Genomic DNA, 72,089 nt, shown 5'->3' on the forward strand with positions numbered 1-72,089 from the left:
ATAGTGCCATTTAAGATGAAGATGATATGAAAAAGAAATCATTCATTGTAAGTGGTGAATTCTGACCATCTGTTATATGCTGCAATGCAAAATAATCATCATTGAACAATCCTATATGGCAGAACAATAGGGGGCCTTTACTCCAGTAGGACATTGGAGAATATGGTCAATAGACTGTAATGTAAAACAATCATCAGTCCACACTCCAATAACAGTCGAACAGTAGGGGTCCTTCACTCCAGTAGGATGGTCTAAAATATTACCTATATAAAAGAGTTATTTGATCCTTTTGTGATGTAACTTGGACAAACGATTAGGAAATAATTTCCAACATCAAGGAGTTGCTATTCTCTTTGAAGCTAGAGTTTTCTTTCTGTAAGTCAAACATCAGTTCTAGTAATTGGGACAATATCAACATTTAACATTTTTTTTTGTGAAGCCAGTTGTATGCACTCACACCCACTGGGAATTAAATTGACACTGCCTCACCTCATTTCACTATGGATCTTTAACAGACATGGGCAGCAAAGAATTTTATCCGAAATGCCTGGGCCATATTTGAAATAAAGTCCCAGGAGTGAAAAAACAGTGTACTAACATTCTGTATTACTTACTTCTTCATCAAAAAAATGAGAATTTTTATCTCCTCTCTCTGGGATAGGTCAAATCCATGTCCGACACGTGAAAGGATAGATTTCTGCATTTATTTTTCATAGTCCCCATTCCCAATGCTCTGTTTGGAAACTCGGTATTCAGAAACAGCAAGTAGAAACAGCAAGGCTCTTGCTCTGCTAACTGTAATTTACTTTCCTTTCTACACTTGATATTGTACAGGCTGTAGTACACCTGAACACTGAATCAAAATGAAATCCTCTTGGTGTGCCAACTTGGCATTTTCCAGCACCCTTCTTCATCATCAGTCCTGAGAATCTTACGGGTGGAAAATCTCATTGAGGGTAGGACTGTCCTGTGCGATGCTGGTGATGCCGATGATTCAACATTTCTTGTTGAATTCAAACTTTGTGCAGATATGAATATGCATACCTCTATGTCGCATATATTTACACATTTAGGGGATGCCCTTTGCCCTCTGCATATCTGTATTCTCAGGCAGATGTGAAGGATTCCAAGATGCTATTTGAAGAAGAATAATAGAGTTCTCTTGCTGTTCTAGTCAATAGTTAACTTTAACCAACATCACAAAAGCATCTTGTTTGGCCATTTATCTTGTTGCTGTTTGTGGCCTCTTGCTGTGCACAATTTAGCTGCTGTGTTTTCACAAAGGGCAGCAGTGACTATACTCCCAGAAAGTGCTCCATCTCCTGTAAAGTGCTTTGGGAGGTGCTGAAGTTGTGAAAGAAGCTTTTCAATATCAGTCAATTTTGCCTTCCATTAAAAACCTGTTGAGAAGTATGGCGCTGATGTATTTGAGAGAGAAGGTTTCTGAATATTGAGGCATAATGGAATAACGAGCCGGATTTTGCAGTCAGTAATGAAGCAAAGGTGCTCACAGCTGACCTTAAAGGAAGTTGCCCCCAAAGATTTAATGATCTCTGTAGCATGGAATTGTTCTTTCCTGATATATGTATGAATCTGGTGTAAAGTGAAGAGGATCTCTAGACAAAAACAGAAAATACTGGCAAAACTCAGCAGGTCTAGCAGCATCTGTGGAGAGAGAAACAGAGTTGATGTTTCAAGTCCATATGACCCTTCCTCAGATCTACACAGAAGTAGAAATGTGACTAAATTTACGCTGTTTAATGGGGATGGAGCAGGTAAAGCTGGATCAAAGGCCAGCAATAGATCAGGGCAAAGGAGAGATTGACAAAGATGTCATGAAAGGACAAAATGAGTGTTAATGGTAGTGGTAAAGGCTGAAAAAAGGTGCTGATAGTGGCAAAGGTAAGAAAGCAGAATGTGATAAAAGCAGAACAAAGGTAAGCCCTCTGGAAAGAACAACATGAACAAGTAACAGATGGCCCTTGTTAGGGGGGAGTGGGGTAAATGGTGGGGTAAAAAGGGATCAAAAATGGGATGGGGGGGATAAAAAAGGGGATAGAACAAGAATAAATGAATAAAAATAAAAATGAGTAAAAATAAAAATAAGTGGATAAAAAATTAGAATAAATTTTGAAAAAAGGGATAAAAATGAGTGAAAATAAAGGAGTGAGTTCATGGCCTGAAGTTTTTGAGCACAATGTTAGGTCTGGAAGGCTGTAAAGTGCCTTATTGGAAGATGAGGTGCTGTTCCTTCAGTTTGTGTTGAGCTTCACTGGAACAATGCAGCAGGCCAAGGACGGACATGTGGGCATGACAGCAGCATGGTGTTTTGAAATGGCAAACGACCGGAAGGTCTGGGTCATGCTTCCGCAAAAAGGTCACCCAGTCTGTGTTTGGTCTCTCCAATATAGAGGAGGCCACATTAGGAGCAGCGAATGCAGTAGACTAAATTGAAAGAGGTGCTGCTTCACCTGAAAGGAGTGTTTGGGCTCTTGGATGCTGAGGAGGGAGGAGGTAAAGGGGCAGGTGTTGCGCCTTCTGTGATTGCATGGGAAGGTGCCGTGGGAGGGGGTTGAGGTGTTGTGGGGGATTGAGGAGTGGACTAGAGTGTCCCAAAGGGAACAGTCCTTATGTACTGTTGACGGAGTGGGGGGGGGGGGGGTGGGGGTGGTGAGGGGAAGATGTGTTTGGTGGTGGCATCATGCTGGAGTTGGCGTAAATGGCGGCTGATGACTCTTTGAATGAAAAGGCTGGTGAGTTGAAAATTGAGGACAAGAGGGACCCTATCATGGTTCTGGGAGGGAGATAAAGGTGTGAGGGCAGAGGCGCGGGAGATGGGTTGGACACGGTTGAGGGCCCTGTCAATCACAGTGGGTGGGACACCTCGGTTAAGGAAGAAGGAAGACAGGTCAGAAGCGCCATTTTGGAAAGTGGCATCATCGGAACAGATGCGACGGAGGTGAAGGAACTGAGAGAATGGGATGGAGTCCTTACAGAAAGCAGGGCGAGAGGAGCTGTAGTCGAGGTAGCTGTGGGAGTTGTTGGGCTTGTAATGAATACTGGTGGACAGGCTATCACCAGAAATGGAGACAGAAAGGAAGGAGGGGGAAGTGTCGGAGATGGACAATGTGAAGGTGATAGAGGGGTGGAAATTGGAAGAAAAATTGATAGATTTTTCAGGTCTAGGCGAGAGCATGAAGCATCAAATGGGACACCCTGGTCCAGTCCTCCATCACCCCCAACACCTCATCCCCTACCTACAGCACCTTCCCATGCAATCACAGAAAGGGCAACACCTGCCCCTATACCTCCCCCCTCCTCAACATCCAAGAGCCCAAACACTCCTTTCAGGTGAAGCAGCGCTTTACTTGCACCTCTTTCAATTTGGCCTACTGCATTCACTGCTCCCAATGCGGTCTCCTCTACACTGGAGAGACCAAACGCAAACTGGGTGACCGCTTTGCGAAACACCTTCAGTCTGTCCGCAAGCATGACCCAGACCTTCTGGTCACTTTCTATTTCAACACACCATCCTGCTGTCATGCCTACATGTCCGTCCTTGGCCTGCTGCATTGTTCCAGTGAAGTTCAACGCAAACTGGAGGAACAGCACCTCATCTTCCGATTAGCACTTTACATCCTTCCAGACTTAACAACTTCAGGGCATGAACTTTCTCCTTTATCTTCACCCCTTTTATATCTTATTTTTCAAAATTCATTCATTTTTTTATTCACTTATTTTTATTTTAATTTTTATTCATTTTTATTTTATTCATTTATTCATTGTTTTATCCTCTTTTTTATCCCCCTTTTATTCCCATTTTCAATCCCTTTTCTCATCCACCACCACCTGCTCCCCCCACCCCTCCCCCACAAGGGCCATCTGTCACCTGTTCGTTCTTTCCAGAGTGCTTACCTTTGTTCTGCTATTATCACATTCTGCTTTCTTACCTTTTCCATTATCAGCACCTTTTTTAGCCCTTACCACTACCATTAACACTCTCTTTGTCCTTTTGTTCGTGACACTTTGGTCAATCTCTCTTTTGCCCCACCTATTGCTGGCCTTCTATCCAGTCCAGCCTCACCTGCTCCACTCACCCTAAACAGTATATATTTCATCACACTTCCACTTCTCTGTAATTCTGAAAAAGGCTCATATGGACTCGAAATGTCAACTCTGTTTCTCTCTTTCCACAGACGCTGTCAGACCTGCTGAGTTTTTCCAGCATTTTCTGTTTTGTTTCAGATTTCCAGCAGCCGCTATATTTTGCTTTGATCTTTGGACATCTAAATGTTCAGCAGCAGTGATATCATCCAGCAGATTAAGCAGCCAATCGCATTGAGTTTTACTCACAGACAACAAACCAGTAAGTACAAATCACTGAATCTCTTTTCTTTTAATTTTAAATTTTACAGACAGTAAAATCAATGGGATGTGCACATGGCTTTAATGTAGAAGTTAAACTATTGAAAAAGAGTTTGTGGGGATGGTAGTGTAGTGATATTGCTACTAGACTAGTAATCCAGAGGCCTGGACTAATCCTGTGGAGACATGAGGTTAAATCCCACAACAGCTGGAGGAATTTAAATTCAACCAATTCATAAATCGGGAATAAAATGCTAGACTCATTAATAATGATCATAAAGCTACCAGATTGTTGTAAAAACCCACCTGGTTCACTAACGTCCTTTAGGAAAGGAAAGGTGCCATCCCTAAATCAACTGGCCTACAGATCCACAGCAATGTGGTTGACTCTTAACTACCCTGTGAAATGGCATAGCACACTACTCAGTTGTATCAAACTGATGCAGAAGAAGCACTGTGGGTGTACCTATACGACATAGAAAGCAGCAGTTCAAAGGGGTAGCTCACCCACCATGTTTTCAAGGGCAATTAGTGATGGAGAATAAATGCTGGCCTTGCCTATGATGCTCACATCCCAAGAATGATTTTTTAAGAATTAAGTACGTGGAAATTTTTATCACGATGGAAAAAATTGACATTCAATAAATAAAAAACTACACTTTCAGGGCCAGTGAGGCTGTTTAACATTAATCATGAACTTAGTATAATGTTTGGAAATCCAGTTACACCTCATTCAATAAATGTAACTCTGACAAGGGTTTTATTTGCAGCAAACATAAGAAGATAAAATTGGAAGTTCTTGTCAGCTCAGTGATTTTTAATTAATTACACTCTCAGAGTCCTCGACAGCATACCCTCTGGAAAAACGTAGAACCACTTCTCGAAATTCCGGGAGCTCTATGCTTTAACAGGATATGTGCAACTCAAGATGCTGCTGTCTGTTTCAGATAAGTAATTAGACGTCATTACTACTGGAAAATCCAGCAGATAGTCAGGGTCATATGGTTTAGGGGTAAAAGAAGGGAGAAGTAATAATCAGTTTTGAAAGGGTTGATTGTGCCATGATGGGGTTGATTTTAACTATCAAGCAATTGATAAGGGGAAATCTTGGCCATTTGCCCAATCCTGCTGATGAGAAATCTGTTCCACATTGAGGGCCTCAATACCATGCTAACAGAAAGTCGGGTGTTTTAAGTGGGTACCTTGCTCCAGCTTTCTGGCTTTGGGCTGGCATAATATTGGGAGGCCCTGGGGTTGACCCAGCTGACAGGAAGGTAGGCGAAGGTAATCGAGGAAGGGTGGAGACCCGGGCTGGCTGCAACTTACTTCATTCTTCGGTAACTTGGAGTGCACACTGCATGGCCCTCTTCGTTATCCGTGAAAATTACAGTCAAGGTGCTATGTGTGCCATAGGAGCCTGATTTGCACACTAAAAGGGCCTAATGCCTGAAACAGACAAGCAGTCCAGCCACACTGCGAAGCATCCTTTTGAGGATGGAAGCTACCAGAAAACTGGATGTGAACAATTTCTGGGTACAACCCACCCTCATGACATGTGGCCAAAGTTAAAATCTACGCCAATATGTCCATGTTTATTTGGATTTCAGTGTCATAAAAGTTACGGTGTTTTGATGATAGTTTGTGAATTGCTGGAATGGGAGTGTAAGCTATCACATTTTGTTCTGATGGTGCTGCTCCTGAATCATTTCTGTTTAGAGTTCTTGGACTAGGTAATGGTATTTGCACATTTATTGTGTAAATGATTGTGTAATGGAACCAAGCACAAATGTGAAACGAAAATGAATTCTATGATAAAATCTCTAAAATGTATCTATATTTTTTCAGCAAGGAAATTTTGTTTTAAAAAGGGTCACACACAAAACCATGTAAACAACACTGCACTTCCAGTGAACTAACACCTAGCAGATCCAGGGAATTTCCCCGCTGGTGAGTTCTGATGGTAAATGATTGCCGTTTTATTAAAGCCTGAAAGCTTAAAAGGTCAGAATGAAACAGCTAAAGTAAAAAAACTGCAGAAGTGTTCTTCATAGCCAGTTACATCTACACGAACATTATTTATGCAGAAGTTAAGTTTCTTAGAAATATGGGGGAAGGGGTGTTGCAAGGAACATAAATCTCTGAAGTGGGGCTCAGCAAACTAAATGGGAGAACTACTGAACCACATGAATTGTGAAATCTTTGCCTGCTTGCTAATGGGATATAGATTTAGTCCTAGTTTGCACAGAATGATGGGAGATGGCATCAGCAAATCCAAGGCAAATCATAAAATCTATTAACTCCATCATTTACATCATCCTATCATTTCTACCCTTATTGGAGCTACCTTGTTGATGGAAGACACATCCATAGTGTCCAGCCGAGATGACATGAAGGAGAAAAAAAATCTAAAAGAAATGTGTGTCTCCTCCATGGGCAGAATTTTAAGTTCCACAGACAGACGCGCAACTGACCCGATCGGGCATAAAATCGTGTGAGCATCCCGATGTCATCGCGCACTTGCGTGATATTTTGCTTGGTGGGTGCGCGCGGCAGCCAAAAGTGTGCCCGCCAACAATTAAGTGGGCAATTAAGCACATTAATGGCGCAATTGAACACAATTTTTCGTGGCCCGTCCAACCTTACCGTTGGCGGATGGGTCAATCATTTTACATTTTTCATGAAACCTCTTCCAAGGGTGGGATGAAATCTCCGTTAGGGAATAAAATAAAAATAAATATCTGGTGACAGCATTTTTATGAGGTATGCTTTCAGATGCTTGATTGTGCTGCATGGACATTTTTTGGCGGCTTTTTTATGCTTCATTTTATTATTTGCGGGTCTGCGGCTCCCTGGGGCAGCTGTCTGCCTTCAGCGAGCTCTCTCACAGTGCTCACCTGCACCCACGGTGACATCGTCATCTGCCCTCTTCCCACCCCCACCCTGGCAGTGCTGAGCATTTCAGCGCGCACTTCATGCTGGCTGGCTGTTAATTGGCCAGCCAGCATGAAATCATGGTCAGGGGCCAATCGCAGTTGTGGTTCCATTTCCCGATCACTCCCAGGACCGCTGATAAAGCAGGCCCGGCGAGGGAAAAATCCCATATTCTCTTGCTTGTGTTCTGTTTCTTAAAATGGACAAATGGCTGGACTGACAAAATGGCCACCGCTAACCACATGATGGTAGTTCTGCAAGCTTGTGGGCAGTTTAAAATGGACAAAGTTTAACACATCAAACCCCAGGAATGTAACACTCTTTGCATTGTATAAGCATTCCAGCCAAGTCAACACAAAGGATCCTAGATGAGACACCTGCACCAGCCAGCTATGGACAAAGGCAGAGCTATTTGTGAATCCTCATCTCCAACGTTGTGCTAATAGTTCTACAGTTACCTGCTCAAAACAAACACAATGGGTTTTAACAAGGGCTAGCTGAATAGCTCGACCCAAAACTACTGTGTCGCATGACCGAGACTTGAGCTGTTTGAATTGCTTTAATTATACAACTTTTGGGTTTTATCTTCAGTTACTGTTTAACTTCAGAATAGATAACAGGACTCTAGGCTATAGCAGCCTGCCTCTGTCTACCATTTACCACCTCATAGGTAGCAACAAAGATCTCTGCCCAGGTTTTTGAGTTGTCTGGCCCTCATCTTCGCTGGTTCTACTGGAACATCTGAACTTCTGTGTGTGCCTATAAGACTAATTCATCTCTACATGCATCTTCTATCATAGAAGTCATCACTTCTGTAAAAGTGGATCACCCTGCAACAGTTTCAGCCTACTAACCCCTGAAGGAATGCACCATTGTACTTTTTGGTTCTGGACTCTTGTGAAACCATGGGCAGAAAATTACGTTCAGTGGGCATATGTGCGTACAACCCAGCTGAGCGTAAAATGACACGCATAACATCGGGTGGGCGTCCCTACATCACTGTGCAGTCTCGCGATATTTTGTTCGGTAGCACACTCGCCGACAATTAAGAGGCCTATTAAGGCCATTAAAGAGTTAATTAAAATCAAGTTTATGCTTCCCATCCAGCCTTACAGTTGGTGGGCAAGCAAAAATGCCAAGCGGCCTTTACATTTTTTAGGAAACCTCATCCACAGGTGGGATGATGTTTCCTAAAGCAAATAAAAATCACATAAAAATTTTACAGTTGAATTAAAAACATGTTCCTGCTCATGTGACAGAGTCACATGAGGAACATGTTTCGTAACATTTATAAGATCTTTAATTTTTTATCCAAAATCAGTTCATCTGCCTCAGGAAGATTATGTAGCGTGCACTCGCGCACATGAACAAAGGTCACGCTCACCCCACTTGCACTCCTCCCCCCGCCCACTCACATTTCACACTGGGCGGGCCTTAATTGGCCCACCAGCATGAAATTGCCTTCCGGGCCCAATTGCGGGCGGTGGTCGGCTTCCCAACTGCCCTTGCCCACCCCCTGCTGAGCCACACGCCAAGGGAACAATTCTGCCCCATAATTCTTATTTTGATTGTGGCACTTGCCCTGAACTCCTTGCTTTCACTTATCCCTCTTTTATTGCCTGAATGCAAAAAAGGGGCAGACGTTGCAAAACCTCTTCCCACATTTTTGTGTAAAATAATCTACCCCTTTTATTTTACCTTATCTCAAGTGTGCTGTGGATTTATTATTAGAGAATTGGCTCAATCCAAAACTGAAGGGCTGGAGAAAACACAACCCCACTTACAAAAGGGTAAATTAAAAATCCTAAACACCTTTCTGTTCATGGATGGGTAATGAATGGAGAAATCAAGTTGTTCTAAATTAAACCTCTTCCTGTCCCGTAACATTAGTAATGATATCCATAGCAGTGCATAGACAGATGTCATGTATAATGACTTGTGCCCATGAATCAGTGGGAAATTTTGGGTAGTACAGGTTTGATACCAATTGTTCACTTAAGAGTTTCAATTGGTGCCTGGGTGGGAAGGCTGCCTACAAACCCCAGACATAATTGGAGAGAGGCACGAAGGCAAACAGATCTCCACCCTGCTCCCTCCTGCCCAATTACATGGTCCCTCTTCCTCTAAACATGCCCTGGGGCAGGAACATTAAATTCAGACAATGTTCTCCATTTAGCTTACATCTGTCTCAAGCTGCTGATATTACCAGATTATGGTGTTTTGGTTTAAGACTTGTCCACCAACAAGGCAACAACATGAAAGACAACTTATCCCAAGCTGCCAAAATTCAAATAGAGCAAACCAAAGAGTAACAATTTATGTACAAATTTTGGACACCCAGATTTAGGTTATAGTGAGCAACCTAAGCATTCTTCAAAACCCTGCAGTTAAATATGGTCTTCCTTCTAAAAATGTCAACATTACTACATTGACAGTGGACCTGTGAGTGGATTATAACTGACATGCTGGGTTCTAGTTCCATAGGCCACATATGTGTACTTGCACTCGATGTTAAGAACCCATATAAACTCTGCCACAAACATTTTAGGCAGAAAATTGTCTTGAACAACTTTAAATTGTAAATCTAATTCATTGAAGATAGAGAGTTTCACTGATCTTAGGTCTTGCATGTTGGAGCTGAGCTGTTGTGTTGTAACTGCTTGACCCCCACAATAATAGTTACTACGACATTGACTGACTCTCAGTAATGCAGGCTGTTACTGTGTAAGGGATTGAATGCAAACTCATTATTGTGCTAATGACTGATACCACAACACCACACACCTATTACTTTGTCACTGCTAGACTCTGTGATAGTAATTTGAACAAACATGAGAATACTGTGCCATGCAAACAGATTGTTCGACTCTGCATATTTACTTTAAAATGATTATCTACATTTGGTGGTTTCTTTAATTATACTTTTCAGACAGGAATTTATTGAAACAGTTTCTGATCATGAGAATAGGCTGATTAACATGCATCATGAATAAGAATGGCGGATTTGAAAGATTACTCATGCAAGTTCTCTTGTGCAAAATCCATGGCAGGACTTTTCCAGAATTAAACAGATTATCTGTTATTCCATTATATTGCACAGGATTGGCTCCTACTGGTAAACTGTCTCTCATTGTTTTAGAATTTCCCACTGCAGTAGAGCTACTATTTCTCTATCACACTGGAGAGTACACTGCTACATATTTCACATTGTATTGTAGAAAAGTTGAAAAGAAAATAGAAAAGCTTTTTTAAATGCAATTTTGTTCTAAGGGTAAACCTATCCCAATTCAATTTCCACATAATTCCAAGTGTTGTTGGCAGAAATATAGCGAGAAATAATGATATTTATTGGCATTCTGTAGGCATTCCTTATTCCCAGTTTAAAAGGTGATGAATTTCAAAGTGTTGAAAACATGGGTTTCTAATGAGCCTATTTGTCATACGATCTCAAAAATTATATGGAAAGGATTCTTGTCCCTTAATCAACATCACAAAAACAGATTATTTGACCATTATTGTACTGCTGTTTGGGGGAGCTTACTGTGCATAAATTGGCTGCTGTGTTGCCTATGTTACCACTGTGACTACACTTTAGAAAGCACTTCATTGGCTGCAAAGCACTTTGGGATATTGGGTGGTCATGAAAGGCACTATATAAATGCAAGTCTTTTTTTTTTCTTTACTGTTTGCGGATATTAGCAAATGATATGGGACCAATGATGGTAGACCCACAATTCTCACAGCTGTGCAATTTAATAAACAAAATGAAACCTCTTAAGTACCAGAAAAAAAGAAACACTTCATAAATATAAATGTGCTGATCAGAAAGCTCAGGGCTTTGACTGAAAATATATATATAAGGAAGACGCATTTTACTGATGCAAAAAGCAATTTGATTGCATTGGGTGCCAGCAGTAGGATTTGGTTTTGGCATGCAGGTCCCCTTCCTGCAGAAGTAAGCAGGCTGAATGTACAACTTATCCACTATTCAAAGGCCAGCAAGAAATCAAGAAAATATCAAGGAGAATCCAAATTTTAATCATTGGGCACATATGACAACAGTTGGTTAGCTAAAAGAGCCCACTGGAAGTAGCCACTGTGGAATTGCTTGACCTAGAAGATCTTGACAGTGGGTGATAGAAACCGAAATAGGAGTTTTCCAGAGCTCTAGTAGATGACTTTCACCTGTATTATGCTTCCCTTTGCAGTTTACCAGATTAAAATTGCAGTCTTCAACCACCCTCACACCCTCCTCTCCCTCCCAGAACCATGATAGGGTCCCCCTTGTCCTCACTTATCACCCCACCAGCCTCCGCATTCAAAGGATCATCCTCTGCCATTTCCGTCAAGTCCAGCATGATGCCACCACCAAACACATCTTCCCTTCACCCCCCCGGTGGCATTCCCCAGGTATTGTTCCCTCCAGGACACCTGGTCCACTCCTCCATCATCCCCTACATCTCAACACCCTCCCACGGCACCTTCCCATGCAACAACAGAAGGTGCAACACCTGCCTCTTTACTTCCCCCCTCCTTAACATCCAAGGGCCCAAACACTCCTTTCAAGTGAAGCAGCATTTCACTTGCACTTCCCCCAATTTAGTCTCCTGCATTCACTACTCCCAATACGGTTTCCTCTACATTGGAGAGACCACACGCAGACTGGGTGACCACTTTGCGGAACACCTTCGGTCCGTCCACAAGCATGACCCAGACCTCCCTGTTGCTTGTCATTTCAACACCCCACCCTGCTCTCATGTCCACATGTCCATCCTTGGCCTGCTGCAATGTTCCAGTGAAGCTCAAAGCAAACTGGAGGAACAGCACCTCATCTTCCGACTAGGCACTTTACAGCCTTCCGACCTGAATATTGAGTTCAACAACTTTAGATTATGAACTCTCTCCTCCATCCCCACCCCCTTTCCGAGCCCCCTTTTTCCCAATAATTTATATATATTTTTCTTTTCCCACCTATTTCCATTATTTTTAAATGTATTTCCATGCTTGTTTTATCTTTTCCTTTTAGCCTATTTCGATCCCTTCCCTTCACCCCACCCCCACTAGGGCTATCTGTACCTTGCTTGTCCTGCTTTCTACCCTTAAGGTCACCTATTAGCACATTTCTTAGCTAATATCACCACCGTCAACACCTCTTTGTCCTTTTGTCTATGACATCTTTTTGCAATCTCCACCTATCACTGGCCCTCTATCCAGCTCTACCTGTCCCACACCCCCTTAAACCAGCTTATATTTCACCTTTCTTCTATCTTTCCTTAGTTCTGTTGAAGAGTCATTTGGAGAAACGTTAACTGTATTCCTCTCCACTGACGCTGTCAGACCTGCTGAGTTTTTCCAGATATTTTTATTTTTGATTTTGTTTTTGTCTTGGATTTCCAGCATCCGCAGTTTTTTGCTTTTATTTTATTATAAAATTACAGATCATCTTGTCACTTATTGCAGGTTGTTTAATGGATAACATTATCTGCCTGTCAGTACTTGCACAGGAACATTGCTCAAACACTACTTCTAATAACATGAAAATATCTAATCTTAGGCTCTTTTTTACAGAACAAAATAGGTCTTCTGGATTCCATAGCACCAATACACCTCACATTGCATGAGAGGGTTATTGTTAGTGTAACCACCCAGCTGGCCATAGTTTCAGGAACAAGTGTAATTTCTTCCACAGTTTAGTGGGTCATTAGTGCAAAACACCCATAGACTGGCTTGAGAAAAGCCACTAAGAGAGTAGAAAGGTGATACGTTCCCTATTTCCGAAGGTCGTGATCAGTGGACCAGACTTGAAACAACCATATGCAACATAATATGGTCACCTTACACACTATGATGGATGGGGGTCTGGCAATATAAAGCTACTTCAGAGAAAAATATCTCAATTTCTTAGGTGAAAACTTCCATCTTGGAAACCCCTTATGGTCATAATGTAATGCATTGCAGTCCAACATGGAGGGAACACCATCTTAGATTGTGGCTACAATCATCAAAATCTCATTCATCCAGAGACTAAGCACTATTCCAGAAATAGAAACTGCTTTGGCCTCAACTGGAGTATTTGTTCAAATGCTGTGCGCCACACTTTAGGAAGAATGTGAGGGCATTAGAGGGGATGCAGAAAAGATTTACCTGAATAGTTCTAGGAATGAGAGACTTCAGTTATGTGGATAGATTAGCAAAGCTTGAACTGTTCTTCTTAGAGAAGGTTGAGAGGAGATTTGATAACAGCATTCAAATCATGAGGAATCTGGACATGGTAGATAGGGAGAAACTGTTCCCATGAATGGAAGGGTCAACAACCAAAGAGTTATGAAGTGATTGGCAAAAGGAGCAGAGGTGACATGAGGAAAAACTTTTATATGCAGTGAGTGGTTAGGATCTGGAATGCACTGCCTGGAAATGTGGCAGAGGCAGATTCAGTCATGGCTTTCAGAATAGAATTGGATAATCATCTGAAGAAAAAAAGATTTGCAGGGCTACAGGAAAAAGGCAAGGGAGTGGTACTAGCTGAGTTGCTCTTGCAGAGATCTGGCAAGGATATGATGGGTCAAATGACCTTCCTGTGTTGTAACCATGCTATGAATCTATGCTATCTCCATTTGCTGCTTTGTCTGGCATATATAACCTTGGAGACAGAATACAGTTAACCATATAAGATGGTTTTCTAACCTTGTAGACATATCTTGTTCTATTTGTAACAGATCACTGGTAGTTTTTAGAGACACTTAGCACCAGTGACTTATAGGGCACTGCACAGGCTAGATATTGAAACTCACAGCGGCAGCTTGTCCCTGATACTGAACAACCCTGATCACATTTTGTCTAATACTAACTGAAGCACAGCAAGTGTATGCAGCAAATATTTTCCTCTAGTGGTCACATGATACACCATGAGAGAAAGCATTGCTCCTTCCTTCAAATTCTCAGCAAGCTGGCAACTGTGGACAAGCTTCCATCCATCAATGGTATGACCACTGTAAACAAAATAGAGAGCAACACAAGGAAGAACTATGCATGGGTGCCATGGAGAAAATCATAACATAGCTTCCTCTGTGACCTATATTACTGATGACACAGAGGGTAAAACTAAATTTAAATAATGAGAATGATTGTTATGATGTCACCAAAAGAAAGTAGACAACGTATAGCTGGCCATTTATTGTATTCAATAATTGCACCCTACAAGCCTCCAATATTTCTATGAATAGAAGGTTATGCAGGATTAATACATTGGCTTTGATATTTTTCATCTTGGGATAAATGATTCCTTCAGTCTAAATGGGTGGCAGTTAGATTTTTCTGAATCTCCTATTCATATGCTCATCACCTGTAAAGATGGCAATATCCAATATAGAACAACATTACAATTTTGCAAAATGCTCTAGCTCAGTTTGATGAGGAATTAATTTGGTTAATGGTGAATCTAAGTGGAATTTTTAGAGACAGAAGATTTGTCAATTATAAAGAGCCTTCAGAATGGTCCATTTAAATTGATTTCCCCCAATTAACAAGCTTAATTAACCATTTTCTACACTCATCACTAAATGTGGATTGCAAGCTCATTATCCAAAGGTGACATGAATGCCAGAGCACGAACACTGGTGTTTCCCCAAACCCAGAAACTTGCACCATGATTTCACCACAAGGGACGATCTGTACACAAACGTTAGGAATTAAGATCAGCCTCTGATCAGACGTTCTAAATGGAACAAAGGAAGACTGGGAGACGCCATAAGGTACAGATACCTCACTTTATATACATCCAGAATTATGTGGCTATTCAGATAAATACAGTTCCCCCATTAAAAATCATCAAAATAAACATTTATAGTGCCTACGGTAAAACATGTCCACAAAATTGCTCAACATTTGAGTTATTTTTTTACATTCTGTGTGTTTTTCAACATAACAAGCAGATGTACAAGTGGTCTTGTAGACCTTACTGTGATGGTTGAGGCAATTGTAGATTTTACCTCTGGAAACATGGGCCTATGACGGAACATTTGCAAATGAATTGCCAGAGTTCAGCCCTTGATTGCGTTAATTATACATTACATACACACAAACAAAAATTCCCTTTTTTGAAAAATATTTTTAAGTGACCTTCACAAAGTGCAGTTTATCTAATTAGCTGCAGAAGCTCTTTATAATGAAACATTTTACAAGGCCACGTAGCACAATACACTTAATGGAATTCACTCACTTTTATTTTTATTTTAAATAATTGCTTTGCACTTTCCCTTTTTGCAAGAGGCAAGCTCCTTCAGTGGCAATACATACTACAGTTCATTTACTAAATTATCATTGGCAGCTTAGTTATTTACAAAAATCAAACAATTCACAATTAGTGTTTTGAAAAGTACCCAGAGTCATTGGCATTTTTGAATTTCAGTCTTAGTGTAGATAAAGTCCAGATGAAAATTATTAATGCTAACCTTGAATGTTATTTATTCATTCTTATCTTTTGATGCAGAGTACCAGACCATCTTGTACACTGGTAAGAAAGGAAGATCAGCGTTTGAATGGGGAAGTCCCCCTTTTCTAAACATTAATATCATACTCTTTAGTAGGTTGAATTTGAACACATGTCCCAGAGTCTCTAATAATACTAAAGCTCCCCAGCAAACAGAGGTTTCCTTTGCCAGGGTAGATCGAATTCTTATTTGCCAACAAAACAACAGTAACTTTAACACTGGCACATTGTCTATGAAGTGTTTTGGGACATTGTGGGAACTTGAAAGATGCTGCACAATATAATGTTGTTATTTCTGTAATGTACAAGTAAGGACCAAATGTGTCCTTCTCTTCCCTTCAGAACAAAAGAAATCATTTTTTTAATTGGACTTAAAGCTCTCCATTACCCAATACTTTAAATAGTGGCAAATTTTGCAAGGCCACTCTAGGTGCTGCTCCATCTCTCCAGGAGCAAGCATCCCCACTAAAATGTGAATTTTAACGTAGAAACAGTAATTAAACAGTAATTGGTAATGGTGACATTTTAAATAAAATGTATGCTTTGGGCCAATGTGGTGTGATTTTCTTTTCCACAAAAACTAAACTGACTGGATAATAAATTATACCTAATATCCTTAGCCCAGGCATTAGCTCTATATTATCTGGAAGAGTTAAGTGCAGAATTGACCAGTGTAATTGGACTGCCCCTCTCTCAAGAAACATAGTGTGAACAGATCAAGTCCTTATAAATCAGTGATCAACTGTCATGTCCCCATGACTCCAGAGTTCTGAAGCATAAAGCAATTTATTCTATAAAATTCTGCAGTTTGGTTTAAATTCTTTGGTTGGACATTACCCTCTATCCCCTTCCTAGAACAGGCAGATTGTGACATTTTCAAGGACAATGCTACTTGATTGCATCTGTGTGAACTATCTCATCAAATAGCTCCCTACTTTGATTTCCTCTTCTCATTGAAGATAGCTTGCAAGATGATCTACCTACCATTCTGTGGGTAACAAGATTGTTGACATTGGATCTTTGTCAAAATGTTTTTTCCTGAATTGAACAAATCTATTAACTTTCCCATCCAAATATTGAAAGGTATGATGTGTGTGGACTTGATCTTGTTTTTGTACAGTGCATTGGAGAACATGCAATGCATCATATCCTGAAAAATCTTTAAAAAGCATTGCTAGAGAACTCTGACTCAAAAGTAAGAGATGGGACTTGATTTTATAATTAAAATGCTTTGTTAATATTGCCTATAGCATTTTTGATGTAATAAAATAGTCTATTGCTAAGGACTCTGAGTTCTTTGAATAATCTATTGTTGAACATTCTACAGAACTGTGGCAATTACTGAGGAACAAAGAATTAGGAAAGACTCTTCTCACCATCTGGGTAAGGCAACACTGACTTAATACACAGCTCATGAACACGACGGACATGTATTTACATTTCAGAGACAACACTGGCTATTCCCCATTAATATTGTATCCCGGGGAATCAAGCTCACACCTCACTAACTTTTTTGAAAAATGTAAATAAAAATGATTTCATCTGTACAGCAGGTATTTTACAAAGAACTTTTCATTAATTGATTTATATTTCTATTACTGTAGGAACTGGTTACACACAGATGTGGTTACTGTCATACCTTTCCTCCACCATTGATTAACTTAGCCACCATCCCCCAGCAATGAGTAGGAAGAGGGTGTATTTGAAGGTTCTGTGCCGTCTTTCACTGTTTTGTGTGGACTGTAGCTCAATGTCAGGTTGGGAACAGCCACAGTCAGAAAAATATTGATCACAACACAAGCCAACCCCCTGGCATGAGAGATAGGATTAGATGTCACTGGAACTTAGCGATGACATTCTCATGAGGGTGGCTATTTATTCTTGCTTGCTTTCCATCTGGGTAGCCAAGAAAACAGATGATTTGGAATTTTAAGGTGCTTTCATCCAAATGCTCAGATGGCAGTGTTGGGAAATTGAATTTATGCTCATCAAAGTGAGAAATGTCTGTGCTACAGATGAACTACTATACTTTTTTTGAATTTAATGTTACTATTGGGCACTTTGGGGATAGGTACAACATGGATTAAATACAAGCTAAAATCCCCTCTATACTGCCCTCAGCATTGTATCTCAACCTGCTTTATATCTAATACACTAGCATTCTTACTAACTTTATTTGTGGACACCTTTTAGTGCTAAAATGAGTTCAAACCATTCTCAGAACAAAAAGACTGTCTGAGCTAGATTTTTGTTCAGGTACAAGAGGTGAAATGACAGCATTCCACTTCATCACTTTCACCCAGTCTTTGTAGAGGAAGCTCTTTTAAGATAAGTTTATATTTGCCAGTGAGAAAGCCCAGTGAATGGAAAGCAACTGGTATTTGATCTAGGCAGATTTCCCTAAATTTTCATTAATGCAGTAAAAAGATTTTACCTTTTGCCACTAGATGCTGTTGCTAGTTCATTTAATAAACACCAAACAATGTCTTTAAAGCATGTTGGAGACATCTAATAGCAGATAATTGGAAGGACACTTAACCTAAAAAGCATTATAACCCAGAAAATACAGCTTGTAATATCAGTGAATGAATGCTTAATGGTTGACATTCCTCTGTGCACTATTTTAATGCATATATTAATCTATGTGTTTTAAATGGATTAATGCCACCACTAGGATAGCAGAGTGCCATACAAATATGCTAAGTATTTGTCCGCTAATATTGTCATTTAACAATAACTAATAGCTAATCTAGTTTCTTATTGTATATGAATTATAGTGAATTTAACCTAAATAAGAGCAAAGACTGAAAGTGGAATTTGTAGGCTTTATTGATGTTAAATGATTGGAAATGTTAAAGATGGTAAGTGCACTGGCACTGCATCTCGTGCATTGTGCCTCATTGTGATATAAAAGTGTGGAACTTTACAATTCCCACAGAGGATCTTGGATCTTGCCCATCCCCATGAGCAATTGCTCATGTTGAGGGTGATTCTTCCTTGCCAATAGCTGGATGGAAGTGGGATGTCAGTGTTGGCTGTGGGTTTGCAGATGGCATATGAGCCCTATTTTATCCTTACATGCTCTCCCACAGTGTGGACATTGGTTGTCGGCTGGTAGAGGTAATGATGGATTGCTGATTTGAACAGCTGCCCTTTCTGCCTCTCCTGCTGCTCTGTCTCGGTGGCTGCTCTTGTTGATTGGAAGGTCTTTACATTGGCCATACAATCATTAGAGGGTAGGGCTGCGAGATGATAGGCACAGAAATCAGGAGGTGATCCACTGTTAGGTTTGAACAATGGCTATGCTTTCAGCCAGAGAGCAATATATGGGAATAGGGAATTCAGAGAAAAGTGATAAATTAATTCAAGGAATTTTAATGGGCAGAATAGTTAGAAAATAATGTGAAGCTTAATGTGAAGCTACAACTTGATATTATTAATTTTTTGTGACACATAGAAATTTTTGAGATTGTCTATTTTAGTAAAGATAATAAGGTTAAGAATGATATTTGGACTAGAAACAACATTTTCTTATGAAATTGTACACTGAACTGAGGAGACTTTGCCCATGTTGAAAATCATATGATTTTCAATTGAGTCTATTGGAGCCAACTTTAGGTGAAATCACTGTTCTACATCATTTAAGTTTGAAATTGCAGCCACAGATCCATTAAAGATTGTGAGCGGAAAGCATGTTCATTGATCAGTTCATTGATCAGCATGGCCTTTGAGGAAAGAATCTGAATAAATTGGCTGTTTAACACGCAGATGTGTCTCAGTGCCACCTTAGCCATTATTTGTAAAGGGGATTCACCAAAAAACATCAAAATGTTCGTTTTTATGTGATTCCATTCAGATTGAAAATTATTAAACTGTGTACCAGCAAAGAACCTCTCATAATTACAGTAGCAACCAGTCAAGATGACAACATGACCTACTTCCTCTCCTGGCCACTGTCTCATGCTAAGCCAAGCTGTTTGCTAACTCCTTGTCATATTTGACTCTGAGATGACCTTCTGACCATGTATCCTTCCCATCACCAAGACCATCTACTTCCAGCCCTATAATATGGCCAGTCTCCACTACTGCTAAAACCTTCTCTTTTGTTCTTCCCTGACTCACTAGTCCAGTGTTCTTATCTGGCCTCCTGTCTTCCATTCTTCATAAACAGATCATTCAAAACTCTGCTGTCCATATTCTAACTTGCAGTAAGTCCTATTCACCCATTGTCCATGTGCTTGCTGATGTTCATTGTTGCCAAGACACCAATATATTAAATTCTAATACTTTGTTCAAACTCTTCCGTGGCCTGGCTCCTCCCTATCTCTGTAACCTCATATAATCCTTTGAGGACTCTGCTTGCCTCCATATCTGACGTCTTGTGACTTTCTGACATCATTTGCCCCACCGTTGGCAGCCATGCTTTCAACTGCCTGGGCCCTAAACTCTGTAATTCCCTCAGTAATGTCTCTGCCTCTCCAATTGATTCTCCTCCTATGAAACGCTCCTTAAAACCTCTTTGACCAAGCATGTTCTAATACCTCTTTCATTGGATCAGTGTTAGATTTTGTCTGATTATATTCTTGTGAAACGTCTTGGCAAGGTCTACTATATAGGCGCTATATAAGTGTAAATTATTAGGTCCAAACAATGTATTTAGACTATATGATTTGTGCCGCAATGCCACCATAGCTGAAATTGATGACTAAATGGGCATCATTAGTAAAGACCGGTACAGAAAGATATAGTAACCCATAGCTGCAGGCAACCATGATATCAGCGGGTGCTTCTAAATTTCAGGCATTAAAAGACCAGTTGGCTATCAGTCTTCGCCAGGAAGTTAAGTGAAGTATTTGATGTCCACGTGAGGTCAACGGGGCGTATAAAATATTTTATATTTGGAAATGGTCACTCAGAACCTAGGCGACCAACTTCCCCTTGTTATGAAATCCCACAGCTGTCCAAATCTATGCCAGAAACAGCGTTTAATACACTCAGTACGGACAGCTGTCTTCTTCTCTGTGGCGATGGGAACCGGCGAGACACGAGCACTTTAAACCTCAAAGGACTCTCGCTGCCTACTTGAGGAATCTTCAGATCCGGGGCACCCAGCTCCGAAAAGAGGTGCTGTTGTGCGGCAGTATGAGCTGCGGTTTACGGTGCAAAGGGACACTTAAATCTGTTGCAGTATAAATTTGCACTGTATCCCTTTAGAGATAAACAGTGTTATCAGGAAGTGAATTAAATTGGGGCTAACGGATGCCATCAGCTACCGGTCGGACGCAACATTGTCAATGCGCTGCCTCTGTTTGGAAATGCGTACGAGTGTTTTGCAAGATCACATTAATGCCTCACTTTTCAAAAAGGGGGAGTTTTTTGGGGGAAAGTGCTAAGCATACCCTGGAAAGCGATATTGATTCAAGTGTCCCGCAATCTTCAGACGTCAGGAGGTGGCTCCCTTTGAGCAGGTGGCTGTTACAATCACTTCCGCCTTGTAAATTCGTCTTCGAATTTCACTATTTAACAGAAGACGTGTTCGCAACCCGTCTGGCGTCTGTGAAATTGGTATCAAGCTTTTTTTTTCCTCCCCATAACAGTGAATTGCGGGTCCAGTTTACGGTCACCTGGGCTGTGTGATGTTGGCCGCTGTGTTTCTCGTTTCAACAACCTAAAACGGTCGGAAAACTCAACAGCAGCAGCCGTGGTTCAAGCACAGATTTAGGATCGAGAAGTTCGGTCAATTCCTGATAGTTGGCGCAACTCTTGATGAAGCACAGCGCTAAAAGTGTCCAAAGCCTTGGGGTTCACTGTCAAAATGGTGGTCCTGCTTTTCACGAGTTTCACCGAATTGTATCATGAGCTCCTTACAATGTACGGTCCAGACGTGAATTTCTTCATTAAGATGACCCTCTAATCAATGAGATAGTTCCCCTCAACAATATAAGCGAAGCCCCTGCCTTTAAACATTCAAACATGGCTTGTCAGGATCTTATAGTTTCTGATGAGTACCAACATGTGCCTTATTTTGAGCGGGAATACAGGAAACACAATGCGAAGTAACTAAATTTAATTCGGAGCTTGATGTTTTGTAACCAGCCACAAACCCTGCATTGCAAATTGCACCCTTCAATCTCTGTGTTTTAGTGGCAAACTGATCCGAGGGCACAACTTCTAGAGCAGGATTTATGATAACGGGGAGTCGCTGCTCCTAGCTGCTTACGTCTAATTTTTAAGACGTTTTAGGACTTTCAAGAAGCGTGTTTCAAGTATGGTCCTGTTTTGCCAAAACTTTTAGGAATAAAGTTGCGGGGAGACATGGATTCCACAACTTCGAGTGGTGCTAAATGCTTCCGCAATCAGTGTGGGAACCAGGCAGAGTCTGGGACGGGCAGACATGTACACCTAGCCAGCGAGTTCAATCTCAGCTACAGTTTTTTTTTTAAATGACCTGCTTTAGTACAGAATCCTGTAAAAAAAAAATTTCCGTAAAAGAGCAAATGGACGGAAAAAATCATAAGAAACTTTCTCTTTTTTTACTGTTCATTATTTTTGAACAGTCTTGGTGAAAACAAGCGCCGATGACTTCAACAGGAGGAGATACTTCCAGAACTTCCCGCTTCAATTGTCTGCGCGTTAGGTTAACTCACGCTGTTATATGACGCTAGTTTTCTGCTAGAAGGGGCACTTCGTTTTATAACTCACTCGAATAAGGTTTAAGAGCGCTTCGAGCGTTGCATCTTTAAATGTTGGCTATCAAATGTCTAAAAATGTTACCTGGACCGTAACTGATTGATAATGGGTTTTATTTTAATTTGAAACTGGGCTAATATGATATTTGGGGGAAGAAATTCAGCTTTCCCTGTGCGAGTACAGTTATTTGATTCCTCCTACTCATTATAGGAAATAGATATGCAATTAAATTTCTCTTTTATGCACGTGACTTTAAAGCATCTTTTCAAAGCTAGCAACATCTAACTAGGTCTAATCACAACAATATCTTGTGTTGTTGGTAAGTCTTCATTGCAAAGAGGACCGGCTCTCCCTCATCCTGTTGCCTAGTCAGTTTGGTAGACTGTCCAGTCCCAGCGAGGCTGCGTGCTGCTTGGCTCGGAGCCGGAGATTTTCGATGCTTGTGGTTTTGCTGTTGAGGTTGGGCAGGCCGCTCGATGCCTGCAGGATCGGGCTGGACCACACTTGCTGGGCGTGCGAGAGCGACTGGTAGTAGGACTGGCAGTGGAGAGAGCTGATGGGAGCCACATTCATATTCATGCCCAGGTATGGCATGGCCGGCGGGCTACCCATGTCAAAGGAGGAGTAGTGAACGAGGTTGTTGGTGGCTGCCATGTGCTGACGGAACTGCTCTTGCAGTCGGAACAGGCTGAGAGGAGAAGAGGAGTAGGAGTGGGTTTGTACCAGGTTACTCCCGCTACTGGATGCAGGCGTCCCTGTCGTGTTGATTGGCGAATCTATGAAACACAATGAAAAAGAACTGTATATTTAGTCTTTCCTTGTTTATGTCTAAATCATGGAGGATTTTGTTTTTTTCCCCCTTATGTTAAAATAATTACATTAAAACAACAGACATATATGTTGTCCAACCAGTAACACCCAATGAGGTGAAATATCATGCAAGTCGAAACATCTCCCAACAAGTTTTCCCAGACTTGACAACTCCAAGGGTTGTTATGACTACAAGCGGTTCAAATAGAGGCCAACCCTGTCTTCTCAGACATGGGCAAAAAATACAGATTTACCAAGGTGGCCCACATCCGCAGAATAACATAAAACAAATAGGATTATGTGTTACACCCAAATGCTCCTAAATAGCCGTATAAGGCGACATGGAAGGTCGTTGAGTGTATACAGTTGCGCGAAAGGACTCTTTTGGAAAACCTACTAGCCTAGTGAAGCCTTCTATTGTCTCTAAGCCCCCTCTCACAGCATAGAGCTGAGGCTTGGGCCCCTTGCCTCTTCCGCAGTCCTCCCCTTGATTCTCGAGTGTGAACGATCCTTCTCCGCCATTCCGTTTTGAAGAAGAGGAGTGTAACTCCAGTGTGTCTCTTCCCTATAATTAAGTCAATCTCTCTCCTCCCTCGCCACCTGAATGGATTCGGCCCCACTCCCCAGATCTGAAAGCACAGGAATGTGCCACCGAGTCATGTATCAGCGGGTGGGGAAGGGAGCCTTTCATCCATTGCACTTTACCATTGAAGAACAATGTGGATGTGTGGGGGTTGGCGAACGACGATGTACAGACTGTAGGCTGCGGTATCCAGGTAGGCTCATTGGCATGTGGAGGAAATCTTTGTTGTCAAGACGGATTGCCACTGAGACCTCAATCAAAGTTTGTACGAGTGAATGGGGTTTAAGTCGTTCCACTCTCAGGTCCGCGGTGATATGCAATTAATTCAAACACTGCTCTGGTAAGTACACCTGTTAACCACGAAAATCACATCAGCTTGTAGTCAAACAATGAACTCATCAGCACTGACAGCGCCTGGTTTCATTCGTCTGCATTTGAAACCTGACGAGCTGTCAGAAAACTAATCACTGGAAATATGAGCTTTATCTGATCAAAACCAATGTGACACCGACGCCAGGAGATTGAGTGGAAAATCCCATGCAAACTTCTTTTTCACCCCTCCACTTCAATGGCGACGAGGGTGGGGGAGGGGGGTTGCTGTGGTCGGGGTGGATTCTGAATCATTAAAGTGCCGAACTTTTCTAATCAGGGGCCAGAAGGGACCAACAGAAGCTGCCGAGCTCAGACTACAAGGGGCGCATTGATTCAGAGTCAGACCAATGCTGGACATTAATTATCAAACAAACATTTTTCTTAGTTACTGATGCGCATGAATCTGTTTGTGTTCAGGCACCAATCAGTGGTCGATTTCACTGGAGACGCACATGGCAGCCTCATGGTTTGCATGTTCACATTGTAATAATTTTAATACCTTGAACTTTTTTTCTCACTGCTGTTTATTCTTTCTCATATACCCTCTACTGACTGACAGCGGGTACTAAGCTTTGAACCAACAGAAATAAATTGTTAGATAAAAGCAAAATATTGTGGATGCCGGAAATCTGAAATAAAAATAGAAAATACTGGAAAAACTCAGACTGGTCTGGCATGATGCTCTGTGGAGATAGAAAACAGAGTTAACGTTTCGGGTCCGTAGGAAGTCAGGTCTGAAGAAGAGCCATACGGATTCCAAACATTAATTCTGTTTCTCCCTCCACAGATGCTGCCAGACCTGCTGAGTTTTTCCAGCGTTTTCTGTTTTTATTGCAAATTTCCAGCATCTGTAGTATTTTGCTTTTCTGTTACTGAAGGAGGCTATTCGGTCTATCAACTACTACTGTACAGTAGTCCAATCAGTCTCATACCCTGCCTCTACCGCCCCCGCGCCCCGCCCCCCCCCCCCACCCCAACCGTAGCCCTACAATTTTATTTTCCTCGGGTGCCTATCCAACTTCCTTTAGAAATCACTGATGGTCTCCCCATCCCGCACCCTAGCCGGGAGGAAGTTTCACGTTATTATCTCTACCTGCTTAGAAAGAGTTCTGCCTCATACACCCCTATAATTCTTATCTAAACTGTTAAATCTGTGTTTCCAGGTCCTTATAGGATTAGCTAATGGGAAGAGCTTTTGCTTATCTACCTTATCCAAACCTAACATAATCTTATACACCTCCATCAAATCTCCCCTCAATCTCCCTTGCTCCAAGAGAACAAGTCCAGAATTTGGAATCTAACCTTGATGTTAGTTGCATAAGGAATTGTACCTTTACTGGTTTCTAATCATTGCTAATTTTTACACAATGGGCAAGCTAGTGTACAGTTATGTAAGTACAACTGTTTTAATAGGAGAAAATATCATTTTTTTTCACAAGATGTCTAAGAACCTGCTGAATCGCATGAGTGAAAAAACAAAAGGTGGGGGGCTAGCTTCTGTAGTTGTGAACACTCGGTCTCCAGGTTGTTGCCTTGAGAGCTCACAGAATAACAGAACTGTGACAGCACAGAAGGAGGCCGTTGACCCATCATGTCTGCACCAGGTACCTAGTACCATTCCCCCACCTTCTCCCCTAATCCTGTACATTCTTCTTTTTCAGATAACAGTCTAATTCCCTTTTGAATGCTTTGATTGAACATGCCTCCACCATTCTCTCCGGCAGTGCATTCCAGATCTTAACCACTCACTGGGTGAAATGATTTTTCATCACATAGCATTTCTTCTTTTGCAAATTACTTCAAATCTGTGTCCTTTCATTCTCGATCCTTTCATGAGTGGGAACAGTTTCTCCCTATCTACTCTGTCCTGACCTCTCATGGTTTTGAATACCTCAATCAAATCTCCTCTCAACCTTCTCCTCTCCAAGGAAAACAGTCCCAACTTCTCCAATCTATTTTAATAACTGAAGTTCCTCATCCCTAGATGAGGAATTCTCATGAATCTTTTCTGCACCCTCTCCATTGCCTTCATATTCTTCCTGAAGTGCAGTGCCCAGAACTGGACGCAATACTCCAGCTGAGGCCAAACAAGTGTCTCATACAAGTTCAACATAGCTTCCTTGCTCTTGTACTCTACACCCCTATTAATAATTCCTAGGATACTGAATGCTTTATTAACCACTCTCTCAACCTGTTCTGCAACTTTCAATGACTTATGCACATATACACCGGTCCCTTTGTTCCTGCACCCTCTTTAGAGTTGTACTCTTTATTTTCTATTGTCTCTCCATGTTCTTCCTACCAAAATGAGTCACTTCACATTTCTCAGCATTGACTTCATCTGCCACTTTTTATCCTATTCCACCAACTTGTCTATGTCCTTTGAAAATTTTACATCATCCTCCTCACAGTTCACAATACTTCCAAGTCTTGTATTATCTGCAAATTTTGAAATTATGCCTGTAGTCCTTAGTGGTGTTTTGTCACATCTGAAGAGTTCCTTTCAGATTCACTGTGGCTGGTTTTCACCTGTGAGGAGATTATATTTTTCTTCAGTCAGAAAGAGCTTTAATGATTTAAAAAGGGGAAGTACTTTATCACGATGTAACAGTGAACCATTAGTTTAATGAGGGAAAAGCGGTGTCTTAGAATTTGCTATAGACATCTTTGGGACTGGGATCTGGTTGATTTTGAGTGACAAATGACTGTAATATCTGGAATCCAAATGATTTGAATCATAGACAACTCTCGGACTGGAACCCTGGCACCAGATGGTGGAATACTTTTGAAATTTGAATTGAATAAAAATTCTGGAATTAAAAGTCTAATGATGATCATGAAACCATTGTCAATTGTCATAAAAACCCCATCTGGTTCAGTAATGTCCTTTAGGGAAGAAAATCTGCCGGTCTTTACCTGGTCTGGCCTACATGTGACTCCAGACCCACAGCAATGTGGTTGACTCCTAAATGGTCTCTGAAATAGCCTAGCAAGTCACTCCGTTTTTAAGGGCAATTAGGGATGGGTAATAAATGCCGGCCCAGCCAGTGATGCCCACATCCCATGAACGAGTTAAAAAAAAAACAGGAATTTGAACTAGGAGCTTGAATGAATTCCAGAGGCAACACTGTATTTCGAATTGTAGTGACTTCAAATGACTAGCAGTCTGGGGACTGGAATATAGGCAGCTTTGAATGAGAGAATAAATGAAATGACTTTAAATCGTGTGTTGAAATGATAAACAGTTCGAATCCAGATCCTCGGGTATTTGAGTTAAAGGTATTCCTTCTCTGGATTCAGAGCAAGTCAGAGTAACAAGCTGGCCCAGTACCATTATCGTTAACACCCTTTTGTCATTTTGTTCGTGACATCTTTGTCAGTCTCTCCTTTGCTTCCACCTATGCTGGCCTTCTATCCAGCTTCACCTGCTCCACTCCCTTAAACAAATACATTTCATCACATTTTTACTTCTCTTTAGTTCTGAAGAAGTCATGCCGACTTGAAACGTTAACTCTGTCTTTCTCTCCACAGATGCTGTCAGACCTGCTGAGTTTTTCCAGCCTTTTCTGTTTTGGTTTGGCCCTGGATTGGAATCCAGTTGAAGCGGAGCTGGGATTGCAGTTTGCAGGATTTTAAATGACCATTTGGTCTGAGATGCGGAGTCAGATTTGCAGAATCACCGAACAAAGCAAGCCAGTTTAGGATTCTCCAAACCCAAATATTTCAATGTAAATGTCATACAGTTGAGAGCTAAATGGAGGTGCTCAAATGAGAAACATTGTAATTTAATTTGAACCATAAAGACATGGAGGGACCCGCTCTCAATTTCCTCCCATCCCCTCAGTTTGAACAGAAAGCTCATTTTACCTGATTTAGGGCTCCCCCGTTTACAGGTCGTTGGCTTGCTCTCGGGGCTGCAGCTCTTATCTTGCTTAAATTCCTCTGCGGGTGATTTAAACTCTCGCTCCCTGTCCATCTGCTCCTCTGCTGATGATTCACTATCTGACTGCTCGGCCGAGGTGACATTTAGCTCGATGTTAATCGGCTCGCCGCTAGCGCTGCGTGGCTCGCTGACTTCTGAACAGCTCTGGGTTTCTGTGGCTGGTTTCTCCGTTTTCGTTTCGTCCTGGCTCATTTCGGCCTCTTTCTGTTTCTGGAGCTGCTCTTTCTGCAGGCTGCGCTGCTTCTTTCGAAATTTGGCCCGCCGGTTTTTAAACCAGACCTAAGCATTCAAGAAAGAAATGGCAAAAACGTAATCATCATGACCTTGGTATAGACAGGGCACAATTTCAAAACTTGGAAATATTGTGAACAGTGAGGAGAATAGTGTAGAACTTCAAAAGGACATGGACAGATAGGTGGAATGGGCCGACATGTGGCTGATGAAACTTAATGCAGAAAAATGTGATTCATTTTGGTAGGAAGAATACAGAAAGACAATATAAAACAAAGGGTACACTTCTAATGGGGTGCAAGGAGCTGAGGGACCTGGGTGTACATGTTCATTAATCATTGAAGGTGGCAGGACAGATTGAAAGAGTGGCTAATAAATCATACAGCATTCTGGGCTTTATAAATAGGGGCATATGACATAAAAGCAAGGGAGTTATGCTAAACCTGTATAAAACGCAGGGTTCGCCTCAACTAGGTATTGCATCCAGTTTGGACACCACACTTTAGGAAGAATATGAAGCTACTAGAGAGGGTGCAGAAAAGATTCACAAGAATGGTTCCAGGGATGAGGAGCTTCCGTTACGGAGAAGCTGCAACTGTTTTCCTTGGGGAAGTGAAGGTTGAGAAGAGATTTGATTGAGGTATTCAAAATCATGACGGATCTGGACAGAGTAGATAGAGATAAACTGTTGAAAGGATCATGTACCAGAAGGCATAGATTTAAGGTAATTGGCAAAAAAAGCAATTGATGCAGGAGGAAAAGCTTTTCCACTCAGTGAGTGGTTAGGATCTGGAATGCAGTGCCTGAGGGTGTGGTGGAGTCAGGTTCAATCGAAGCTTTAAAAAGGGGAATGGATCATTACCTGAAAAAGAAAAATGTGTAGGGCTATGGGAATTAATGCAGGGGATTGGCACTAGGTGAAATGCACCTAATGAGGGCCAGCATGTACAAAATGAGCTGAATGACTTCCTTCTGTGCTGTAATCATTCTGTGATTCTATAACAATTCATTCTAACCAATGGCGATATGGCCGAAATTGCCTCTGGACAAGAGGGATGACAACAACAATGGAATGTAACTCATAATATTTGAAAGTATGCCCATGAAAATGGTGATAACATTGGTTTCATTACACAATGCTAAAAGTACAGCTGCTCTGTAAAGTCCAGTATCTAGAAAGATTGTGGATAAACAACTGGACATACAAAACACTTAAAAACTGGATAGATTGTAGATAATGAAATTGGATAGAGAGGAATTAGTTATTTAGGCATCTAATGAGCCAGCAACATTATGATAAATGACTGATAGAAAAGGCAAGGATATCTTGTACCTGCACCCTAGCTTCAGGCAGGTTGGTGCACATAGCCAACCTTTCCCTCATCACTACATCTGGATAGTGGGTTTTCTGGAATGTCTTCTCCAGAGCCTCCAACTGTTGGGCGGTGAAGGCTGTCCGACTCCGACGTTGTTTACGGTGCTGGGACCCATATCTTGCCTCGAGGATAATATCTTGAAATGCACAGCCGTTGGAAAATAAAAACACATCTAGTTTAATTATTGGGAAAGGTACAACTTTCACAAACATCCTTACCTATTGGCAATCCTTTTCTCAATCTGCTGGCTAGTAATTATGTCACCTTTCTTCATGCCTTGTGCCATTACCAACCAGCTCATAAATTGAAACTTCTTTCCAGTGGATGCACAAAGCTGCCCTGCAGCTGTCTTATGCCCAATTTCTGCCTCTCATCTTGTTGAGGGACTCATCCATCCAGTACCACATTTAAAACTTACTGAACTCATAAAGTGGCTTACAACTTTTCAGTCACTTTTATTGACTGGTAATGACAGTACACAAAAAGATTGAGATTGAAATTCTTTCCATTGAGAATTGATTATTGTTCAAGGTTTTAAGACTAATGTCAGAATTGGGTAAGCATCAGCAGCAGGAGTTGCTTTAGTGAAACACTCAAATCACTGTAACAACTTTTTCGGCAATCATGTCTTAGAATACATTACATTTGTTGCCTGAGAAAATCTTACTACATCTGGGGATGAAACTCTTCATTTTTGTAAGTTGATGTCTGTGCATTACATTGACCTTTTTTCCTCCTATTGAAAATGGGTGGAGTGACAATGTCCATATGGTAGTCATTTTGCCTTAGGGGTGAGAAACAATTCTCTTGTACATTTCTCAAGCCTCTCCTCTTCATGATTACTCAATGGTATGCATAGCAGAGCATTTCTTAAATGTGGAATATAATAGTGTGGAATACATAATAGTTTCAACTGACAAATATCTTTGCCCTCTAGGATGATCTGAATCAGATGAAAGACCAAATGATCACCTCTTTTGGTAATTTTGATGGGGGTAAATGTTGACCAGGACACAGAAAATCATTCCTACCCTTCTTTGAATAATGTCATTGGCTCTTCAATATTCACCCACACAGGCAAATCCACAATAGAATTTACAAACTTTCTCAATGCCTGGATTGATCAGAGAAAAACCTTCAAATCTCCATGCATGGCTTCAGTGTTAGTTCCTGTGTCATGGTTGCTGTGTAAAGAACATTAAACATCTGTGGCCACGGGAGTTGCGTGTGTAGTTTTTCATATTTTATTAAACCTAAATAAATCATGCTGTAAGACAAAGATATCCTTAACTTCATCTTCTCTACCACCTTTTCCCCATTCACTGCTCCCTCCGTACTTACCTCTAACAGTGTATGAGGAGCAAATACATTTTTATTGTCCTGAGAGAGATCATCCATGGAGCTACTTCTGCTGCTTTCCTCTTGCAACTTGCCAACTAAGCCAAAACACATCCCACCCCCACCTCCACTTTAGCCCTTAACTATCATCTCTCTACCTATATATTCTGTCTCTAGTTTCTCTCCATCCCTCCCTGGCCTATGGAAACTCATTTAACTCCTGCTTTCTTGATGTCACTCCCACCAAACTCCTGACCAAATCACCTTCCCCTCCTTGCTCCATATTAGCTGACACTGTAAGTTGCTCTCCCTCCTCAGGCATTTTCCCCTCCATTTTAAATGTGTTTACATCACTATACTCCTTGACATCTTTGTCGTCACTAACTAACAATTGATCTCCAACCTCCCTTTCATCTCCAAATCAATTAACTGTGTTGACACCTTTCAGATCCATATCCTCTTCTGCAACTTCCTATTCAGATTTGTCCAAATAGTTTACACTTTTTCCATAGCTCTGAATTGGCTCTAACCAATTTTGTGAATTTCATTTCTGTGACTGTGGCACATTGTTTATCCTCTTTCTCTTTGAGCTCTGTGCAGTTTTCAGCAAGGTTAACCACATTAACCTCCGTTAATGTCTCTTTCCTGTTGTCTTTGCTTGGTTCCACTCTTACCTGTCTGGTTATGGCCAGTATGACTCTACAAATGGCATCTCTTATTGCTCCCACCTCTACAGCCACACTAGGATTCATCCTTGACACTTTCTTTTTCCCCCTATAGGCTGTCCCTAGGCAACATCATCCACAAACATGAGGTCAGCTTTGACGTCGATGCTGATGAAGCCCAGTTCTAGCTGCTCACCATCTTCCTCTGCTCCTGAACTGCTTGACTGTCCAGTATTCAGACTTGGATGAGTCACTTATTCATCTAGTCCTCAGCTTCAGCCCTGCTACAAACACCATGCCCCTATTCCAAACTCTGATCCTACATCCATGTCGGGCTGAACCAGGCTGTTCACAGCCTTAGTGCCCTATTCAATCCAGAATAGAGCTTCCAACTCCATACCTTTCCCATGACAAAGACCCACCTGCTTTTTTAAAAATTATTCATTCACGGGATGTGGGCTTCGCTGGCTGGGCCAGCACTTATTGCCAATCCCTAGATGCCCTTGAGAAGGTGGTGGTGAGCTGCCTTCTTGAACCGCTGCAGTCCATGTGGTGTAGGTGTAGCCACAGTGCTGTTAGGAAGGGATTCCCAGGATTTTGACCCAGCGACAGTGAAGTAATGATATATTTCCAAGTCAGGATGGTGAGTGTCATGGATGGAAACTTCCAGGTAATCATGTTCACATCTATCTGCTGCCCTTCTAGATGGTAGCGGTCATGGGTTTGGAAGGTGCTGTCCAAGGAGCCTTGAGGAATTCCTGCAGTGCATCTTGTAGATGGTACACACTGCTGCTACTGTGCATCGGTGGTGGAGGGAGTGAATGTTTCTGGATGTGGTGCCAATCAAACGGGCTGGATGGTGTCAAGCTTCTTGAGTGTTGTGGGAGCTGCACTCATCCAGGTAAGTGGAGAGTATTCCATCACACTCCTGACTTGTGCCTCGTAGATAGTAGACAGGCTTTGGAGAGTTAGGAGGTGAGTTACTCATTGCAGGATTCCTAGCCTCTGACCTGCTCTTGCAGCCGCAGTATTTATATGGATAGTCCAGTTAAGTTACTGGTCAATGGTCACCCCCAGGATGTTGATAGTGGGGGATTCAGTGATGGTAATGCCATTGAATGTCATGGGGCGATGCTTAGATTCTCTCTTGTTGGAGATGGTCATTGCCTGATACTTGTGTGGTGTGAATGTTACTTGCCACTTATCAGCTCAAGCCTCGATATTGTCCAGCTCTTGCTGCATTTGGACATGGACTGCTTCGATATCTGAGGAGTCACGAATGGTGCTGAACATTGTGCAGTCATCCTCACTTCTGACCTTATGATGGAAGGAAGATCATCGATGAAGCAGCTGAAAATGATTGGGCCGTGGACAATACCCTGAGGAACTCCTGCAGTGATGTCCTGGAGCTGAGATGACTGACCACCAACAACCACAACCACTTTCCTTTGTGCTAGGTATGACTCCAACCCGATTCCAATTGACTCTAGTTTTGCTAGGGCTCCTTGATGCCACATTCAGTCAAATATGGCCTAGATGTCAAGGCAGTCACTCTCACATCATCTTGGGTGTTCAGTTCTTTTGTCCATGTTTGAACCAAGGCTGTAATTAGGTCAAGAGCTGATTGGCCCTGGCGGAACCCAAACTGGGCATCAGTGAGCAGGTTATTGCTAAGCAAGTGCTGCTTGGATAGCACCTTTCACTTTCACTAACATTGCCTGCCTCCACCATTTGCCAATGAAACCTTCCTATGTACCTTTGTCCTTGCAAACTTGTAACACTAAAAAGAAAATTACATGGGGTGTACAATGGTCAGCTGATCATCTACCACCCATTTGCTGCCACCTCTGAAAATTAAAACCAGCCCTACTGTTTCACAGTCTTGACTTGCTCAACTTAAATTACAATTCATGAGGTAATTATAGATGAGGAAGACCATTTGGGCCATTGAATTCATCTTTCTAGAGAGATTCTAGTCCTCCTATTTCATTATTGGGTTACTTTTTGATTGATTCCAGGGTTTTCACCGCCACTTCTTTTCCTAGAAGTCCATTCTGTATGTTGCTCACTCTTTGTGCGAAGAGCAATTTCTTAAATTTACCTTTTACTAGTTTGAATTTATGTCACTTTGCCAACTGTTGATAGTTAACTTTAAGTAATATTCTGAGTTTACCTTTTCCATTATGAACACATAAAATTGACAAGAAAGGACCAGCTAGTCCAACAAACCTGTTCCAACAGTCATGGTGCATCTAAGCACATGATTCCCAATTACCCCAACCAATGTACCAGAAGCCAGATAACCTCCTGGGAGAGGCAAAGGAAAACAGGTCAAAATTCCCAAAACAATTAAGAGGGTAAAAATCTGGGGAATTCCTCCCCAACCCCTGAAGTTGATCAAAAAAATTCCAGCAGACCATAATGACCATGAAACCGCATTCCACTTATTCGCATTCCACTTATTCTTTATGCACCGTAAGACCAGCCACAGCCAGGAACATGGCCAGTTTCTTTTTGAATGCTTACGGCAAATTCACACTTGCTGCAGAAGTTGCTCCATATCTTGATGGCCCTATGACTTTGTACTATACAAGTCCCCTATTTCTCCCTAAACTAATCCAAATACTCTAGCCACATGGACACTGTCTGGTTCCTTCATTATTTTAAGGACTTCAATCAAATTTCCTCAAAATCCATATTTTTCTTAGGCTCAGCTTGCAGGGTCTTTTTACTCTATTATGGTAATTAAATCCTTTGTGCTAATATCTCCTTCTTTGGCCCGGTGTCAGGTGTTGTCTTATTATGTTTCTGTGATGTGTCTTTGGGGCATTGTCCTACATTAATGATGCTACAATATTGTTTTGTTTTAAGCTAGGTATTAATCTAGTGAATGTCCTCTGAATCTTTTTCAAGGCCGCTCTATCATTCCTCATGTGACAGAGCCAAAACTCGAAATGAAGCCTTTTATACAAATACAGTAGAATGCTTTTTGTTTTATATTTGGTCACCCTAACCATACGTCTTCGTGGGTGGTTTGGCTCATGGCGCTGTGAATCTTTAGACATTCCTGGACTATGACATGTAAATTTCTTGACCATTGAACAGACTTCAGCTCAGAACTTTGTATACTATTGACATGCTTTGCATGAGCCCTATCCATGTGAGTAACAATACTTTTACCTGTATTAAATAACCTTTTCCAGGCACATGCCTGTTTCTCCAGCCCATCTAAATCTGGTTGTAGTAGTTTTTTCTCATCCAAAGTTTAAATACTTGCTCAAATATTTGCATCAGTTATGAACTTTCGGACAGTTCACTGCAATGCCATCATGAAATCATTAATAATGATTTTGACCATCAGTGGTCCTAACACCAACCCATGCTGCTCTCCATACAGAATCCCCACCATAACAACCTGCTGCCTACAAGAATGCAACTAATTTCTTATTTAACACAGATTCCCCTGCCAGTTCCACATGGCTCTATATTATTGCTCAGGGCAATGCATTGATCAATCAGGGTCAAGCTGCCTGGTTTAAATTTCAAACAATGCTTGGCAGTTAACTGTCAATCACCATCGTTGGTGCATTCTCCATGGCAATGCCACTTGCCAATCAATCAGCACTCTCTTCACATACAATATAAATTGTTGTCTTCCCTTGTGAGAATGGATTTTTAAAAATATTTTTAGGGAGTAATGTGTTATTCTGTGAAGAAAGCTGTGTGTCTGTGTATGTGTTTAGGGGTGGGGTGGGGTGGGGTAGGGTGGGGGGGAATTTAAAACATGAAAGGATAGAGGTGTTAAGTTTGAGGTACAAGTGAATAGGTTGGATCTAACATTTACATTTTTAGATAAGTTAAGAGTTTGTTTGACTATCAAAAGGAAGTCAGAGGTCATGTTTGCATCTTGCTGGAGTTCCATAGGTAAACAGAAGAGGGTATTTTACATTTTAATGACCAGAAAGCAGAGACAAAATAGAAACATGGAAGATTTTACATTTGAAAGGATTTAAGTTTCAAAGACATGTGGGAACAATGGATCCTGAGATGAAAAGGGGAAAATGATATTTTCAGAGTTATTGTGGAAAACTTAAAGTAGTTGGTAGCTGTTGGATGTGAACTGTGAGCTGTTGGTTGTATGAGGAAAACCTCCTGTAAACAGCTCTAGGCTGGGAGAAGATGCAGTTTGCATCAGCCATCCAGTCAAGCCAGAAAGGTCTTGGGTTGCAAAAAGCCATTTTGTTCTGAAGTTTTGGATTTCCACAGCTGATTGGGAGAGAGTTTAAGATGTCATGCGGTAAGCCTTTATTAAAGCTACAGCAGTTTGCCTTGGGTATTATTACTGGATTTTTATAGTTAAACATCTATAAGGGAGTGTTACTTGTTCCATGTTGCTATTTTACAGAGTGTTTACCCTTGTTCTGCTATTAACATATTCTGCTTTCTTACCTTAATGCCACTATCATCACCTCCTTTAGTCTTTACCGATACCATTAACACTCCCTTTGTCTTTTTGTCCATGACATCTTTGTCAATCTCTCCTTAGCTCCCACACATCATTGGCCTTCTATCCAGCTTCAACTGCTCCACCTCCCTTAAACAGTATAAACTTCATCACATTTCTACTTCTCTTTAGCTCTGAAGAAGGGTCATACAGACTCAAAACATTACCTCTGTTTCCCTCTCCACAGATGTTGACAGACCTGCTGAGTTTTCCCAACATTTTCCGTTCTCATTTCAGATTTCCAGTATCCACAGTATTTTGCTTTTATATATGGGAGTGTTTCCTGGTGTTTACTTATGGGTCTGGCCAAGTAGGGATTCTTTTGGGGAATGTTTTGTAAGACTAATTTTAACTGTGTAACTGTAATCTTGTGTGCTTAAGCTTTCTTTTCTTCTTGTTAATAAAACTTTTACTTATAATGTTTTAATCCCCAAACTGTTACTGGACTTCTTGCTGCTGAGATCAGTACATTTTCCCCTCATTTTCGGAATACAAAAAAAGGGTATTGCTCGTAAGCCAAGTTTCCCTCTGGGATTTGGTTTGTGCAGCAATTAACATCTGCTGTGGCCATAAAACCCCTTCTATTGGTATTCTTGTGAAGTGTCCTGATGATTGCAAAGCAAAAAGCTTAGACATGTCTCTTTTTTCAGCAATACTCAAGATCTATACTACCAAACAATAATCTCTAATATCTCTTATCTTTGAAGGTGGGTGATAAAATTTAACCTCAGTGGAGATATAAACCAGATAGTGGACCAGCTGTCCAACAGCCCAATCTGTTTTGAGACTGCTTTCAATTCAAGACTATGTCCACATTCACTTTGAGATTTTCAACTTTAGAGTCAATTGTACATTGCATTATTGGAGAGTCATCTACTGGAATGAGAATAGTGCAAAATAATCATTTAAAACCTGTACCACATCCTGCGTAGTCCACCTTAATCTGCCCTGAAAAATCCTTCAATGTTTAATGCAGTCTTTGGTTTCCCCATATAGCTGAAAAAGAATTTGCTATTGCTACTACAGTTATCCACTAACTTCTTCTCCAGTGACTTTTAAGCTGCTCTGATAACTGAGCTTAATATCTATCCCTGTTTGTCTGAGAGCTATTTTCTTTTAACATGCAAAAGTATTTCTGCTTAAGTATGATTTGACCTTGTATGTGACCAGAAACCACTATGGCTTTGTTTTAATGTGTACATTTTTTCTGATTTTAGGGATTTTGTGTTAGGAACATTTAACAGGTTTAAAGGTTAAAGTTTAAATTTCTCTTCTATGTTGATATTGCCCCATTCCAGAGAGTTGTCAAATTCCCTTAACTATCTTAGGTATCTTTATAAGGTCATTTCTCAGATGCCTCCTTTTCTGTTCTGTCAAGCCAAACTTTCTCCGGACTTTCTTCATTAACCCAGGCATTTGACAATAAACTTTGGCCTATGTATCTTCTCTGAACTGCCTTCAGTGTTTCAATATTTATTTTGTATCCCATCACCTATAACTGAACTAATATTCAAGGTACTGTCTGACCAAGATATTACAGGACTTTGTCACAACTTCCTGTGACTTGTATTCTACTGCTTTGGCTATTTTCTATGTCCTACGTTTAATGTTCTGTTGGTTTTGGTGATTGCTGCTTTGCATTCATTGGGCATGTTGAGCCTACTAGGTTTTTTTTAAGCATTATCCTTATTTATTTCAACATCTTGCTTATTTTTCTTTCCTATATGCAGAACTTTATACCTATCCATGTTAGATTTTGCTAGATAATTTACTGCCCACATTTTATCCAACTCAACCTGTAATTTCTGAGCTGCCCCCTCTGATACTGCTGCCACTCTGTTTGTTATCATTCACAAATTTGACTACTTTGCATTGGCTTTCTGAATCCAGCGTAAGTGTATTTAGTAAAAGAGAAAATAAAAGCTTAATTTTATTACACAATGAAAAATGACATTAGTATCTTACCAGCCAGCCTCTCAGCCAGAGTCAGTGCATGGACAGATGGTCTGTAGTCAGGAGCATGCTGGGCCTGTTGTGCTGCCTGCTGGTGGAGATTATACATTGCACTCAGGGAGTTCATGGCATGAAGAGAGTAACCATTGACCCCATAGTGCTGCATGGCTGCAAATCTCTGGGAGAAACAGGAAACATAGAGTCATCAATGAATAGCTAGAATTTTAGACTCAGTGCATTAAGTGCAGTTTATGATCTAATTGCTTGGTCTGCATGACATAATATCCATTGGAGAAGATGTGGCACTCAAAATGAGTTTGTATTCATAGTAAAACTTTGGAGCTGATATCACATTGTCAATATTAGCAATAAATAGCAGACCAGGTAATTTCATACAAACCGATGTGTTAACACATTCTAATAAAATTCCTCTGTCAGCCATTTTAATCAGTCAGAAATCCAATAATATTAGTCAATATACCTTCAGTTCATGTAACTCTGAATTTTTTTTAAGAAGCTACTTCTTTCTCGAAATTTAAAATTCAAGCAATTAGATATTCACTAATGACTATTAAATTGAATATGTAATGAAAACTTGGCAAGCCAGTGGACCTGTATTTCGCATGACCCATGCTGGGTGCCATTGTTTCTGTGTGACTATAACAATATTTTGCTCAGAGTCCTTTAGATAAGACGCTAAGAAGTGAAGTTCTCAATATTACAAGATATGGGATCTCAATTTGATGAAAATGAAGAAGTTCTATTTCCACTTGGGTCAGTATGTTTTTATATTTGGCTGTGATAGGCTGGTTTGGATCAAGCAGCACCTGAAAAGGGAATAAAGTCCAGTTCTTTCCCTCTCACCTAATTGCAAACAAAGCTAATGGCAACTTAGTCTGGATGCCGCAATCAACAAAATAGCTTAAATTCAAAGAAGCTGTAACATTATATACACAAAGTTAGCACGCATCAAAATGTTAAACAGTTGAACACAACCTGTTTTTGATAGCAAATTTGGAATATTCCTTTCTTACTTCATTCGTAATTACTTAATGTTATCTTTTAAATATTATTGTGTCCATCAAAATACGTATTTCTGGGATTGGGACTGGAACCTTTTCATTTTTGAATTCGAAACATCAGCAAAAAGTACTTCCAAGGCAGCAATGGCATGAGGCAAAGTAGACTACCCTCCACATTGCCCCAACAACATACATTGGCACCCACTCTCAGGAAGTATCCTTTACTCAAACAATATTACATTCAATTTCTTACAAGATCCATTCTTAAAATCTCTAAATTAGGGTCCTAATGAATTGTGGCTAGGTTTGGCTTGACTTATCATGTCCACCTGAAACCGAGTGAGACTGACACAAAGTAATTTTGTTACAAGCCTTATAAATATTAGAGGGGAATTTTAACTGATTAGTTTGCCTAGTTTCTAGCACAAGGCCCAAAGGTGAAAATTCTAACTTACAGTACCAGCCAGTTCTTTATCAACTTGATATGAGTTAATAATTTTATGATACCTAGTTTTTTTCTGTAATTTGCATCAACATTATGCAATCCACTTCACACTGAATTTCAGGGAAATGGTGAAATTATTCACTAAGCTCCAAATCATTATAACCTCTACTAACTCCTCAGTGTATTGATCTGATGTGATACATACCTTTGAGTCTTCTGCAGTGTGTAATGTTGAGTCCTGGTGTCACCTACACAGGTTAAATCCAGGTTCCCAAAAAGTTAGTTTTAATAACAGCACACATGCTAATTTAAGCCTTTTCAAATTCTGAACAAGACAACACAAAGTAAATCTAAGCACAAATAGGATTGAGTTGTGTGGACTCTGGGTCAGGCTGCCAGAGTTTAGAGGTTGTATGTGCCCCAATATGTGTAATTTGGATACCGCTGCCCTGGAAAGTGCTCTTATAGACAGCTAATTCAGAAAGAATATCCTTGCAACACCTTGCATTTATGATCAATCCCAACAAAAGATTAAAATCTGTTGCATTGATGTTTATTAGTAATTAACCTTCAAACTTTACTGACCCTAAAAGTGGATTAAGCTGTTTCCTGCAGGAGTGCTTTCCTTGTAGGCTCTACCATCAATATTGTAGCTGACTGGTCATGTCATATTAGGCATTACATTGAAACCAAATGCTCTGCTGACTGCTCTAAACTTTTTCCAAACTATTATGAAACTTGTCTTTCAGGTAACATTGATTACTTGCCTTGACTAGCCACATATCGGTTAGATGTTACATACTTGCAATGCATCTTGGTGCCAAACAGTTCTTTCTACCAGTTTTACTTTTTGTCGATTGCATTACAGAACTTCACAATACTTTGCCGAAGCCAGGGATATTACAAATATATGCAGTGAGCTCTAGGCAGTGTTCCCTAGCCATTATACCAGGACTAAAAGCCTTGATGTTAGGGGATCGACTTTGGTGTTTGCATCTCTCTTAATTGGCCAGTGCCTTTTGGACAGCACAGGCCTCATAGAGAAATTGCAGTGAGCACAAGCTCCTGGACAATTTTCCAACCCAAATTCCTAAATTTGATTAGACTAATCAAGGTTTGAACTTTAAAGGTCTCATCTCTGTCCCCTAGACTTGAGTTGCTTAACCAACCATCTTAAAAATGTCTGCTGAAGGTTGCTCAAAAGAAGGCCCCAAAACTTCCTCAAATTATTTTATTGTAGAGGCAGAAAAAGCTGGAGGGCTTCTCCTTGTTCCACAAAACTGCAGGCTGCTGCTTGCCTAGCCTCACCCCTCACTCCACACTTTCCTGACCATTTCCTGACCCCCAGAACACTACCCCCACCACCACCCCAGAAATTGCTTCTTTCCATCCCCTCAGACTTTCTTCTGGTTCTCAGCAGTGGTTCAGCCCTAAAGGTAGAGTTGTATCAGTGTGCTTAATTATTGCTTACATTTCACCTCAATTATGATGATGCGGCAAGGATGAATTTACGACAGTCCTTAGTCCTTGCCATTCTAGTTTGATGGCACATCACACTACCAGAATCTAATCTAATAGAATGACTAGCAAGAACTTCTCCTTTAAACATTCCTTTAAAGATGAAGACTTTTGAAAAGGAGTGTAAGAACTAAGAGACTTGTGGGTGCACATACATAATGTTTGAAGGTGGTAGGTTGAGTTGAGAAGGCTGTTAAAAAGAAACATGTGGGATCCTTGGTTTTATAAACATAGGCAAAGCATATAAAAGCAAGAAAATTATGCTTAATCTTTATAGAACACTACTTAGGCTCACCTGGAGTTTTGTGGCCAATTCTGGACACCACACTTTAGGAAGGATGTTATGAAAGAAAGATTTGTATTTATATAGCACCTTTCACAAACTCAGGACATTGCAAAGCATTTACAACCAATGAAGTACTTTTGAAGAGTTGTATAGGAAAAGTACTAGCTAATTTGCACACAGTATGATCCCATAAACAATAATGTAATAATGACCAGATAATCATTTTAATGATGTTGGAGGACCATTGGCCAAGGAACCAGTGAAGACTCCTCAAATATTCTTTGAAATAGAACCAAGGAATCTTTTACATCTGCCTTGGATAGCAGATAGGATCTCAGTTTAATTTCTCATCTGAATAACCGCACCTCCCACAATGCAGTACTCCCTCAGCACTACAATAGAATGTCAGCCTAGATTTTTGTTCTCAGGTCTCTGATGTGGGGCTTGAATCTACCACCTTCTGACTCAGCCAAGAACGCTACCCACTGAGCCACTAGGAGTGTGCAAAGGAGATTTAATAGAATGGGTACCAGGGATGTGTGAGTTCAGTTATGTTGAGAGTCTAAGCTGAGTTGTTCTACTTAGAACAGAGAATGTTAATGGAAGATTTGATAGAGGTATTCAAAATCATGAAGGATTTTGCTACAGTAAATAAGGAAAAAATACTCCTAGTGGTAGAAAGGTCAGTAACCAGAGCATGCAGATAGAAGGAGATTGGCGAAAGAACCAGAGGCGACCCAAGGAAAAATTACGCATTTTGTTGTTTTGAATTAGAATGCATTCCCTAAAAGGGTGGTGAAAGCTAATTCAACAGTAACTTTCCAAGGGAATTCTATAACTACATGAATGCCAAATAGGGCTATCGGGAGGGAGCAGAGGAATGGGGATAATTGGATAGCTCTTCCACAGCCATCACAGGCACGATGAGTCAACTGGCCTTCTTCTGTGCTGAATTTTTATAATTGAAAAGCTTTAAGCAATGCTTCCAATATAAATTTCTCCTCACATGTATAGTTTATGGACAAAAATAAAAACATATTTGAGTAGGATCCAGCAGTGATAACTTTACCCAGCTCTAGATTGGCACTGACACAGGCAAGTACAAAATAGCAATTATTATCCCAATGAAGCCATGCTAAACATAAATAAGTCAAAATAGGGAAAAACCCTGCACAAAATAATGTGTCGCCAAAGTGCTTCCAGTGTAAATTGAGACATAAAATAATAGCCACACAGCAGAAAAGATGAATAATTTGAGATTAGCTCCAAAAAAATGAGATATATTCATTAAAAAAGTAATTTTAGACACAGAAGTGTGTGCTCATAACTTACTACTGGAACTATTATCCACGGACTTCATTTTGCTTTTAACTATGTACTTGTTACTGAAGATGTAGTTACAGAGCAAAACAACATTGAAGTATAAGTAATAACAGAAACCATGGCACCTGAGGTACGTGATTATCTTTAATATAGTAATGATCATTGTTTAAAATTTCATTGGATTTTGATTGTACTAACTTTAAAATATCTGCCCTATTCAGTGTAAGTTCATCCAGCTGCCTTAAAGAGATGCTGTCACCAGATTAAAGAACTTTGAGACTGGTTGAGTAAAGATAGGCAATATGAATCTATGATGACCAGCCATATACAAATGCTGCTCAGCAAGTCAGTGTTAGGCTGGATAGGCAACCACATGGCAGCAGCTGTAGAAGGAGAAGCACTGGGTTTTGACACATCAGAGCAGCACAGAAAGGCATTGCACAATAGCATTAGCAGATACTGTGGTGAAAAGCAATATAGGAACTAGGTATTATTTTATTCATTCACAGTGTGTGGGCTTCGCTGGCTGGGGCAGCATTTATTGCCCATCCATAGTTGCCCTTGAGAAGGTGGTGGTGAGCTGTCATCTTGAACTGCTGCAGTCCATGTGGTGTAGGTACACCCACAGTGCTGTTAGGGAGGGAGTTCCAGGATTTTGACCCAGTGACAGTGAAGGAATGGCGATATATTTCCAAGTCAGGATGGTGAATGACTTGCAGGAGAACTTCCAGGTGGTGGTGCTTCCATCTATCTGCTGCCCTTGTCCTTCTAGATGGTAGTGTTTGTAGGTTGGAAGATGCTGTGGAAGAAGCCTTGGTGAATTCCTGCAGTGCATTTTGTAGATGGTACACACTGCTGCTACTGTGCATCAGTAGTGGAGGGAGTGAATGTTTGTGGATGTGGTGCCAATCAAGTGGGCTGCTTTCTCCTGGATGGTGTCAAGCTTCTTGAGTGTTATTGGAGCTGCACTCATCCAGGCAAGTGGGGAGTATTCCATCACACTCCTGACTTGTGCCTTGTAGATGTTGGACAGGCTTTGGGGAGCCAGGAGGTGAGTTACCCATTGCAGGATTCCTCTGACTTGCTCTTGTAGCCACAGTATTTATATGGCTAGTCCAGTTCAGTTTCTGGTCAATGGCAACCCCGAGGGTGTTGATAGTGGGGGATTCAGCAATGATAATGCCATTGAACATCAAGGGGCGATGGTTGCATTCTCTCTTGTTGGAGATGGTCATTGCCTGATACTTGTGTGGCACGAATGCTACTTGCCACTTGTCAGCCCAAGCCTGGATATTGTCGAAGTCTTGCTGCATTTGGATATGGACTCCTTCAGTATCTGAGGAGTTGCGAATGGTGCTGAACATTGTGCAATCATCAGCAAACATCCCCACTTCAGACCTTATGATGGAAGGAAGGTCATTGATGAAGCAGCTGAAGATGGTTGGGCCAAGGACACTACCCTGAGGATAGAAAGCTACACAATGGGGTAATGTGAGGTTGGGTAAACAGCTACACAACAAGGCATCGAATAAAGATATGTGGGGCTGAATATTATGGGGGTTGGGCGCCCCATCACACCACCCTCCCCCCCCCACCACATCGGCACACTCCATGCCGACCAGTCCCACTGCAATAAAGCACTGCGGGGCTTGTTAATGAGGTTCAAGTGGGATTTTCGCCCATCAGTAGGGCAGGAGTCCCACCCTCTGGAGCTGCCAGCCAATCGGAATCGCCAGCAGCTCCATCAGTCCCAGCAGTGCCACAAAGGCATCAGTGGCAGGTGCTGGGACTATAGGTTTGGAGTTGAGCGCATGACCTAGGATCCCTGGAGCAGGTAAACCTGGGACCTTTGGACTGGAAGTTTTTGGGATCGTGAGGGAGAAGGGCAGTGGTGGTGAGGGGTTGAGCTTAAGAGAAGGAGCAGGTAGGAAGGAAGGGAGGGGGATTTCAGTCTAAGGGGGACCACACGAACAGCAAAGAGCGACCCCCACCCTTCCTTCCCACCCTTTAACCACTTCAAGTTAAAAACTGGGCTTCCCACTCCCTCTCCAATGCCCTTGCCAAACGTATTATGGCATAGGTAGTGTATTGTTGGGGCCAATTGGCTTGATAACAAACCTAATTGACCCTTAAGTACTCATTTTAATATGGTGGGTGGACTGCCAGTTTCAGCTCCCACCTCCGCCTTGTCTTATGGGGATGAGCTCCAGGGTGGGCAGGAATGTGGTGGAATGGGCACCCACCCCATTTTATATGCCCAGCTCCCTGTTAAACATGCCCTCTGGGGCCACGTAAAATTCAACCCACAGTGTGGGCCCAGATAAACAGTCAGATGGTAGATATTAAAAAAAGATGTGAGATGTGATAAATAACTACAAAGTGACGTGTGCTGGCCAACAGTGTAGCATTGAATAGTGGGGAGTTTTGCTTCGATTGGAACATTAGTGAATGAGATAACATCCTTTTCCCCCCAGCAGCAGAGGAATGTAATTTCTGAAGAAAAATGTTATTCTTGCAGCCTACACCTATCCTTAAAATCTCCATAGTCAGGTGCCCCAAGTTACAGCATGCTTTGGAGTCAGCTTAGGCCTCAATACTAGATTTGCAATAGCATTGTTCTGAAGAAGAAGCCAATTCACATCAATTTTCAACTTGCCACAGAATCATAGAATGGCTCCATGTAATGCAAATGCATAGTCAGTCTCTAGGGTGCTGAGTTCTAATTTAATTTTTAGCTAGCTTTGCTCTGCAACTTTGCCCTCATAATTTACAGCTCCAATTTCTTAATTTACCCTTTGGTCTTACTTTCAACTGCCCCCAGTATTTGCGAGTAATCCACAAAAGATTGCACCCGCTGGCGGAATTTTACATCAATGGGAGTTTATGGTCCCGCCGAAGTCAATGGACTTTTGAATGGCTCACTACATTTTACAGCCCCACCCCCGCCACAATGGGACTGTAAAATTCCGCCCACTCTTTCAACTTAGAAACAAATATCCCCAGAATGCAACCTACTATTTAATTTGAGGAGCAAAGTTTCAAGCAACGTGTTCTACTTGAAAGTTCTAACTTTTATCACCGAAGTTTGGCACTGTGAAGGAATCTTACTGCAAGTCTTAAAGTTTATTCACATTATAGCTACTTCATCACTGTGATGTGCTTTTGCTTCACACTGATGTTGAAGTTATAGTGTAAATTCAACCTGAATCCAAAGCCAAGACCTGACTGAACACTAGAGATAGGTGCAGAGTGATTTTCTTACATTCTGCTTCATTTTGAAGTCAGCATGGGTCTTGAAGTATTATTTACTGTGAGCCTGGGAGTCAGTTCTGGCTTTGATACTGGGTTTACAAGTATAGCATTGGTGTGAAGACAAACACTTCACATCAATGCCGAACCTGTTGTGTGAATGCAATGGTTTGTCAGTTTCTCGGGTGCTGAGTTCTAATTTCATTTTATGGTTAGATCTGACCTAGAGTTGAAATGAATATAAGTGAGATAGAATGACACTAGTGTCATTGGCTCAAATTGCTCTGCTCCCTTTTTATTTCTTTTATTAGAATTTTTTTGTAGGTTTTCATGTATAGAAGCAACTTGGTGCATAACGTTTTAGCCATAATTTTGTGAGGGTAGAGAGCTCTCCTGAGAATGTTTGATTGTTTTTATTGACGAGGGAAAATATGAGAGCATTAATAAATAACTACAAAACAATAGTGCAACAAAATTCATTACACTCACAATCTGTGTTGCAGATTGTTGAGATTCAGATTTGGTTCTGTCAGTTTATATACACGGACTGCGTGATCTCAGCTGTGCCATTGGCTAGCCAGCAAAACATTCAATGGCTCTCTCATGCACCTGCTCATGGCCAATTAGAAAGCATTGTAGATGCAAAGCCTGGAGTAGGTTTCCTGCCTGCTTTCCAATCCAGGGAAATGTTTGTGACACAGAGGAAACTTAGCAAGAAGAAGAAAGAAATTGAAAAACTAAACTGTTTCTGAAAAGTACAAGATTTCTGGGGCACTGGTAGATGCAGAAATGAGAAAATACCATTGGGCTGATTTAAGTTACATTGCCATCATGCATGAAACATACAATATACAAGTAGGACAATGATGACTCTAATGGAAAATAAAAATGTGTTTGTCAAACAAATATATCACTAATTCAAAATATTGCTCCATCTTGTTGGGAGACTAGCACTCCTTCTGCTAAAGCTAATTGGCTGCCTCCAATTTACAATAAATCTGGTAATGTAGTGGGAAATAAATCTCATTGAAGAGAGTGGTACAATGCTGGACATCAGAAAGCTTTGCTATAACCGTAGCTTCAGGGTTTAGGAATATTTGTTACAATGGGCACTAATAATAAGCAGTTCTTGCTCATGTTTAAGATCCTTTTAAAAAATACATAAATCAATTATAGAAAAGAACCGATACAGCATTTTTTAAATTACAAATGCATTTGTCAAATGGAGGCTCTGTTTTTCAGGCTGTCGAATTCTGCTTACAGTGCTTAAAATAATCTTTATATTTCATTAAGCAGCCAAATAAGTTGCACTTGCCCAGTGGCTGTATTGATGAGTTTCAGTTGAGGCCAGCGGGAAACATGACTCTCCTGTTGCTGTTCAGTTGCCATAGCATAGTATCCAATAATGTTCTCTGAGCCAGGGGATCAAGGAGGGATTTAATTGGCTCAAGTAGAAGCAGTGTAGCATCGATCCCACATGTAAGAAGTTGAGTTTGGGACTTTCTTCTTTGTGTTATTGCTCTTTTTAAATTGATTGTTTTTCAGTTGGGCACGGCTATTTTTTCCAATATTTTTATTTTTACTCATTTTTATTGCAGTTTTGACATAACTAAATGAAATGCAGATGGGAAAGAATTGTATTAATCCTTACATTTCAATCCATCAGTGCTAAAACGTTAAGTAGTATTATGTTACAGTCACAAGATAATAGATTACCAGTTTAGTGCCAACTAGCATTAAATTATGGACCTTTTGTGATATGGATTCCTGTCAGCTGGAAGCTGGGCTGTAACTACTCTGAACACATTTTATTTAGGATTATTATAATCAACAGGGAGAGGCAATTTTCACCCCATCAGTGTGAACTGGATTTATACCCAGGTATTACAGAAATAAAAGGCAGTGTTCTAACTGATCACAACACAACAACTTGCTGGGAAGACAAGTTGAGAAGGCTGATATTAAGACATGGTGATCCTTGGTTATAAATAGAGGAATAAAATAAGGAATCTATGCTAAAAATTTATAAAGCACTGGTTAGGCATAAACTAGAGTACTGTTTCCAAGTTTTAGCACCCCACTTTAGGGAGCAGGTGCAGAGGAGAGCTACTAGAATGGTACCAGGAATTAAAGATTTTAGCCACATAGAGAGACAAGAGAAACTAGGGCTCGTTCTCCTTAAAGATGTGGAGGTTAAGGTGAGGTTTGATGAAGGATTTTGACAGATTAAATAAGGAGAAACTATTTTCCTTGGCAGAGAGGTTGTTGACAAGAGGACACAAACCGAAGGTAATGAGCAAAAGAACCAGAAGCAACAAGTGGAAAATACAATTAACTAGTTATGATCTGTAAGGCACTGCCTGAAAGGGTGCTGGTAGCAGATTCAACAATAACTTTCAAAAGAGAATTGGATAAATACTTGAAGTGAAAAAATTTGCAAGGCCATAGGGAAAGAGCAGGAGAGTGGGTTGTTTTTTCAAAGAGCCAGCATGATGAGCTGAGTGGCCTCCATCTGAGTTGTATTATTCGATGATTCTATGAAACCACAAACAACATACTTTAAGTTATTATGGAACATTTTATGGTACAGGATGCTTCTGTAGTAATGCATATAATAAAATATAACTAAACAGCGTTTTGATAATAACTTGTTATAAAAAACAAGTTACAGTTTACAGTTATCATTGTACCAATCAGACACTAAGAGGTTGAGTGAACCAGGCACAAGGGGTAAAAATGTGGCCTGAAATCTCCTGAGGCCCATCCACTTCAATTGCATAACTTCACTGAAAATAGGTGGAAATCCCAATTACATCCACAAATGGAGTCTCCAACATACTTCTAACTAAGTAATGGTGGCAGTGTGGGAGCGGCTATATGGAAATTGCAGGCCATTAATAAATAAGATAAATATCTAGGAACACATTAAAAACTTAAAATTGGATTCGATAGTCATATTATGGAGGTCTTGTGATGCAGTGACAGCGCCAGAGGCTCCTGAAGCCCCGGGTTCAAATCCCACTTCAGGCCTTGATGGCCACAGAAGGTACATTTATAACATGGTCAAACAGGTTGATTATCAGCCTGTAAATCCTTCCAATATGCCTTATGGCAGGTGGTAAGAGCGGGAGAGTTTCCTGATCAGTCAAAATGTAGAAAGTAATGGAAACCCACTGCAGTACTTTGCCAAGCATAATCATGGACTAATCCAATGGAAGTACATTGTTGTCAAGGCCCTTTTAGGGCATGGTACCTGAAGGAGGAGGAGTCATACGATCCTCATGATATATGGGGCAGAATTTTACCCTTGGCGTGCCGGCTCAGTGGGGGCGGGCGGGGGCAATTGGCAAGCTGACCACCACTTGCGGTTGGCAACGCACCGCAATTTCACACTGACGGCCCAATTAAGGCCCACCCAGCGTGAAAGGCGGCTGGGGAATCTGCGAGAAGGGGCGGGCGGGGACAGGTGTTCGCCAGGTCCAATGGTGACCCAGCAGCCAATTCAAAACTGGCCCTGGCAGCCCCTGGAATGCTGCCACGGAAGAATGCTGAAGTCTCCATGGATCCCACTGAGGTTGGACATGGCAGGCGGGAGAGCAGGTTGGGGGGGGCAGTCAGATCTGCATTTCTCTGAAGAGTGCCCCGCTACCCTCCTGGAGGAGGTTGCAGCCTTGTCCCCAGAGACGGGAGGAGGAGTCCCCCTCACCTCATCAAAAAAGCCTGGGAGGAGGCGACGTCCAGGGTCAGCAGCCACAATGTGCTGGGGTGCATATGGGTGCAGTGCTTCAACAATCTGCTGCAATCAGGAAGGGCGAGTACCATGTTGGCATGGGTCACTTTGCAGAACAGTTAAGAACTGCCCATCGCCCATGGACCTCAGATGTGTTAGAGTGTGAGTGGCAAATGTCAATGAGGTAGGAGCTGGCCAAAGGGGTAAGCCCTGTTTGGTCTGAGTGCCTTGCGGCTCCAGGGTCATAAATTGGCTGAGCCCTGCAAGGTGATCCTCAAGTGAGATTGGCCAGGCTGCAATGGCACTGCAGGTAGAGAATGGATTAATCAATGCTCCTTTATCCTTTCAGGAGAAGACATCCCATAAAAAAATTGAGAGGTTGCAGACTGGTGGGGGATCCCCACATGTCCTAATCCTCATGCGTTATGAGCAGGAGGCCCTGGAGCTGGAGAGGTGCCATGCACCTTGGTCAAGCAGTCGCAGTGAGGTTGGGGTGCCAGAGGAAGATAAGAGTGCAGTGCACTGATATTGGATATTACCACCATTCTAGTGTGGTCTCTATATTGATGTGAGCCTCGAACTTGGAGTCCCCATTGATAATGGAAAGACGAGGGCACCATGATGCATATCTCTGTCTCACCAGGGTGCCTGGCATGCACAGTGACAGTGTCATGACTTAATCTAATGACATGTTCTTTTTGTCCCTTTTAGGCTCACCAGCAGGCAGCCACTATGAGCATTCCAAAGGCCCACCCCTGACCCTGGAGGACCACCACACTGAACACGCACCAATGTCACAACCTCTCTGTCAAACAGGCATCAGTGCATATACCAGCACCTCGGTGATCACCATATAGTATCTCAGTGCACATTGGTGAGGGCACTTCACACTCGCTTGAGGTGCAGGTGGAGGCAGAGAGTGCTCAGGGTGTCGGCAGTTGGAGGACTGCTGGGGACCAGGGCAATGCTCAGTCAATAGCTGATGATGGGCCTCTGGAGTTGTCCATGAGGCATCAGATGCTGGAAGTCCAGCAGGGTGTGCAGTAGGATCTGGCGGAGGTACATGAGGAACTGCGTGCCATGCTCTTCGCTGTGGAAGAGTCCATGCGGAGCATGACCACAGCGTTGACCCTCATGGCTGAGCACAATGCCTCTTCCGTGGAGAGAATGGTGACTGTTTTGGAGAGATTACTCCAAGGACTCAATCAGGGGTTCCTGGGGATGCGTTCAGACCTGCAAACCCACACACCGGCAATGACTTCAACTGCTCAGCATCGGTGTGGGAGATGGATTGGGCACCCAGTATCCCAGCCATCATTGGTGAGCAGGGAGGTCCAATGCGACCTCATGTTGGCGCACGAGCTGTTTGTTGTCTCTGCGGGCTCCTCTCAGGGCACTCTGGATGACGGCAGCAGCTCCTCTGCCCCTCTGCCAGTGACCGTTGCATCTGATGAGGCTGCGGTGATTGGAGAGATTCCAGCTGTGGTACTGGCCGCTCCCTCCCAGGCGGGGCCAGCATAGGCTCCATGGGCCAGAGGACGACAGCACAGTGAGCAGGCTGTCTCCAATGCCAGTGCCAGCGAGGGCCAAGCACTTAGAAGTAGCACCCACAAACGTACCCACACAGGCTTATCACAGGTGATATTTTGTTCCCCTATTTTGCTTTAAATTTTTTCATGGTGTGATTAAAAACATCAGTTAACCTTTATTTCAGCTATGTTTCACATTCACAATTAATGAAATGTTGTTTTGGCCTCTCAATGCTTCATTTGTTCTGTAGGTGCAGGAAAGGCCAGTATGTAATGATGGACGTGTGTCTCCTGAAACTATATTGCAAAGGCACAGAGTGTATATTGTTGTCAGGTATTGAGTATGGAGCCTGCAGCCCTGGCATGTGGTGGTGGTTCTTACTTGGTAAGCTAGCTGGAGCATTGGATTAAAGCGTCCTGGGTGTCCCTGCCTCCCTGGGCAAGTGTCCATGCCCTCATCATTCTCCTCACTGTGCTCATCCTTGGACTCATTGCTGGACTCATCATCTGTTGCCTGTGCAGCTGCATCAAAATTTTCTTCCTCCACTGCGTCCCCCACCGCCCCACCCGCCAGCACCAGATTGTATAGAGTGTAGCATGCAGCCACTATCAGTGACACACGATCTGGAGGGTATTGGAGTGCGCCCCCTGAACGGTCCAGGCATTGGAAGCGCATCTTGAGAAGACTGATGGTTCTCTCAACCACAGCCCTTGTGGAGGCATGGCTCCTATTGTACCACCGCTCGGCCTCTGTTCTTGGATGGCGGAGAGGCATTATGAGCCATCTTTTGACTGGATAGCTCCTTGTCACCCAGCAGCTATCCATCCAGTCGGGGTGGAGCACTGAAGAGCCTCGGCACCTGGGAGTGTCTCAGGATGTAAGCGTTATGGGAGCTGCCTGGTTACCTTGCACAGACTTGCAGAATCTGCATCTTGTGATCACAAATTATCTGCATGTTCATGGAGTGGAATCCCTTCCTGCTGACAAAGGCTCCCGGCTCACCCACTGGCGCCTTGATGGCCACATGTGTACAGTCAATTGCACCCTGGACATGGGAGAACCAGCAAACACTGCAAACCCTCTGGCTCGCTCAGCCTGGCTGGCCTCGTCCGTACAGAAATGAATAAAAGTCAATACCTGCCTGAACAGAGCTTCTGTTACCAGCTTGACGCAACTGTGGACAGCTGATTGGGAGACTTCACAAAGATCCTCTACTGATCCTGGAAAGAGCCAGCAGCATAGATGTTGAGGGCCACTGTGACCTTCAGAGCCACTGGCATAGGTTGTCCACCCACGCAGTCAGAGCTGATCTCAGGCGCAATCCTCTGACAGATGGGAGTTACTGTCTCCCTTGAGAGATGGAGCCTCCTTCGGCACTGCACCTCAGACATATTGAGGTAGTTGCACTGCCGCCTGTAAACCCAGGCAGCATGATGGTGATGTCTTCTGTGGCTTCTTCCGCCTTGGATTGCCTGCTGGCCCTCCACTCCTTGTGCCTGTGCCTCTCCTCCCACAGGTCGCTCCCCTGGAAGCTGCATTGGGACACGTGGCCTCCTCTCCCTTCTAGCCCTCTCTTCCTCCTCAGAGAGGATGCCTCCAGTGGAGACCACAATCCCCATTACCAAGGATATGGAAGGTTGTCTGATACCTGAAAGGGCCCACACAGTCAGAGTCCTCCGGGGGCCTGGAAGACAACAATGAGTCCTAAAATGAAGCCTGGAAATGCTCAGAATGCAGCTCTGAAGTGAAATGAAGCTGTCCAGTTCACAGAAGCAACCAGCAGCAAGTTTGATCCAAAGCTCCTCACTACTCGCATTGACAATACCACTGACTCTTCTTATCCTGCCCGTGGATAAGCTTTTGCAAATTGTGGCCTGCCCGGCTGCCCGTTTTGTCCTTCGAACGGCCAAAATTCACACGGGCTATGTAAATTTGGAGACAATTGATGTGTCAAGGGCCTTAACTGGCCTCTTAATTATTGGCGGCCACACCTCTGTCTCCATCGCGCGCCCACCTAGCGAAATATCACAAGAGTGCGTGTTGACATTGGCACGTTATTTCATGCTCGATCAGGTCGGGCACGAGTGCACCTGCCAAGCGAAAAATTCTGCCTGTGATATCATCTGAATTATTTGATGGACAACATTGAGTAACTTCATCCAATTAAATGTAAGCCACTCCTATATGCCCCACCTCTGTACAAACACAAGTCGATCTGCAGCACTCTACATGAAGAATCAAAATTAATTAGAGTCTTCAGGCTGTTATTATATGTGGTTCAGTAGCAAGATGTGGAGCAATTTGAGAAGCAGAGTAATAATGTTAGTTAAGCATAAGAATGTCTATTCTGCACAGGGTGTGATTTTGGACAATGTAAAACTGAAGCATTACAGCACCTTTACTGGAGGGAGGATATAATCACTGAAGTTTACCTCAGTAATTTTGATTATAAATGCAGAAACATGAATTTTTAACACAAAAGCTAACGTAAATGTGTGACAGAAATGAGCCAACAGGAAGTAAGGTTTTAAAGAGAGGAGTGTGTGCAGCTGTCATATAATAGCTTTTGGACAATCTGCCAAGCTAATTTTCTACTTTTTATTTCCTACAACAGATACAAGATGAATATCACACTTGATTTTCAAAATATGAAGTGCTTTGACTGGCTCAAGAGAAAAGACATGAACTTTAGATAGCAACATGATATAAGGGGGAGATAGTGGTGTCGTGGTAATGTCATCAGACTGGTAATCCAGAGGGCCCGGCTATTGCTCTGGCAGCTGGTGGAATTTAAATTCAATTAATAAATCTGGAATTGAAAGCTAGTACTGAAACCATTGTCGACTTTGTAAAAACCCATCTGATTCAATAATATCCTTTAGAGAAGGAAATCTGCCATCCTTACCTGGTCTGGCCTACATGTGATTTCAGATCCACAGTAATGTGGCTGACACTTAACTGTCCTCTGAAATGGCCCAGCAATTCATTCAGTACAAGGGCAATTAGGGATGGGCAACATGTGCTGGCCCTGCCGGCAGTGCCAATATCCCACGAAAGAATAATTTTAAAAAATTGCAAACAACCCTATGCCCTCAACAGTTCTGATCCAAATATGGTCGAATGGATGGGACCTCTCCTGCTTATGTCCATTGTTCATCAGAGAAATAATTTCCCATTCATTTCCATTATAGAGAGTTCTAATCTATGTTCATTGTGGATGTTGCCGACCAGCATTTACTCCTCATTTCAAGTTATCGAGGGAAAGTGGTGGTTGACAATCTTGAATAGCTGTGGACAGTTCGTCGAAAGCATCCCCACAATGTCACTTCAATTTACTCCTATTCGGTAGAATTTCAGCAGATCAGCTCACCTTCCATCCATTTCCACATTGCAGTTCAATAGAGCAAAGCATTTTTCATTTGTTACAATTCCTGTGGACAAAGCCATTCCCCATTTTTTGATATTACTATAGATCGCAGCGTATAAGTCGAACCGATATATATGACAACCCCAGTTTTTCAGTCCCTAAAGTCATGTTTTTAAGATATACTCAACATATAAGTTACCACCCCCTCTTTTGCATTAGTAGCCAGCGTCAATTTTTGCACCCTACAAATTGATATTTTACTTACAAGTACCTTGTAATTGGGTGCAAGGGATCAAGCAGGCGATATAGGATGTATTTCGAAGATATGCAGGAGTTTAATACTTGTCCACAGAGGGCAGGTCCCGTGTGGCAAATGACAAAGATAGCCACCACCTACACCCATGCCAGCAGTTCACTTTTATACTCGACATAGAAATCAACTCCCATTTTTGGAGGGATTTTTCGAGGTTTAAAAGGTCGACTTGTACGTTGACATCTTCGGTAAGTAACATTCTTTATTCAAGGGTAACATCTAAATATAAAGTATTTAAAGAAACAAAAGACGTTTCCTTGTGAATCAGCTTTGAGCTCAACACATTAATTATAACAAACCTGGTAGTGAGTTTCACTCAAAGAAAGAAGCACGTTATACCGATTTAACTAATTTCGTACAAAATATATTTGGCAGCAACAGGTGCCTGTGGATGAGTAACAGACTATAATATAACTTAGCGGCTTAGGTGTTTTATACATAAAATGATGGACACATGGGAATTATTGTGTCTGCAATCTAATTGAGAAGGTTTATATGGTTCATTATTTAAATAATAAATAACTGCAATGATTATAAGGCTGTAATCTGACTATGAGGTTGAAGTGTCTTACATAGAGAATAATGAATAGCTGCAATTGGTCACATGATTAGTAATCACATTAAGACAGTTAACTGATGAGCTGACGTCACAAGCAGCTTGGGTGATTGAAAACTGCCAGAAATATGAGAGCTTTGCAACGATTGCACTCAGTCTTTTATTTTAGGTATAATTCATACCGCTGGTTATATGAACTGGTTTATTTATTTCTTTTTAGTCTTTTTTATGGAGAGGGGTGAGGGTGATGTTAGATAGCGATAATGTGCCCAATCATTTATAAGGGCACCCACATAGAACAATTATTGACTGTAATGTAATCACTAAGTTGATTAGATAGGTTTAGTTATATATCTGTATATATCATAAGACAGTAATTTAACGTAGGAGCTTAAATGATACAATTAATACGAATGACAATCTGATGGTCTATAATTATATCCTGTATCTTGAGATTAAATTACAGGGAACTGATTTTTTTTCTTTTCATAAAACATTGCAAATATATGTATTTATATAAATACTATTCAGCTGCTGATATAGAGCTTTATTTTACTAAGCTTTACTAAGCACATTATTTTGAAATTTGTGATTTCATTAGTGGGTCATTAATTATGGAGAAAATCAGACATTGTCCCATTTTATTGTTAAAAAGGAATTTTCAACTCTGGGTTTGACATCATTAATTTCTAACAGCGTATACATTGTTTTAATTTTAAGGTAAGTCTTTATTCAAGTTTGCTCTACTTTGGTACTATCATTACAAAGTCAACTGAAAGTATGTTCCACACCTTGAGGCACATTGGCATTCATGCAAGAAGATTCTTTATTATACTGTCATTATTGCAAGTTCCTACACTGCAACCATGACTACATTTTAAAAGCACTTCTCTCTACCTCTCTGTTCATGTAGCATCCTCATTGTCTGAATGTTGTTGATCATAGCCTTCCACACATCTCCATCAGTCTTTCCAAGCTGCCATGATGTCATAACAGGTGAGTAGAAGAATTACCTCATCTGGTGTGGGGACTGAACCCATGCCATTGGAGCCATTAAGCACCACACTCTAACCATCTGAGCTAACTGGCTCTAAAAGCACTTCATTGGCCATAAAGCTCTTGAGGTGTCCTGTGGTCATGAAAGGCACTAAATGAATAGAAGTCTTTCTTTCTTTCAAGCCAATCCAGAAATAATATGTTTGATCAAAGAAAAGTGCTTGGGATAGATGTTACATGTTATCTTAGATTAAATAGCTAAGCTGTTACAGACAGGGTTACAAGCTGATCAAGCTTGTAGAGATCTTTGCATTAAAGCAGCATTGATACTGGTGTTGGCAAACTAACTTCACCTAAGGTGACAGGCCATTTGAGCTTAACCAAGATTCTAATTTCCATCTGTCCTCTGCTTGCAAGAATTATATTATAACACTTACTGGTCTTAGCTGATTGATATTGAGAGTAGAATTTGAAAACTGTTGTTTTCATCACTAATTAGAATGTTTAGCTCAGATTTAATGTAGTTTGAATATAGACGTTCACAAGTAATGGCAGAAGCAGCTAATCCTACGTAGAATAACTCCTTGAAACACATCCAGTTGGAATGAAATTTGAGATAGCAATAGGCTGTGATGATCAAATACTCCATTGGATTCCTTGGGCTGTGTTCCTGGAGATGATCCATTTTCCCTGGAGACATTCTTATGCTGCCTTATTAGGGTGCTTTATTTCTTCAAATTATAAATTTCCCATCAAGAGCCACTACAACCATTGTGAATACCATATTTTTGTTGGAGTTTTTCCATTGCAGATCATTAGGCTTCTGAAACAAATATTCCTGCCTTCAGTTGGGAGAAGAGGGGAGGGCAGACATGGCACTGGATAGACCATAATGATGTGTGAGCCTGTATGCTGGTGTGGGCACTTTTTACAATTACAGACTTCTGTACAGGAAATTGTAGCAGATGTTTCTTAACATCATTTCATACCATTTCATGTGCGGCACTTGTGGCAGGATTTGTCTCTCCAGCCATCAGCAAAGGTCCACCATTTGAAGCTACCCATCCCCAACATATTTGATTTGATGCATATCCATCATATTAAGTAAATGCAATGATGATGTTTCTCAACATCAGCAACCATACACTAGCTGACAACCTGAGGACCTATATATATGTGGCCCTATATTGTTGTGATAAAAGGGAACACCATATATGGCATGTATGTGCATATCAGACATATTCTCCTTCTTGTCTAAGGAAGAGAAAATATTTTTTTTTGGCGTCTTTTTCCGTTAATGGATTACAAATGCATGCATGTAATCTCCATTTGGCAGCTGTTGCCCAGATTTTACTCATTTGAAATGCTATCATTTTACTTCATGGTAATCCAAGTGAACTTCAGAGAATGCCCTATATGTTTTCACAACCATTTACTCAAATTGTTGATTCCTCTTTGCGTTCATGTCTTAGCAGCCTGGTTGTAAGACAATACAACTAAGATGAAACTCTGATAAATTGGAAACAGCCCAAAGAAACATGCTTCTGACCAGGACTCTCCAAAAGATCTTGTTTTACTCAAACCAGACATACATTTTAAAAAATTCTTTCATGGGATGTGGGCGTTGCTGGCAAGGCCAGTTTATGTTACCCCATCCCTAATTGATCTTGAACTGAGAGGTCTTCTAGGCCATTTCAGAAGGCAGTTAAGAGTCAACCACATTGGTGTCACTGGAGTCACATGTAGGCCAGACTGGGTAAGGATGGCAGATTTCCTTCCCAAAGGACATTAATAAACCACATTTTTTTACAACAATTGATAATAGTTTCATTGGCACCATTACTGAGACTAGGGCGGAATAATAATAGGTGAGGGGGTTGACAACATGCACCCTCCCCCCACCCCACCCCCTCAGCAGAAAACATGTCAGCGTGAAGCTGACTGGCTCCACACTGCACCAGCCCTGCCACAATAGAATGCTGTAGGGCTCATTAACAAGGGCCAAGTGGGACTTCTGTCGGGGCAGACATCCCACCCTCTGGATCTGCCAGCTGGCAATTGGCCATCAGTCCCGGCAGTGCCAGGAAGGCATCAATAGTAGCTGCTGGGACTGCAACTGAAGAGGGGAGCCCATGTCTAGAATTCCTGGAGCATGTAACTCCAGGGTCTTGGACCAGGAGGGTGTGGGAGCGTTAGGGAGAGGAGCAGTGCAGGGGAAAGGGTGGGTTTAAGAGAGGGAGCAGGTAGGAAGGAAAGGGGCATTCAGTCTAACGAAGGCCACCCCGCGATCAGCAATGGACAGCCCCCAAAGAGTGACCCCCCCCATCTTCTGTCCCACCTTTTAAGCATTTGAGGTTAAAATTGGACTTCCCACTCCTGCACTGCTGCCCACACCAGAAACGTATTATATTGTAGACAGTGCATTATTAGGGTCAGTAGGCTTGATAACAGGATTGGCCCATGATTGGTCATTTTAATATGATGGGTCTGTGGATTACTAGTCCAGTGATATTACCACTACACCACCATCTCCCCTTACATACATATGCTACTTCCAATTTATTAGGGTTGTACTCTAGCTGTAAAGACACCAAAACGAAGAGGGGAGAAAGTTTCAAAAAACAATTAATCCATTATAATCTTTTCTATTTCACCATCTGTTAAGCATACTTCCAAAACAACTCTTGGAAACTCCCTCCCTTTGAAAGTGTTGGACTATAAATGTCATTAACAGCTCTCGCATTAATCTTGGTTAAGGAAGTGGGTGTCAACATTCTCTAAAAAGATCTCACTTGATAAATTGCTTTCCTTTTGGATCTTTCACCAGTAGCATGGAAGTATCAAAACTATTTGAAACCCAGAGCTACATGCACTCAAACCAACTTCCTCAATGTTTCTGATGTGTTGATTTATTGTCTTCCTCCATACCTGAATTTATTCACTGATTAACAATTAGGAAGGACTTTTCGCCATGTCTGTTACTGGGGACCAAAGACTGAGGTTACCCTTTGCTATGACTGGTTGATCACTTGGTGATCTCTGCACACTTCTAATCTGGTGTAGTAAATTTCAAATTTAATGTAATCGAAATACAATTTGGAAAATTAAATAAAAAATACCAGGATAAAAGTATGACATTACAAAATTCCAGTTAGTTGAAGAGCGGTGGTAGGTGATTTGTGTGGCATTAACACTAGCAGGGACCAATTGGGCTGAATGGCCTGCTTCTGTATTTTCCAATTTAAACAATAAGATCTACATTGGCCAAGGTATAATTTGTTCAATGTTTCAGCATACGTCTATGTTAATGTTAATTTTGCAGTACATTTTGACTAGAAACTGATCAGAGGGAGGAAGCATCACAAGAGCCTCATCTAACCTATGAATTAAACAGTACAAATAAAGGCTGTTTTTATCAGTTCAACAGTTATGGAAATTCAATCCTGAGACTTCATGATATCTTAATGGATAAATTCATAGTATCTTAATAAAAAGCATTTCAAATGTAATATTGAAATGTACAAATCCAAAACATTGACACAGAATATTTAAACATAACACTGCACAATACCCAAGGCATAATGTATAACATGTTAATTCACAACGGCACCACATTCCAACCCTGAACCCAATGTAAACTTGTACATCATAATGTAAAATGATACAATACTACAACCACAATATTTTGATATACTGAAAGTATGTGTTCTAATACTTTAAAATGCTGTACAATGACTGTTCCATAACGTTATGCCAAATTCCAACATAATGTTGGAACTTATAATTTAACAACATCCTGATAAACTATTACACAATTACACAAGACCACAAAACTATGCTCTGAAGTGTAACTACAATGATTTCCTACCAATGTCCCAGCACAACGTCACAATATACCGCTACACATATCATAACACAATATTCCAATGTATAACAAGACAATTCTTTAATCAATGTTACTATGGGCCGTGCTCATCTGACCTTGTTTTGTTTTTTCTAAGCTGTAAGTGCACCATCATACTTCATTTCCTTATAGCCTCACTGATTTGAAACCATGACTCATGCCACAGTCTTCCACTTTAACTCATTCCTTATTATAATTAATTTAGGACCATAAAACTGTGGAACCCCTTACTTTCTTTGGCTTCCAATAATCTTTCAAACTCAAACTTGGCACGTAATTTATCTCCAGCCTTATGATCAACCTTTTGTGACATTTTGAACTCTAGGTCATGCTTTCTCTTTCGCTTGTCAAAAATAGTGCACAATATCTGAATTTATTGCTATACAATGCTCCAAAACAGTCAAATGTACAATTATACATCTTAACATAATATTCCAAGATACAGTTAGAATCCTATATATTGGAATACAGTACAGTTATCTATTAGGATATTATTAAGTCTCAAGATTTAATTTCTTCGGTTGAATCAATACAAACAACTCCAAGATAAAATGTCATTGTACAACTGCACAAGGTCCCATTTAAAAGAAAATAAATCCCCATTTAGAACTGCACTTAATTTAGATTTTGCAGTCTAAATACATTTTTTCATTAAAGTTCAGAGGGAGGATATTTGCAATCAGATATGAACCAACCTATAGGGTTATATAATAATGTCACAAGGTTCTTCATAGAAGTGTAATCAGACAAAAAAATCACAAAGACTAATGTACGAATTCCAGCATTGGTCTCTGGATAAAATCCGGCAATGGATTGGTTATATTTTTGCACCAAGTATTTAGAATTGTTTTGTGATTGATCAGAATTTTATATTTAATTGTTGTATTTTACATATAATTTCTATAATAGGATTAAATAAAAGTTTAGGTTTATGTATTGGAATTTTTCCCTGCATTTCAATCATGGAAAGGAACTGGGTGATACAGTGGTTTGGCCTCTGAGATTTCATCACAGGGACCTAAGTTTAAATCCAGCACAGACTGAGGGCTGAAAAAGCTCCTTTGCTGGATGTCTGTAGTGTCCATCAAAATTAAGGTAGTTTCACTCCAGTTCCTAGTGCTTGCATGCAAAACTACCCCTAATTTGGCATTAATTAGCAATCTCACATAGAGAGGGAGTATAGGATGGTTGGCGTGCGAAATTTGTCCATTAAAGGCTGGTCTTTTAGAACTGACACATGTTGATAGGGCAAAGTAGATAGAGGATGGTTCCTTTAAGTCATTGTGCTGTAGGTGACCTGGGAGCACTTCATGCTGATACTGGGTGTCTCAAATGGGAAGTTTCATTCCCAGCAGTAACATCCCTCAACTTGAATGCAATGGAAAAACCAGAAGAATAATCATACTAATCAGATGGTTATTTATGTGGAACTAACAGTATACTTCTGTACATAGACACTCCTGCAATGTTTAGGCAATGCCTTATACAATTTTTGGTTAATAGATTATAGATTGCATCCATTGATATGTACATGGACTCCATTTATTTCTGTATTGTTAGGGTTGTATATTACAATTAGGATACAACACTAGTTGAGAACTGGAACATAGCACACACACAGAATTCACCTGTTTTTACAAGGTTTTGAACCAAATCTTTAACCAAAAGATGCTTACTGTAAAATACAGACAGTTATACAAAAGTTGCGATTGATGAAATTACAAATGCCATACAGCTTTGCATTGAAATAAAATGTTTAATAATTAAAAATGTTTAATGGTATGTAGGTCATCTCGGTTTTCATGCATGCCATGTTTAAGGAGCATTTATGTTACAAATTGAACATCAGAGCAAAGGGATTTCAGCTATACTTCAAAAGAAAATTTGGAGTTTAAGTTTGGTGCGAGGACCTGACCTGCCATTGGAATAAAGCAGAGTGAGACTTCCCATAGGGGCTGCTCACATGGCTTAAGATTTGACACAGTGTGAAGTGTAAATCCAGTGCAGTGTCAAACCTGGTTTACAAAGTACTCAGTGGGTCTGTGGTGCCCTATGGACACTTTGTAAACCTAGTCAATCCTCACTTAATCACTTAAATGTTTACAGAGCTGGCATTACCCTTTCCCCATGCTCCAAGCATTTCAAAGTCTAACTTTTGGAGACAGCTCTGGTGTGGCTGCAATCAGGCATGTGCAGCGTTCTCTTAAAGTCCTAGTTGGGCTCAAGCTGATCAGTTTAAACAGGTTTCTGCCTAGACCCTGCATTGCAGTCATCAGTCTGAGACCAATAACTGAAGTGAATATGTACAGCTCCTGACAAACTGTTCCTCAGAATGTTTACTAAATACCCTGAGTCACTATAAACATGACAAAATTATTTTCTCATCTTAAAATCTTAAAGACTGATTCCACATTTTGATTCAGCGAAAACTTCACAAAATTAGGGTACCGTCAATGGCCATTGAATATTGTCCAAAACTATGCTGAAAGTTTTGTTATTTCATAGGGTAATAAAAAGGCATAACAAAAAAAAATGGCAGATGAAACTAATTTTCTGGTGACAGTGGTAATTCAATTCAATATTTACATTGTGAATTGTATGGTCAATAATAGACACAAAATTCCTTATTTTGCTGTTTAAAATCAAAAATCAGTGTTTAACTAGGCTCCTAAATACCTGAAGAGTGGGGAGAGGGAGTGTGGAAAGGGGAAGGAAGGGACTTGCTGTTTGTTTTTAAAAGAAGTTTCCACTTTATATTCCTTGCAATATTTTGTAAATCTGCTGTACAAAACTTGACTGCATGAACAACTAAGTATTGGCAATATTATTGATGGCAATTTCCTTAGATGCAACATATAGTCACACATACATCTCTTTACAAAGCCAAATTGTCCTGCAACCTGGTAGTGTTTACTAGCCCGGTGGTGTGGCCACACACAAATATATACATGTAAATAGAGAATCTTTATTAAAAATAATACTCAATGTTCAAAATGCAGAAACAATGCATTACTCAATCATGCTGGCCTACTTTTGAGTCAAATTACCTCCTCCTGAGCTGTATTTCTATTATTCTGCAGAAGTTTCAACTTACATTATTATGAGAAGCTCAGCTGTCCTCATATCATTAATATAAAACACACTCCCTAGAGATAATAAAAACATTGGTTCCAAAAGAGGGGATCCACAGCAATGATGCTCACTTTGGCCAAACTCTAACTAAGTTGACAATGATCCTCAAAGACGTAACAAATTGCTAGCATAAGAAATGGAAAGGTTTTAATTGTGCAGCTGAGGTATTCTTCTAAAATTTGAGCTGATATCTGTTATTGAGGCTGAGCAGAGAGATGTATTGAATGCATGGCTGTACTAAACCTCACTTGGGATAACCTGGTGTTGGTATTAGTTGCCCAAAATGGAAACTGTTTCATTTTAAAGCACCGATATCGTCATGTAATGAGCACAAAAAAACATTGAAAAGAAACTGTTACGATCTGGAAAAATCCATTCCAAATGTTTCCTGTGGATTCTCTGCATGTAAATAGGGCAGTAATGTTACATTATTTTCAGCGCAGCAACATGGTTGTAAACAATAGGACACATTTTGTGAATGAGTACTCCTGCCACAGACCCTCTCCTGCTGGGCGTGCATACTGAGAAATCACAGATACTTGTTTATGATTTCCCATTCATAAAATGTACTGTAAGTAGTATCACCTCACTTTTGTTTCAAACATTGTACTGCAACCAATACAAAACAACTTTCTATACTTCAATTTTAAAGTTTAACAGGTGCCCAGGCAGCCCATTAGACCACCCTTGAAATCGAATTATTAATAAAGAGTTAAGAGATTAGGTGCCTCTTTATGAGTTAGTTATATTTCACAGTTTGCATTCATACAAAACACTTTTAGTTTCACATTGATGTGAACTGTGCAGCATAATGAAATTAATCCGACTGAATTCAGACAAACTGACTGAAGTCACTTGGGGAGATGACCTTACACCATTTTGGAGGATCACTTGGGAACTTTGACTTTTTTTTAAGCAACTCAATGTTCACAAAGTGCTGACTGTCCCTTCAATGTTAAAACTTCAACTAATGTTTGAACACTGTTGCCTCCTGGAAGAATGGTGCAGGGAAGATAGAATAACTCAAAGTTGTATCTGTAATATAACAGTGCCGGTACTAACCATAAACATTTCACTGGCACTCAAGCAGGATGCGTGTGTAGACATATATGTACAACTCCCCTTGTCCTTGAATTTATTCTGGCTTTATAGCTGTGGTATTGAGACAAAGAAGTTTTGCTTTTTACCAATGCTAACATTAAAATGTAAATCTGAAGCCAGCCTGGTTTGCCTCTAGAGCATGTGAAGACAAGATTCATAGGGGAGAAAGTCTTATTCTGTTTCATCCCATAGTCAGATCATGCCTTAATTCTGAGCTCGAAGACCATTTCTTAGTGTCTTTATAAAACAAAATGTCTATATGTGTAATTGCAAATTTACAGCAATGCAAATGACTGGTCAGTTTAACTTCAGTGGTGGGCAAGGTTCTAGAGACAATTGTTTGGGATAGAGTTAGTCACACAGAAAAATATGGGTTGATAAGGAAGAGCCAGTATGGATTTATAAAGGAGAAATTGTCTTTAACTAACTTGCTGGAGTTTTTTGAAGAGGTAACAGAAAAGCTCAATGAGGGTAATGCTGTTGATGTGGTGTACATGGGCTATGAAAAGGCATTTGACACTATACCACACAACAGACTTGTGAGAAAAGTTATTGCTCATGGAATAAAAAGGGACAGGAGCAATGTAGATACAAAATTGGCTGAAAAATAGGAAGCAGAGGGTAATCGTCAATAGATATTTTTCGGGCTGGAGGAAGGTTTGTGGTGGAGTTTCCCAGGGGTCACCCTGGGACCCTTGCTTTTCCTGATATATATTAATGATCTAGATCTTGGTGTGCAGGGGACAATTTCAAAGTTTGCAGATGATACAAGGAGTATTGTGAACTGTGAGGAGGATGGTGTGGAGCTTCAAGAAGGCATAGACAAGTTGGTGGAGTGGGCTGATGAAGTTCAATGTGGAGAAGTGTGAGGTGATGCATTTTGGTAGGAAGATCATGGACAGATGATATAAAATAAGGGATGACATTTTTAAGGGGGTGCAGGAGCAGAAAGACTTGAGTGTATATGTGCATAGATCATTGAAGGTGAAAAAACAGGTGGAGAGAGCAATTAATAAAGCATATAGTCCTGGGCTTTATTAATAGGGACATAGAGTACCAGAGCAAGGAGGTTATGCTGAATTCATATAAGACACTTGTTAGACCTCAGCTGGAATATTGTGTACAGTTCTGGGTGCCATATAATAGGAAGGATGTGATCACATTGGAGAGAATGCAGAAGAGGTTTACAAGAATGGTTCCAGGGATGAGAAACTTCAGCTATGAGGATAGATTGGAGAGGTTGAGACTCTTCTCTTTGGAGAGAAAGCTAAAAGGAGATTTGATAGAGATGTTCAAAATCATAAGGGTGTCGGACAGAGTAAATAGGGAGAAGCTGTTCCTGCTCGTAAACAGATCAGGAAAGAGAGGGCACAGACTTAAAGTGATTTGCAAAAGAAGCAAATGTGGCATGAGAAAAAGCTTTTCACACAACGAGTGGTTCAGGTGTGGAATGGACTGCCTGGAAGTGGTGGAGGCAGATTCAATCGAGGCATTCAAGAAGGCATTAGCTGATTATTTGAATAGAAACAATGTGCAAAGGTGTGGGGGAAAGGCAGGGCAATGGACTAGGTCATAATGCTCATTTGGAGAGCAGGTGCAGACATAATGGGCCAAATGGCCTCCTTCTGTGCCATCAAAATTCTGTGATTCTGTGATATTTGTTATCGATAAATGCATTTTCAATATCCACAAGATATATCCTAGGACAATGAATACAGGAAATAATAGATAGGAGAATGATATGTCACCAACAAAGAAACCAGACCACCTTATTGTTACATGCATAAGCATTAACATGTAACCAATGAATTTACTACCAAAATATACCACCATAGACTGTTTTTATTACCGACATGCTTTACTATACATGCGTGCAACCATTGTATTAATTGCATATGAAACAATAAAGTATAGACTGGCATTAGACCCACCTATTTCACCTACAATTCTCTACAATTTGCTCTGAGGATTATTGAGATAGACATGAACAAATAAGAAACTCATTATTCCTATAAACTTTCCACAAGGTTTTCTTTTTTTAGCTTGGTTTTCCTGTCACTTAATCTTTTTTGGGCCTTTTTAAATGGAATGTGATCTGCAAAGTGATGAACCATAATGCTGGTGTTATTGATTCAGTTTGAAATTGAGTTCATATGAAGAAAATTTTAATTCACTTTCCTTGTTGTTTTATTAGTGAAGCCTGAAAAGTAACAATATTTTTCTAAGCAATCTCTGAAAGGCTCTCACCAGTCTTTTTGGACATTGCTCTTTCCAATAGCAGCTGTAATACCTCACTTACAGGGATGAACTTTTTTCAGATCTTAGGTTAATAGGAGCAGGAAAAACTGAGCTGGAATTTCAGAAAATCCTACCCAGAAAGAACACTTCAATAGTTCTCTAATGGAACAGATATACCATACATTTTGAATAGATAAGAGTAGGTTTTCATATCATACTGATGTAAAACAAATGGCTCAACTACAAAATAGTTGTGCTGGTTTGATGTAGTGTTTTTCTAGGACAGTTAGTCTTCAAACCTTTCAATTGGTTGCAATAGAATTAAAATCAGTGCAGAATCATACTTTGAAGCATTTTAGGTGGTCCACTGAACTTTGAGGAATCACTTCCAATGCATTTATTAGTTTGAAATCACTACTTGCTTGATTGCACATTAGTTAGAGAGATCAGAGCTATACTGTCATTCAATTTTGCTGCAATTTTAATTGCAATAGCTGTTATCCAAAATGTCCCTATCCCATCATAACAATGCACACAAGTATGAAGATTTATTCATACATGCATATATTCTGCAAAAGTAGATTGGAAGTCTGTCTGATTTTGTTTAAAATACAGTGGATTCTGTTCTCAGCAACATGACTCCATGAGGAGGCAAATGTCTTTAATGCATTTTTAGTATTTCTAGCACATCCAATGTTCTGCCGCATGGCTGAACTCAGCCCAGCCAGAAATGTATTGCTGTTCGCACATTGTAAAATAAATGTGAAACCCTGACAGGAAGGGGATTTGCTCCTTCTGCCTTAATACACTCAGGAATCAGTATGCCAAGTTAATGCTTATGTCCTATTGTCATTTTTACACCTTTGTAAACTAACTTGCATGAATGAAAAGTGGCAGTATAACTACAATTCTTCTACTTTTAACCATTTCAGTGGCAGTTCCAAGTCAGTTAACTGATCGTAGGATTCCCTGATTAGAGGGGGATGTGATAAGGCAGAGTAATGCTGGGCTTCCTGCCATATTATTTCCAAAAATGGTGCTGGGAAGGTTTTTTTTTTGCTTTTTTTTCCTCTCTCTCATTTACTGAAGACACACCAAATCCTACATAGAAGATATCAAGTCATGGGCACCAGTTGTCCTCCCATATCTTATCCTTACGGCTATTTTTCATGAGTAGCTCTGGCAGTGAGACCCTGCAGCCTATTGAATTATGGTTGAGAAAGAGGGGAAGAGAGGGCTGAGTAAGAGAGCATTAGAGCTCAGCCTCATCCCAGCTTCCCTGGGCAACCACAAATGTGCACTTCGCAAAAGGGAAACCAGGAGCTGGAACTTTGGTTGATGTCTTTAGTCCTGGGTTTCTGAGAGCAGCCAGCACAATGGCTGAGTTAACCATAGATTGAATGAGGGACTTTCCTGGGCTCTATAGCTCATGTTCACATTTAGTAACACATTTATACGTGGTCAATTAGCTCAGTTGGCTAGACTGTGGTGTAGAATAATGCTAAGAACTTGGGTTCAATCTCCCCGATGCCTGAGATAGTTCTTGTGGCCGACTTCCTCACCTTGTCCCATAATGATAGCATGGCAGGAGCCATGATTGGTAAACCTCAGCCAATGAGGATGCTATATAGATGAGCACATTTATAAGTGTTCAATATTAACAACATAATTGCGTTATTATTTAGAAGCATTGGTTTCACAGTTACAGATAAATGAACCGGGGGAGATGATGGTGTGGTGGAATTGTCGCTGGACTAGTAATCCAGGGGCCCAGGTTAAAGTTCTGGGGACATAAGCTCAAATCCATGGCTGCTAGTGGAATTTAAATTCAATTAATAAATATGGAATATAAGGCTAGTCTCAGTAATGGTGACCATGACAACTCTCATCAGTTGTTGCAAAAACCTATCTAGCTCATTAATATCCTTTAGGGAAGGAAATTTGCCACTCTTATCCTGTCTGGCCTGTATGTGACTCCAGTATGTGATAGCAATGACTTTTAACTGCTCTCTGCAATTGCCTAGCAAGCCACTCAGTTCAAGGGTAATTAGGGGTGGGCAACAAATTCTGGCCTTGCTGGTGATGCCCACATCCCATAAAAGAATAAAGAAACTAAGTTAACTCATTGCATTCAAGATATTTCTAGGTTAACTACAATGACCACTGTCATGGTAACATGCCTGATTATAGATCATTAATGGGCACTTTAGGTTGATATTAGGTCAGGATACTTCACCTTATTGTGGATAGATACCTAACCATTGTATTATATAGCTATAGACTGGCAGAAGTCGAAACGGTTTCACATACTCATCTAACCATAAAGCGGCATGAGTCCAGTTATGAACTCAGTATATTAGGAGGACACATTACAAACTGACACTATGGAATAAATTCACCATTTGCACACAGCCAGCAGGGAGCCATATCTGAAAGGAGTGTCGGTCACGGAATCCGTGCTGTACTGTTGTATGCCTAGCTGTAACTTTTATACAGAATGTACAGCACATAAACAACCATTCGGCCCAAATGAGCAATGCCAGCATTTCCACTCCATACCAACCTCCTCCCATTCTAATTACCTTTCCCCGCATTGTGCTTACATCTCTCTATTCCCTTCTACCTCGTGTATCCGCCAAGCTTCTCCTTAAATATATCAATGCTATCTGCTTGAACCATTCTACACGGCAGCAAATTCCACAATTTCACCACCCAGTGTAAAGAAATTCCTCCCAAATTCTATATTTGATCTATAGCAGCTATCTTATATTTATACTCTCTTGTTCTGGGTTCAACCACAAGTGGAAACAGTTTCTCCATGTCTACCCTATTAAACACCTTCATTTTTTATAACCTTCTATCAGCGCTTCTCAACCTCCTATTTCTCATACCCTCAGTTCGGCAAACAGTCTTCCAAACCTTTTATCTGATTTCTCCAGTGCTTCAGCATTTTTTTTTGGATGGACGGTGAAAGTGCACACAGTACTCTGCTCGAACCAGAGTTCGGTGTACATTTAACATTACCCCCCTGCTTCGAAATTCTATTCCTCTAGAATCCTCTTGCATTGTTTACACTATTTAGGGCCTTATCAACTTGCGTTGCTACTTTTAGCCATTTATGTATCTGCATTCTCAGACCTTTTCTACTTTACCCCATGTAGTTTGCACTGAATAAGTGGCCTAATTTACAGGCAGCGCCCACCGGGGACCGCGTCATCGGTGGGTTTACCCTATCACGGTGTGTAAGGCTGCACTAATACTGTCACATTTGTGTCACTGCAAAGTGGAATGAGCATCAAAATATGAGGAGACTAGGGAGTATATTAATGCCCTGAGATGTGAGCCCTCTTATCCACTGGGCGGGTTTAGTTCTCCAAAAGGTGCAGGACAATTCCAGTCTGAAGTACACGGTCTCGATAAATGACCCTGTTTAACCACTCATTGTCTCCTATTCCTTGGTTTGAAGAGCAGTGTGCCGACTGATCTCTGGTCTAAAGATCAATGGAATAGGAACGGACCCCGGGCCTTGCTGTAACCGTTCTAGCTGATGCTAGGGGACAGCAAAACTTTCTCCAGTTATCCTAATTCTATTTCTGTCCCCTTTTCCCCCTCTAAATGAAACGTGACCTGCAGGGTGACAAAGTGTTTCGGCAACAGTGTTATCTATTATTATCAAATTATCTGTTGGGGGGAAAAGCCATTAATTATGAACCAAGCGATTACAAAGAGGTAATTGGTATAATTATCTCCATCCTCTTTAATGTAGTGTGACTGATGCGTTTTTGTCGAATTTAATCAGGCGATTTGTTTCGTGTTAAGAGACATAAATCCGGTTAAACTCAAACTTTAATTGCATAATTACTGAAGGATATCTCTACCTCCCCCATTGATATTGATTCATTCCACCCATCCACCAGTAATCTCGTTCATGTATTTCTCATGCATAGTTTCCAAATATCAAGCTGCTTTTCCCTATGTTTATTTAATATCGATGCTTAGATGTTCATTTCTTTATTTAATATGGAAATACGTGTATCCAAACGCCCTCCAACATTATGCTGTGTATACTTGTGCATTAAACTGCCTTTTATTGATTCAGTAAATCTGCATATAAATGGACGCTTTCCCCGCGTCTCCCTGGGGATTTTGGAGAATGAGTAAATTTACTATCATCTTGGGCACGGACATGCCGAATATCAGTGATGTCAAATAACACTGATAGATTTTTAAAGTGTCTCTGGGCATCACCCACAGACTTTAGGTGTGACAATAATTTTACAGATTGTTCACATTTAGCTTAAAATACAATTTTACTATCGGAAGCGTTAAAAAAAATAAGCAGGGTCTCAGGAACAGATTCCGCGGGATTGAGAGTTGTGCAAAGTTAGTAGACTTTATCATATGTGCATATTATCATCATAGATACCGTTGCAAATCATTTTATCTCTGTTAGAGAGAAGGAAACAGAAGGGTTGTGATTGATAGAGACAGGGGCCGATTGTCAAAGGGAGAGGCGCGGAGAAGGTTGGGGGCGGGGGGAGAGAGATTGTCAAAAGCGTAAAGATGATGAAGGTTTATACTTGTTAACGTATATAGGTATTGTTCTGACAACTGCTGTCGCGGGAATTGACTGATACACAAATTGCCCATGGAGGGGACCAGGCGCTGAGCGCCTTCAGTGCAAGGAGGGCAGAATCCTAAAGTTCACATTAATAATTATTAGCAAGGGAAGTAACCCAAAACATTTGCAGATAACCATTAAATAGCCAGAATGAGACATCGAGTTTAGAGCCTGCATAAATAAAAATGGTTAGACCCAGCACACTCAGGAAATCAAATAATAAATGCTTGTTAAATATATTTTAAATGTTGATCATATCTCAGTCTGCAAAAAAATATACTTACCCCTCCCCCACATTTAAAAATGAGGTACTTGGGATATAAAAGTGGTATTGGCATTCCTTTGTAATATTCAGGATCGCTTCATCTCCGCACAAACTAAACACTGGCGGTATAGTTATTGAACTGGGGTGCAATTCTATGCCTTTTCCGTGTGTTTCATGACAGATTAGAAAGGAAGAGAAGTTTGTATTTGCTGCATTTTCTTCTCCAAGTTGGTTATCTCCTGGT

At 41.0% G+C, this 72,089-nt stretch overlaps 1 protein-coding gene across 2 annotated transcripts; it reads right to left on the reverse strand.

The window, feature by feature from the left end:
* Positions 1-22,843: 22,843 nt before the first annotated feature.
* On the reverse strand, positions 22,844-38,424 carry LOC121289336 (diencephalon/mesencephalon homeobox protein 1-like). Of its 2 annotated transcripts, none has more exons than XM_041208691.1 (4): positions 38,262-38,424; positions 29,747-29,925; positions 28,107-28,461; positions 22,844-23,250 (listed from the first exon to the last, which is right to left on the reverse strand). In XM_041208691.1, exons 1-4 carry the CDS (start codon positions 38,413-38,415, stop codon positions 22,844-22,846), a joined length of 1,095 nt encoding a protein of 364 aa, XP_041064625.1. In that variant the 5' UTR covers positions 38,416-38,424. The 2 variants fall into 2 exon arrangements, with proteins under 2 accessions (XP_041064625.1, XP_041064624.1); XM_041208690.1 differs by having other exon boundaries at positions 29,747-29,961; positions 38,262-38,415.
* Between the last annotated feature and the right edge of the window lie 33,665 nt (positions 38,425-72,089).

The sequence above is a fragment of the Carcharodon carcharias genome, chromosome 16, assembly GCF_017639515.1.
Source record: "Carcharodon carcharias isolate sCarCar2 chromosome 16, sCarCar2.pri, whole genome shotgun sequence".
In the NCBI taxonomy this organism is placed as follows: domain Eukaryota; kingdom Metazoa; phylum Chordata; class Chondrichthyes; order Lamniformes; family Lamnidae; genus Carcharodon; species Carcharodon carcharias.

Excerpts from the sequence above, each read along its gene's own strand:
- LOC121289336 (XM_041208690.1), bottom strand. The coding sequence starts at position 38,415 with ATGCAGCACTATGGGGTCAATGGTTACTCTCTTCATGCCATGAACTCC. Across the intron at positions 29,962-38,261 it reads TCTGGCTGAGAGGCTGGCTG|ATGTGTTTTTATTTTCCAAC; the intron begins GTAAGATACTAA and ends TAATTAAACTAG. Across the intron at positions 28,462-29,746 it reads TGCCTGAAGCTAGGGTGCAG|GTCTGGTTTAAAAACCGGCG; the intron begins GTACAAGATATC and ends TTGAATGCTTAG.